Raw genomic sequence first — 72,089 nt, forward strand, 5'->3', positions numbered from 1 at the left:
TGTGTAATAATTGTATCTTTCTTCAGTGACTCAGAAAAGACAACAGAAACGGCATACATACACTATAACATCCATTTACAGGGGGGAAGAAAAAGTTCACAAAATGTGTCATACCTTTCTACAGTAGCAAACACGTAGTAGGCTACTGTATGGGCTTTTCTGCATTCTGAAGCTTACAGAATATGAGCAAAGGCAGCACAGAACATATGATAGGCTAACTATTTCAGTAAACAGGAAGTAGAAAAAAGCTTGCTCCTACCATATTTTTAACACAGCAACTTGTGGAAACACACTTGACCTAACCTCATTTTGAATATCCAAGCTCCTTCCAGTGCAAAATCTGCAGTAATACTCACCAGAAAAACTCTCTAAGCCAGCTACGCCATGGGCCCCCAGGTTGTCTGCAATCACAACTTGAACAGTACCCTTCACAAACTCTGAATCTTACTTTTGCTGAAGAGTCATGGGGTGTAGGGCCTCAACATGTCAGAGGTTGTTCGCATACTGTTGAATCCCCGAGAGGGGGTCAGCCCTATGTTCCCACAGCCCTATGTTCCCATGGCCCTATGTTCCCACATTTCTAAGAATTTTTTTTTTTACTGAAAATTTAGAAAATTAGGCCCTATGTTCCCACAGCCCTATGTTCCCACAACCATATGTTCCCACAGCCCTATGTTCCCACAGTCCTATGTTCTCTCATTTAACTATGTCCCATATGAAGGGTAGGTTTTAGTGCTTGTGCTGGTACAGGGATAGCCCAATTACATCCCAGACAAGTCTCCCTCCTGTGAGGGGTAGGTTTAGGTATGTTAACTAATTAAGCCCTAGTCCCCTATGAAGGGTAAGTTTTAGTGCTTGTGCTGGTACAGGGATAGCCCAATTACATCCCAGACAAGTCTCCCTCCTGTGAGGGGTGGGTTTTAGGTATGTCAAACAATCAAGCCTAATTCCCCCACGAAGGGTAGGTGTTAGTGCTTGTACTGGTACAGGGATAGCCCAATAACATCCCAGACAAATCTCCCTCCTGTGAGGGGTAGGTTTAGGTATGTTAGGGTTAGGGCTGTGGGAACATAAGGCTGTGGGAACATAGGGATGTGGGAACATAGAGCTGGTTGATTATTGTGTCTAGATTAGCGTTAAAAATGTTGACTCTGAAATAACGTTCTTTGTTGGACAGGCGCTCTTCTTCACACAACTAGTGATAATGACATTTCATTCTTTTGACTCTCACATTTTCGAAAGTTGGCTGAGATCCCCATTTTTCTGCGAACGTCTGTGCCTTAACCTTTGCCTGGTCAAAAGCGCCACGATACTCAGACAAGCTCTGAATGGTGTTGTCCAGCAATGTCAATGCCTTCTGCATGTCAGTGTTTGTAGCTTGAAGCATTGTAGATACAGCATTCACACTCTCCAAAATTTTAGTCTGCAGAATCACTTGAAAAATGAAAGGGAATTTCTCATTTTTTCTTTTTTTTTTCCCTGCTGCTTCACCACACTCGTCCTTGAAATGAAAAGGACGAGGATGTAATGGATGTATGTGGATGTAATGAAAGCGCTGACAAAAATATATCTGACAAGTGACAAGCACTTGTCAGATATATTTTTGTCAGCGCTTCCATTACATCCACATATCTGTACCGAATAACAACAATGGATTCATTTCTAGAGGACCAGCGGGTGGGACATAGTCGCTTCAGTGTTACACCCGAGTGAGGGCTCTGTGGAGTCGATGCCAGTGAGCATGGTCCACCTTTTAATACTGTGGCCAAAAAACACATACAAATGTTCGATGTTGTCATAGAACTGTGACACTTCTGGAATGTTTTTTACTGCATCATTCAGCACTAGGTTCAGGTTATGTGGCACACAGTGTACATACGTTGCAAGTGTCTCTTTTTCCCTGATCCTGGCCTGCCCTCCCGCATAGACGCCACTCATATTGACCACTCCGTCATATCCCGGTCCACGATATTTAGAAATATCAAGGCCATTTTTCGTAATGCTGTCGAGGATTTTGTTTTCCAGTTCACTTGCAGATGTGTGAGATGTTTTCTGAAATCCGAGAAAAGCTTCAGCTATAACGATAGCTATGTCCAATGTGTTCCTCACTATGGTGGTGACTTATCTGTAAACTTGACCAAGTTGGTATCGCTCGGACAGGGCTTGTGTGGTATAATTGGAAAAAATGGTGCTTGGTTGATTTCAGTCGTAATCTCCTGCTGAACACGCTGTGACAAAATATAAATGAGCTTATTTTGGATAGAGGGACTGAGGTATTTAATTGACCCCTTGGGCCGTTTGATCTGCTCTTGCAGCACAGGGTCACAGGTCAATAAGGCTCAATAATGGCGAGGAAATTCCCACTGTTTGGCTGTCCCAAAATGTCTCTGTGTCCCCGGAACACTAGGTTGGACAATGCGCTTTAGCACCTGTTTAAAAAAAAGCGCAACATCATGCATGTCCCTCTCCAACTGCACATCAATGGTGCCATTAAGTTTCCGCTGTTCATACAACTAGTAAAAGTTGTGAAACTGTATAACTTTACACAAAAATGTTTAGCGAGTCATTTTTTAACACTAAAATCCACATTAAAGCAACCACATTATTTATGTCTGCGTGGTTTTATCTTTGAAACTGAGATTACTAGTATAAGGTTTGGCCCCATTTAGGATACTTCCATTTTCTCACAGTCACGCAAATGCCCGTAAACTAAAGTTTGTCCAGAATCATCCAGTTGTGCGCTCAGGAACCCATACATCACCATTTCATTCATAAAGTAGACAACAAACTCATGACAAATATGGAGTTATAGTGCTTGTAACTTGTAAATATATAACTTGTAAACAATAACTTGTAAAATCAAATCATTATTCTGCCATTAATTAGGCGTATCAAATACTCCTTTTTAAAGTATTTAACAGGACAGTTGTACCTAATATACAACATATTAATATTTTCATTTTTATAATTAGAGTTAAAACTATTTTATAATAATAATTTCAATAGGCCCTATACTTGCAGCCCTATATTAAAATAAAACCAAATAAAATTAAACAAGTAAACCCAAAATAAAGAAAAGATTCAATATTTCATCTGTTTACTTGCATGTCTCTTCTGACCGTTCCCAACGCCAGAAAACCATGAACATGCGAATGTGTGTGGATTTATTGAAATATTAAGTTAAAATCTGAGCGTTCGGCTGCCAAAAAAAGTTTGGGAACATCTGGTCTAATTGAAGCTGAGGAAATGAGCTGGTTACAAAAGAACAAGCGCTCAGAGTTCTGTGTTGCTTGTAGACTGAGAGAGAAAAAAAGCCTGTCGATCGCCCCCTGGAGGAGGACGAAATAATGACGAGGCTGAGCTGTCCTTTGCACACCGAAAACAGACAGAAGCCAGGGAGAAAGCAAAATAAAAGACAAATAAATGAAGCAATTGAATTTAAAAGGATAAAGGAACAACCGTGGAAGCCGAGCCATGAAGTGTATTAGTGAAGATAAAGCAAAAGCTTACAGCACCTGGTATTCCCAGGCGGTCTCCCATCCAAGTACTAACCAGGCCCGACCCTGCTTAGCTTCCGAGATCGGACGAGATCGGGCGTGTTCAGGGTGGTATGGCCGTAAGCGAGAGTCTCAGCCAATAAAGAGCTATTTAAAGAAGGGACACCGGGGCTCGGTCCGCATTCACACACGTCCCAGACTGCAGCTGAAAGACAAACAGGAAGCACCAAGTGTTTTCATGCAGGCTTGATCATGAAACTGAGAGGACCCGTGTATTTAAAAAAAAAAAAATTCAGACAAATGGCCCCAATCTCTGACTCCCTTCACCCATGCATTATTGTAGTGGGGTGAACTGCGGTCTCCAAATAGCCAACAGGGTTCACAGTGTGCACGGTCACACTCATTCATTCATGGACAGTGGTTCCACGTCATTAAAACAAGTAATTTTAACAAAACATGAACAAATAAAACAAAGTAAAATCAACCATGTAAAACCAACTACAACCAATGGTGTTCATTTAACTTGAATGAAAGGTTTTGGTTTAACTTCAATTAATGGTTTTCAGTTAACTTGAATAATTTAAGTTATCCTACATTTAAGGGTTCTTGTTTAGACATCAGGTTAATACAACTATGTGTAATAATTGTATCTTTCTTCAGTGACTCAGAAAAGACAACAGAAACGGCATACATACACTATAACATCCATTTACAGGGGGGAAGAAAAAGTTCACAAAATGTGTCATACCTTTCTACAGTAGCAAACACGTAGTAGGCTACTGTATGGGCTTTTCTGCATTCTGAAGCTTACAGAATATGAGCAAAGGCAGCACAGAACATATGATAGGCTAACTATTTCAGTAAACAGGAAGTAGAAAAAAGCTTGCTCCTACCATATTTTTAACACAGCAACTTGTGGAAACACACTTGACCTAACCTCATTTTGAATATCCAAGCTCCTTCCAGTGCAAAATCTGCAGTAATACTCACCAGAAAAACTCTCTAAGCCAGCTACGCCATGGGCCCCCAGGTTGTCTGCAATCACAACTTGAACAGTACCCTTCACAAACTCTGAATCTTACTTTTGTAAGAGTACACACAGCACAGGCTGCACTAAAGTATGTGTAAATGTAGGCCTACAAAACAACATCATAAATAAGTGTTGACGCCAAAACAAGGTATTGCTATTGAGACCTGCAGGCGGCAGTAATGCGCGACATGTGCAAAAGAATGACAGTGACGTCACGAAGAAGAAAAGGACGCTGCTGTTATCCTGTTCGGTTGCTTCGAGTCCTTATGAAGTGAACAGTCAACTATTTATGTTTTAATCTGTTTGATTTAACTACTGGCATTTCATATTTACTACTGCAAAAGGGGAACAACACAAAGGTAATTATATTCTTCTGTGAATTTTAGATGGCGAATAAAGCCGCTGTGATCAACGATTGATTGATTAAGTACATTGGATTATTATTGTTATTATGAACCTTCCTTAGCTGGCCATAGATTGTGAGGCTTGCAATATCAAAATCTAGAAAGAATCCTTCCTAGAGTGTTTTTAGTTTGGCAGTTTGTTGTGATTTGCTTGAACCTTGTGTGTTTTCTGTTACTTCAAATTATTCAATCCATCTTCCTAACAAAGGGTGACATACACAGACACATTACACACATTCACATTCGCACTCATACCCATAAACAATCTGTCTCCAATGCACCTGTCCTTCATGTCTTTGATTTGATTTGGGTAAAACCCTTCTTATACTGTCTATGGGTAAAACCGGAGCACCCGGAAGAAGAAAACCCACATCAAGCACCACAGGGTGAACATGCAAGCAAACAAACACCACACAAAAAGGCCTCCTCCTGGTTTAAGTCTTTCTGCAATTGTTCAGATTTATTTCAGTTGTTATGATGGTTAATCTAAGAGAAAACAGTTCCACCAAAAGGAAGTGCAAATTATTTACAAAACCCAGAAGAATGAAATGGCAAAAAATAATGTCCAACACATACACTACCTGTCAAAAGTTTGGAGTAATTTAAGATTAAAATGTTTTTAAAAAAGACGTTTTTTATGCTCACCAAGCTTGCATTTAATTTGATTAAAAATACTGTAAATCAGCAATGTTGTAAAATATTGTTACTATTTAAAATGTATAGGCTACTATTATTTATTTATTTATTCCTGTGATGGCAAAGCTGAATTTTCTGCAGCTATTACTCCAGTCGTCAGAGTCACATGGTCCTTCAGAAATCATTCTATGCTGATTTGGTGCTTAAGAAACATGTTCTTTTCAAGGTTAAAAACAGTTGTGCTGCTTAATATTTTTGTGAAAACACAACATTCAGTACCATTCAAAAAAAAGAAAAGAAAACACTTTTATTCAACAAGGATGCATTATATTGATCATAAGTGACATTTATACTAATGTTACATAAGATTTCTATATATAAAAAAAATGTTTGTTTATCAAAGCATCCTTGAAAAAAAAAAGATCACAGGTTCCACAAAAAATATTAAGCAGCAAAAACGTTGATAGTAATAAGAACTGATATAATTATTAGACCTGTAATAACTGATTACAGCACCAGTAATAATTGATAATAATTGAACACCGAATAAGCATATTAGAATGGTTTATGAAGGATCATGAATCAGCCTCAGCCAGTCGTAATAATCCCCCATCATCACTGGAGTAATGGCTGCTAGAAATTCAGCTTTGCATCACAGGAATACATTTTAAAATATATTAAAAATAAAAAATGGTTATTTTTAAGATGTAATATTATTTCACAATATCATTGTTTTTGCTGTATTTTGATCAAATAAACGCAGCCTTGGTGAGCATAAGAGACTTTCCAAAACAGTGATAAAATCTGTCTTTTTTCCCCTTTGGGTTTTTCTCAGATGGGGGAGGTGGAGTTGTCCTGTCTGGCTTATGCCAAAATGTTCCTACATGCCAGTCAGTTTCCACGCTGCAGTGTGAACGGCCTGCTGTTGTCCTCCAGTGCAGCAGGGGGAGCTGTGTGTATCACAGACTGTGTGCCGCTGCTCCACTCGCACTTGTCTTTGGCTCCAATCACACAGCTCGCTCTTACACAGGTAACTACGCCTTTAATGAATGTTGACAGTGGAAAACTAGCACAGCGAGAGAAAAGTGGAGATAAGGTTAGAAAGCATGAAGTTCGTGGTGTCAAAATGCCAGTCTGTCAGTCAAGTCTGAAGCAAGACGCAAGGCATTACGACAACGACAGATAGTCTGATTGCATATAAAAAATAAACGTTAAATGTCTTGAGTGATTCGTTACAAAAGTTTGCATCAGATAGCTAAACACGGAACCTCCAACATCTGTGTGTGTGTGTGTGTGTGTGTGTCTGTGATGGACTAGAACAGACCTTATTGGTTCTTGTGCATCACATCAGGAGGGCTGATACGGATAAGTTAAAAAATGCTTTGAAAGTCCATCCATTGAAAGTCCATGTCCTCAACATTTTCAAGCTTAAAGCAATGCAGATTTTTCTCGCATGACAAGCAGGCATGTTGGAGCTTCCATTTACAATGGTTGATGACCTCCGTGAAGTTGGCACCCCATAAAACGAAATCATTTCCAAAACTATGCCATTCGTTTGTGCTGCGTTTGTGCTGATTTGTGCCGCAAAAACCAACGTTTGTGCTGGTTTCGTGTTTGAGATATTGAACATTCTTTTTTGGGTTGCGTGACGTCACTCTCCACCCCATGTCCTTCAAATCGCTCCAAACCGGTGTCATTCGTTTGTGCTCGGTTTGTGCTGGTTTGTGCCGTTAAAACAAACACTGTATCTGTTTTCCTTTCGCAGATATAACAAATTTAATTCGGGAGCTGTGACGTCACTCTCCACCCCACCTCATCTAAATCGCTCCAAACCGGTGTCGTTCGTTTGTGCTCGATTTGTGCTGGTTTGTGCCGTTAAAACAAACACTGTATCTGTTTTCCTTTCGCAGATATAACACATTTAATTCGGGAGCTGTGACGTCACTCTCCACCCCACCTCATCTAAATCGCTCCAAACCGGTGTCGTTCGTTTGTGCTCGATTTGTGCTGGTTTGTGCCGTTAAAACAAACACTGTATCTGTTTTCCTTTCGCAGATATAACACATTTAATTCGGGAGCTGTGACGTCACTCTCCACCCCACCTCATCTAAATCGCTCCAAACCGGTGTCGTTCGTTTGTGCTCGATTTGTGCTGGTTTGTGCCGTTGAAAGAAACAGTGCAACTACGATCCCCTCTTAAACATAAAAAAATATAAACTTTTTAAGTACAGTTACATAACTGTCCACCCCATATGGTCCAAATCGTTGCAAAACTGTGCCGCTCGTTTGTGCTCGATTTGTGCCGGTTTGTGCCGTTACGATGAACATTGTATCTCTTTCCCCTCCTTAGAAATAACACATTGGATTCGGGACAGTGACGTCACTCTCCACCCCATGCCGTCCAAATCGCCCCAAACCGGTGCTTTTTGTTTGTGCTCGATTTGTGCTGTTTTGTGCCGTAGAAATAACCATCATAAATGATTCCATTCTTTAGACATCACAAAATCTTTGGAGGAGTAGTAACGTCACGCAAGCAAGCCGCGCTCTCCATCCATCTCGTCTACAAACCTGTCCGGTTCGTTTGTGCTCGCACAGGGCCGCAGCTGTCAGTGTTCTTTTCTTTAGATATGGGAATGTTTTATTTTAGATTTGTGCTATTGACATTTGGTCTTTATATAATCACCAATGCACTACGATATGTAATGTATAGGCTACTGTCACTACTCTGGCTGTAAGCTACGTGTGACTGAGGCTTAATTTTGTATTAAAATAAATTAAAATAACCAATAAAAAAAAATAAATGTATTAAAAAAAATTGTGTAGTGTCTTAAGTTTTCTGAATAGGCCTACTTTTAACAGCTTACAGTGCCTGTTTGTGCTGTAAAAAGTTTCGTTTGTGCTGCTTCGGTCTTTTAGATATTAAAATCTATGAATCTATTATAATCTATAAAATCTAAAATATTAAAAATTTGTCATTCTGTTGGCACTCAAGGCACTCCAAATTCAACCCAAATAGGCTCGTTCGTTTGTGCTTCGTTTGTGTTGGTTTGTGCCAGTATAATTTCCGTTTGTGCTGCATCGGCCTTTAAAATATTAGGCATAGACAATGACGTCATTTGTGCTGGTTTGTGCTGCAAAACGTGTCGTTTGTGTCATGTCATTATATTTTCTGAGGTCACTCAGGTTTCACGGTTTCCACAAAAAAATATTAAACATAAATAAAAAAAAACAAGCAATGTGTAGGCCTAGGCCTATTAAAATATAAGAGCATTTCTTAACTGAGCAGTGAGCACCAATAATTGAGCACAAAATCAACATCTTACGATTTCTAAAGAATAATGTGACATTGAAAACTGGAGTAATGATACAGAAAATTCAGCTTTGACATTACAGGAATAAATTACATTTTAATTACATTAAAACTGAAAAAAATATCACATTAAAATATCTAGGCTATTTATAGGCTAATCGTTTTTCACAATGCAGTGTTGTGCAAGTTACTTCCAAACTGTTATACATTATACTTTGTTACTTTTTACCAGCACAAACGAAGCACAAACGAACGAGCCTATTTGGGTTGAATTTGGAGTGCCTTGAGTGCCAACAGAATGACCAAATTTTTAATATTTTAGATTTTATAGATTATAATAGATTCATAGATTTTAATATCTAAAAGACCGAAGCAGCACAAACGAAACTTTTTACAGCACAAACAGGCACTGTAAGCTGTTAAAAGTAGGCCTATTCAGAAAACTTAAGACACTACACAATTTTTTTTAATACATTTATTTTTTTTTATTGGTTATTTTAATTTATTTTAATACAAAATTAAGCCTCAGTCACACGTAGCTTACAGCCAGAGTAGTGACAGTAGCCTATACATTACATATCGTAGTGCATTGGTGATTATATAAAGACCAAATGTCAATAGCACAAATCTAAAATAAAACATTCCCATATCTAAAGAAAAGAACACTGACAGCTGCGGCCCTGTGCGAGCACAAACGAACCGGACAGGTTTGTAGACGAGATGGATGGAGAGCGCGGCTTGCTTGCGTGACGTTACTACTCCTCCAAAGATTTTGTGATGTCTAAAGAATGGAATCATTTATTATGGTTATTTCTACGGCACAAAACAGCACAAATCGAGCACAAACAAAAAGCACCGGTTTGGGGCGATTTGGACGGCATGGGGTGGAGAGTGACGTCACTGTCCCGAATCCAATGTGTTATTTCTAAGGAGGGGAAAGAGATACAATGTTCATCGTAACGGCACAAACCGGCACAAATCGAGCACAAACGAGCGGCACAGTTTTGCAACGATTTGGACCATATGGGGTGGACAGTTATGTAACTGTACTTAAAAAGTTTATTTTTTTTATGTTTAAGAGGGGATCGTAGTTGCACTGTTTCTTTCAACGGCACAAACCAGCACAAATCGAGCACAAACGAACGACACCGGTTTGGAGCGATTTAGATGAGGTGGGGTGGAGAGTGACGTCACAGCTCCCGAATTAAATGTGTTATATCTGCGAAAGGAAAACAGATACAGTGTTTGTTTTAACGGCACAAACCAGCACAAATCGAGCACAAACGAACGACACCGGTTTGGAGCGATTTAGATGAGGTGGGGTGGAGAGTGACGTCACAGCTCCCGAATTAAATGTGTTATATCTGCGAAAGGAAAACAGATACAGTGTTTGTTTTAACGGCACAAACCAGCACAAATCGAGCACAAACGAACGACACCGGTTTGGAGCGATTTAGATGAGGTGGGGTGGAGAGTGACGTCACAGCTCCCGAATTAAATTTGTTATATCTGCGAAAGGAAAACAGATACAGTGTTTGTTTTAACGGCACAAACCAGCACAAACCGAGCACAAACGAATGACACCGGTTTGGAGCGATTTGAAGGACATGGGGTGGAGAGTGACGTCACGCAACCCAAAAAAGAATGTTCAATATCTCAAACACGAAACCAGCACAAACGTTGGTTTTTGCGGCACAAATCAGCACAAACGCAGCACAAACGAATGGCATAGTTTTGGAAATGATTTCGTTTTATGGGGTGCCAACTTCACGGAGGTTATTTGATGGGCTCTATTCTATTTGAAGTGCATTGTACTTCCACATGATGGGATCTAAGTACTCTCAATACAGCCATGATGAACAAGGGCCCTGTTTACACCTGGTGTAATGTTCACAATGTTCTCTCACCATTCCTGATTTCTAACACGCACTCAAAGCATTCGGCATGCTCTTGTTGCTATCAGAGCAGAAAAGAAAGCTGCTGCTCTCTGTGTGTTTGGTCACGTCCATATATAAATTGAGTGAGCTTATTTTGTCCATTAGATTGAAAGATCTGAAAAAGCCCATAGATTTACCCACCCATATACCCTCCCCTTGAAGAAATCAGGACAGAAGTGGTTGAAAATGGACAAAAGTCCTGGATTAAAACACCAGGTGTAAATGGGTATGTGTCTCCCTCTGTCTACTTGTGATCCAATCGATCAAAACACATCTTAAAGGGATAGTTCGCCCAAAAATGATATTTAACCCATGAATTACTCACCCTCAAGCCGTTCGAGATGCATATGTCAATCTTTTTTTCAGACGAACACATTTTCAGTTATTTTAGAAAATGTCTTAGATCTTTCAGTGGTTATAATGTAAAGTTATGGGGTCCACTCCTTCAAGTCCCAAAAATGTGCATGCATCCTTCACAAAAGTAATCCATCCGGCTCCAGGGGGATAAACGAAGGCCTTCTGAGGGTAATCTGTGCGGTTTTGTCGTAAAAATATACATATTTAAAACTTTATAAACGAAAATAACTGGCTTCCGGTAGCGGTCGAAGTGCGTTCACGGAGATGGATGCTGGCGTATGACGTAGGACGTAGCGTAGGAAGCGTCGTGACGTAGAGCGAACGTAGAGTTTTGTTTTGCTCTGCTCTCTGGCTGCGTTGTCACGTTCGTTCTACATCACGACTAGCCTAGAAATCTAGACGCACCCTAGCGGCAGCAAAATGTATTTCGCAGCCAGGGTAGTCTAGCAACTCTCAATAAACCTTCTCGCTGCAAAAACCCAGATTGGGTCAGGCCAATCACGTTGTGTATAGAGTAGGCGGGAGCGGGCTTAACATACACGACAGAGTTGCGACGGTTACCTACCTGGCTGCTGCTACTTGAAAACAAAGAATGGCGGCTGCTGATGGAGAACAACGGTCTTTCGAATCGGCTTTGGCCGCGACTCTGGAGGACTTGGAGTTAAGTTTTTCTTTGAGAAAAGAGCAAAGAACGGCACTTAAGTCATTCTTAAAAAAAGGAAGATGTGTTCGTCGTTTTGCCGGCCAGATATGGCAAAAGTTGAATCTATCAACTAACTAAGCTCCGCTGTTGGGAAAACGCTCTGGTTGGTTGAAGCGCTGTCCTATTGCGTGCAGAGGGAATTTGAAAGACAGCCGTTTATCCCGCCCCTCGGATTGAGCCGTGACTATGGTGAGTTTCCAGACCTAACATCTTGATGTAGGTCTGGCTTGCCAGGCTACATCACGACGCTTCCTACGCTACGTCCTACGCCAGCATCCATCTCCGTGAACGCGCTTCGACCGCTACCGGAAGCCAGTTATTTTCGTTTATAAAGTTTTAAATATGTATATTTTTACGACAAAACCGCACGGATTACCCTCAGAAGGCCTTCGTTTATCCCTCTGGAGCCGGATGGATTACTTTTGTGAAGGATGCATGCACATTTTGGGACTTGAAGGAGGTGGACCCCATTACTTCACATTATAACCATTGAAAGATCTAAGACATTTTCTAAAATAACTGAAAATGTGTTCGTCTGAAAAAAGATTGACATATGCATCTCGAACGGCTTGAGGGTGAGTAAATCATGGGTTAAATATCATTTTGGGCGAACTATCCCTTTAATACCAGGTGTAAACGGGGCGTAGAAAATCAAGTTCAGTCAGTGGACTAAAACTTTTGGGACAGATTTTTATTTATTTTTTTGAATGTGTAAAGGTTTACTAGAAATGATAGAATCTGAATCTTGCTCTTTTCTTTCAATGAAAACTAAAATATATATTTTTAAAAACAACACTGTAAAAATAAGTACATAAATGACTACACTCTCAAATATAAAGATTCCGAAAAGGGTTTTTCACAGTGATGCCATAGAAGAACCATTTTGTTCCGTTTCACAACAGTTCTTAAATATTTTTTTTATACAATATATATATATATATATAAAAAAAAAGGCTCCACAGATGTTAAAGGTTCTTCGTGGAACCATCTATACCAGTAAAGAACCTTTATTGATGTATGTAGTATTTTCATAAGTTGAAAATGGAGGGTTAGTTTATAACAACCAATTCCTAATAGAAAATTTCTGTATAATGATGATTTTGTATATATTTTTGCTTATTATTTCAATCAATGTTTAAGTAGATTACATGTTCTTCTGAAATATCCAATATCTAAATGTTTTATTGTTTTCTAATAGTTTTTTTTTTCCCCCAAATGTGGCTGCCTAGTTGAATAATGATGTTGAATTATCTATATTAGCAGCATTCACATTGTTCTATTCCTCATTTGTAAGTTACTTTGGATAAAGGGGTTTTCTACGTGAATGAATGTAAATGTAATGACATTTATATGCTGCTCTAGAAATCTGGAATTCATGATGATATTTCCTGTTGTAGGTCGATGTTTGGTGTGCACAAACACAGCAAAGGATTGTGGGATATTATCAGGCCAACGCTTGTGTGTCAGACAGCAGGTACTCCTTCATCTTTTCTTATGTTTTGAGTTCCTTATTTTTCCACTGCGTTTCACTTTCTCTTACTGTCTTTTTCCAGCCCTACACCCTGTGCATTGAAGATCGCAGAGAAGATCTTCGAGCAGTGTAACAATGCCGTGTTACTTATGGTAATTTTGTTTGGAAATTTACTTATGGAAAATGTCACCTTGTTACGAAAGTTACTAGGAAAAGTCCTTTTCTTAATTGGAAAAATGTTTGCCTCAGATTGATGGAGAAAAGATGTTTCCAGGCTGCCGTGTTCCTCCGATTGTGATGTATGAGCGCAAAGACGCTCGCTGGGCACTCAAAGACAAACACACGTAAGAAAATCTCAAAGAATGTGCTGCTTTGTTTTTGATGATAATGTTGTGGTGCAGCTTTTAATGAAACGTGTTTTCATTAGAATAATGCTTCGGCAGTGGGAAGAAACCTGTTCCGTAGTTAATCAGCTGTTCAGCTCTGGTGATCAGGCACTATTGGTGGATTTTGACAGCCATTTGGATGACATCACAAAAGATTGGACCAATCCGAAACTCAATGCCAAGATCATGGAGCTGGTCTCCCCAGCCAATGGAAATGTTTAACTATACAGACTAAATCAGCTCATGTCATAGTGTTTTCACTTAAATTCTGTTTTTAATATTATTTGACTGTGTATCATGCTTAATTTTGTCATATTTTATATGATATAAATGAAATATGCTGAAACATCATTTTCTTCTGTTCATTATGATTCGGTGCTTTGACCCTAAAAATAAACACACACTTACATTGAGGTGGATACAATACAAGCAGCATATTTCCTTACTTTCATCATTCTATATGTCATATTTAAGTCATTTAATAATAAGCTATTAATTGTTGATTTAAAGATCTATCTAAACATTAAATAATTCTGTAATAAAACTAAAATGTTCTTCTTCAGGTTCTTCTTTCATTACATGGGATTCTGTTTTTTAGATTTAACAAGAATTTTTACTCATCCAGACTAAAACAGAAAAAAAAAAAAAAATGAAATGTAGAATTGTCTATATATTCAGCTTTAACTAGATGAAGGTGATTGTATTAATGACTGATGGCATGTACACTAATAAAGTCTCTTTAGATGAGCAGGTGATTCCTTGCAGCAAATTGAGAACAAATCAAAGCGCTCAGAGCAGCATGAGTGCCTTTTTAATTTGAAATATGAGAATCTTTGGGTGTGTCTGGAGCTTTTATTTGCGGTTCTCTTCCCTTCTTTTCAGAGCTGCTAATGTTTCCATTTCGAAACCTGTATGATTTTCTTTCTTCTGTGGAACATAAAAAATATTTTGAGAATTGTCTCTGTTTTTGTCCACACAATGAAAGTCAACTGGCACTATTAAATTTAATCTGTTTAAGTCAATCAGAATTCAGGGTTACTATCATGTTAGGTAAAGCCTGCTTTCTGGAATACCCTCCATTGGAACAAATAATAACACACGCTGAGTAGCAATACAAAGTAAAGATTAAATGGATGAGTAAAGGTGTGTGAGGGAAGAGGGAGAGGGTCAAACACAACAATCAATAAAACAGACCTACAATACACTCGTTATACAGATGTATGAATATTAAAACATACGTGAAAACAAAACCAAAAGAATTTTGGCCACTTTGCAGTATTTAAAATATTACGTTAAATTAACATTTAATGATCTATAAGCGTTTCAGAGTTCTTTTTAAACAAATTTTATAAAACTATATTGTCATTTCTACAAATGAACTGGTTCTGTGCATTTATTTGTTATTCAAACTTACAGAAAAACAGACATTAGTATTACAGCCTCTGTCAGTTGAAATGGCTGAGAGTATCTGATAGTATCTACTAAGCGATTAAATGTATAAAAATGATTTCGATAACTTTTTGCCAGCAATGTGTAAAGCTGATGTGTTTGGTACAAATTTGACAAATGTACATTTTACATTTTGAAAGACAAATATAAAGAAAATATAAATAAATATAATAAGAAAATATAAGTTGTTATTGCTTAAAGCAAAAATTCTATCATGGAGGATTAAATTTTCCTAAAATATCAAATACCAACTTCATCGTTCATTCATTCATTGTAGTGTCCTCATAGGTGCCATTTTTATGTGACTTGGGAGCGTGTCCTCCGAATGTCCTCTAGTCTGGTCTATATCAAGTTTTGTTAAGTTTAAACATTGTGGTCAGGAGAGGTTAATTTGCGAAAAATCTGCGACAGCAGACTAAGTTTTAGATCAGATTAAATTATCCTTAAATCTTTGCAATGGTTTGATAAATCAAAATTGCCATCACTGTCCCTAGCTGCTGTTTATGAAATTTGGTAAAGATCAGACCAATAGCCAAGAATGAGTACAAAAGTAAAAAAACAAAATGAATAAACAATTGTATAGCCAGAAATGAAAACAGAGATGTACATTTTGTTGGTCTTTGACTCAAGGATTCAGGGGGAAAAAGAAAAAAATTCTCAAGATTTCCAAAACATAAATTGCATTGTTATAACGTCCACACACTTTTAGGGGATGATGAAGAAAAAGAAGTAGAAGAGGGTTCCAGCACCTTCAGTGCCTAACTGGATCACTAAAACAGATACATGACACCCCTGATACTTGCATGGCTAATTGTTTTTGTATAGCTATTGATGACTAAAGTTGGTATAAGCTAAAACAAGTAGCCTCACACTTACTTTTTTGTCGATGGAATCCAAGAAAAGTGAAGCTCTCAGTTTATGCCATTACGATTGAGACAGCAGAGGACAAGGCAAGTGACAACAACATTTATTGCCATTGATTAATGTAAAGTGACAAATTCGATGATACATTAGCGTTATCGGAAGTTATTTCAAACACTCGCTGCTGTCTGAAAGTGAGTTTTGAGCTGAAAAGTGTTTAAAATGTCTTAAATGTTGAAATCGGCTGGTAGCCTGGTATGACAACATGGGAAATGAACAGCAGTGCTGACCATCTCCTGACTCTGGTAAACTCCACCTTTGTTCATGACCACTCCTCGAGCCCCAGTTGGCCCGCTTTTGGCCAACGTGGCTATTGACTAAAGACGTCTCTTTGTATTACTTATAAATATTTAACTGCTTTCTGGCTATATATTTAAGCAACTAATAATTGCAGCATTTCCACTAACTACATACAGTAATGGGTTTCTACAAGTTGTCTCAAGCCATTTTTCTCTTCATTTTGATCCCTAATGTTAGAATGCTGCGAGTGATATCTTAGTGGTTTGTTACTCTGATACTTCAACAAAGGTTCAGAGTCACTTCCCCTGTAGGAGACTGGCTGGCCAAACATTTGAGAATTGCAATAGTAGGGTCTCTTAGGGTCTTGACCTCTTCTATCTGCAACTCAACCCATGGGAGAGAGATCTGGAGAGAGAAAAATTTAAATGAAAAGTGCACCCAAAACAACTACTCTTTCGGAAATGTAAAATTCTTTTTTTTTTCTTCACATAAGGTCTTTACCTTAATGATGATGTGTTTATCAGAGATGTTGTCTCCATCATACAGTTCTTCTCCGAAACACAGCGTGATCTCACTTTGAGGTTCTTTTCCTCCATTGCGGAAAGCATCCAACTCTGAAAATAGGAAAGAAAATCTTCAAAACTTGGTCAAAACTTGGTATTACTATATACAGGGAATCAGAAGAGGAAATAAACATATAGCTAGCTAATGTTGACCTTATGTTTACACAACATAGCCGGAGGAGAACTGACCCATCGTTTTTTTCTACTGAATCTAAAACCAACCTTTTTTTTTTATTCCTTGCCACAATTGCCTCTGGCTGGCTCACTGGGGGACTTAGGTTACGTTCACACTGCCAGTCCAAATCCAATTTCTTCATCCAATTGTAATCTGATCTAAATGATTGAACGTCCACACTGTGTATTGCAACTGTTCAGGTCTGATTTGTGTGTCCCTTGCATTCTCCAAAATATCTGCAATGTTTTCTATGGCAATGCCATTGCGTTGGTATGCCTACACGCCGAAAAACAACCACAGCAACATGGAGGCGTTGGGAATACAGTTGTTCTATTACAACATGTGTAGCCGGTAGGGGTGTAACGGAACACAAAACTGATGGTTCGGTAAGTACCTCGGTTTGAAGTCACGGTTCGGTATGGTTTCGGTACAGAAGTGGGGGAGAAAACTAAAAATAAAATTGCTTCTTTTTTTTATTAGTGGTTTTATGAACAAATTGTGTCTCTGTCTTTAAATGAATTCAATTATGTTTCTTAAGGATAAATAAAATATTTCTGCTAATGCTGCAAACTGTATATAAGGGAGCCCTTACTTAGGGGCGGCAGTGGCTCAGTGGTTCATGTAGATTGTCTACAAACCGAGAGGTTGGTGGTTCAATCCCCGATTCCACCTGACCAAGTTTTGAGGTGTCCATGAGCAAGACACCTAACCCCAGCTGCTCCCGACGAGCTGGATGGCGCCTTGCATGGCTGACACCGCCATCGGTGTGTGAATGGGTGAATGTGAGGCTATGTAAAGCGCTTTGGTGGCCATAGGTCTGTGAAAGCGCTATATAAATGCAGTCCATTTACCATTTTACTTGCACATTACTATAACATTAAAGGTTAACAACAGAGCCCAAAATATTATTATATTATTTAAATTCAGTTGCTATTTATTTCTAGCCAGAGCCCGTACTCAGCCAGATCCGTGCACAGATCCCCAGCAAAGGCCATATCCAGCTAACAAAAATATATTCTCAGAATGTTTTGCCATTAAGTTTTATATATATATATATATATATATATATATATATATATATATATATATATATATATATATATATATATATATATATAAGAAAGTTTTTCTTGGTTTATGTGTACGATGCTTTTTGGTCGACTGGATGTGGACAAGTGGACGACGCTAAATACAGGTGTAAACGGGGTGTAAAACGTTTTGAGCTTGTCTACTTTCGACCACTTTCAGAGGTAGTCGGAACAGCATTCGACCGGATTGCTTTCATAGTCAAAATGCTTGTGATTGAATGCATTTGAACAGCCATTAAAGACCGCCGACTCTCCGCCTACTGACCTAAGGCGTAAACATTTCACTAGTTCACACTTACAAATAAGTCAGATAGAATAAATGGGTATGCGTATTTGGCGTGCTGTCCAAGGAGTGGGCTCTGAGCTCGGTATTTGGCCTGAACCCAGAGGAATGTGTATATATGTACAGTCGACCAGTGGTTGGTCCCAGTATAGGTCATAAACCCCACCCTACCCATGAAGTTTAATAGACGCGATGGCAAATAAACAATCAAATTACACTTCAAATAAATTTCTTCCAAAGATGATTTCTGTCATTTTAGGTAGTTTTAATCATGCTGGTTTAAGGTCAAGTTTTCGTTTTTTTTTATTATTTTTATTTTATTTTATTTTTTATAAGTTTGATCTTAGTTCGTTATTTATGCTATAAAAACGGGAATAGTCACCTAAACGAAGTAATCACCAAGGCACCAACAGACTTTTTGGGGGGATTTTCGGGAGGAGATTCAACTTAAATTTCTACATGTCCATAACAGTTTATTTCAGACTGTAAACTTTGTACTAACTGTTTCTGCGGGAGTGAGGGCGGGACCTTGATATCGCAGCTTAAATTCCTGCTCGCTACTGCGCAGACTTGGGTCCCGTGCTCACTACTGCGCAGAAGCAATGTCCCAAATCTGCGCAAGATGTCAGCGCCATATTAGGACTTTCACCAATGGAAGAGAGTGAGGGGGTGTCATCCATCTTTTTTTACGTGGTAATTGCTGATGAAGAGTTGATTGGATACATTTTTTGAATGTGCTCCTCCCGAACTTTGTTAATGAAACATCATTATGGGAAGCGCGCTAGCCAGATAAGATTTAAACTTTCTCGGATGAAGACCCAAGTTTGGGTTGAAGAAGAAAAACATACCAAGCACAATGTTCTCTCACCATTCCTGATTTCTAACACACACTCACCGCGTTCGGCTGGTCTTGCGGCATAAAGACAATTTAGTATCACCAGTTTACCTATGCTGCATGACTTGGTGGAAACTAGATTACCTGGAGGAAACCCACATTGACACAGGGAGAACATGCAAACTGCACAGAAAGACTCATGGCTAAGTTGGGACTCAAACTGGGGATTTTCTTGCTGGGAGGTGAGTGCTACCCACTGAGCTGTCCTGCTTATATTTATGTTTATATTAATTCAAATTATAAAAATAGAAAAAAATTAAACAAAAGTTCCAAAAACTGTGTTAAGATACAATTTTCAGAGTGTTTACATTTTCCCACAGTATACAAGTTTCTAAGTGCATTAAATGTTTGAATTATAAAATAAACAGATAAGGCTTTACTTTAAGATTCACATTTTGCTGTAGTAGTACACTGAAGTCAAGTCAAGTCACCTTTATTTATATTGTTTATACAAAGCAGATTGTTTCAAAGCAGTTTTACAGTGATAACAGGAAAATGATTCAATGATGCAAAAGAGTTCATTTCTGCTGTACAGCAGCTCTAAAAGAAAGTGTCATTGCTCAGCTGAAGTTAGTTCAGTGTTGAATCATTTCCATTTTAAAATAGTTAATTTCATCAATAAAGCAGCTCTGCAGAAAACAGTGATGTCATCGTCCAGGTCAGCTCAGTTCTCATACAACAGCGTCTGTGCAGTCAAATCAGTAATATTGTTGAATATTAATTGTCCCCAACTAAGCAAGACAGTGGAAAGGAACCTAAACTCCATCAGGTGACAGAATGAAGAAAAAAAACCTTGGGAGAAACCAGGCTCAGTCAGGGGGCCAGTTCTCCTCTGACAACAAATGAAAACAGCGCGATTATGATTCAGTCTACATCACAAGTCAGAATCAGATTGTAGATTGTGGATGCTGTGTGGTAGCATTCAAATATTTCATCCAGTTCCTTTTGTTTTAAGATCTGATTCTAAACTGTGTAAGAGCCTCTGGGAAGTACAGTCCAAGACAGTGAATCATAAGAGCAAAGCTTACATTTTCTAAACCAAAAACACAACCCCACCAAGTTAAACAAGAAAACAAAAGAACACAAACTCAAACACACAACTAAACAGCACACAAGTCAAATATAACGTGACGTGGAAAACAACACAATAGAAAAAGAAAACACCAAAAAATCGAATATATTATATTTTTCATTTAAAATTTTGAATATATTAACTGTTTCATTTTTCAGGTTTAAACACTGTCATTTTACAAAATGCTTTGTGATGCTGCATGATGAAGAGAGACATAATAGTGTAATGGTTGTCTGCAGACTCTGGACATTTGGCTTAAAAGTGGCGTGGAACAAAACACATGCGCAGAGCTGTGAGTAATAGAAAGACAATGAGAAAATTTAGTCCAGAATCAGATGATTTTATGAGTTAAATGGACAGTTGATCCATGATCCGTAAGGACCAGGCCCCATGATTTGGCACGCATGTGATTCGTGGATTAATTGCAAGTTTAACCACCAAGTGAAAGTTTATAATTTGCACGTGTTTTGTCTTGCCAGTTTACACATTCAATAGATTTTAAACCATTCCAGCGCTAGAAGAGGCAAAAGAGAATTTAAAAGAGGCACAGCCGCACACACACCAAAGCGCATGCACACAGAGCGAGTTGTGTTTCAGATAGCGTGCAAACTCCGAATTGATTCCTCTTACTTTATTTGTAACTTTGTTATGTTGTATTTATCTATGCTTGCAATTAGTGTATTTGTTCTTATTTTTACTGATTGTTCACACATGCCTTTAATAATGTTTGAACTTTTTGCTGTGGTATCGGAGTACTTAAAGTGTGTTTTAAGTAATAAATGGAAAGCAAAGTTACCCACACACCCCCCAATCGTTTTTTTCTTGCTGATCCGAAAAATGATCTGATCCGTGACTCAGTAATATATGATCCGAACCATGAGTTCTGTGATCCGTTGAACCACTGAACAACAGGTGAAATGCTGTTACAGAAGGGAAAGTTCAAAGTCCTGATTGCTTAGTGTAATGCATTAGGTTTAATAAAGTCAGTTTATTATACCTGCTTGCCTTTATATTTTATTTGCATTCAATGTTTGTTCCTTATGCATGTGTCTTGTGACTTTATGTTCTCTTCTCTTCAATTCTATTTAATGATATTAACATTTAAAACATTTTAGATGTTTTAGATGTCCAACTAAAACATTACAAAAATACATTTCATGAACGATGTATGATAAATAATGTTTTTGTGCTAACGTTTTGAGATTTTTTTAAAAGTACAGATAACTATGAACGAACGTTCTTTTAACATTACTGGAAGAAAGTTTGCTCATAACTTTGTTCATAAGAGAATCTTGCAAGAATGCTAGCCAAAGTTCTGAGAACGTTCCCTGTTAGCTGGGAATATGCTAAAAGTGACTATAAGGCATGAAGATATTAGGCCATTTTGACCACAACATTTTATGCAAACATTCCAAAAACATTCAGCAAATATTAATAGCATCATAAAGACGTTCCAAGAATGTTGTTTTAAGAACGTTTTCTCTCAATGTTATGAGAACATTTAATTAAAAATAACATTGTAAGGACATTGTTCTCACAATGTTTTCTCTCCACATTATGAGTAGTACAATCAAGTACAAATTACATCGTAAAGTCATTCCATAAATGTTGTACTAAGAACATTTTCTCTTAACATTGCAAGAACGTATATTAACTATTAATAACATTAAAACGTTCCTTAAACATTATTTTAAGAACATTTTGTCCAAACATTTACATAACATTTAAAGAACATTAGTGAAAGTTATGGGAACGTTCCCTCTAGACCTAACAGACCCTAGCAACCTTCAACTTCTCCCACCAAATGCCGTCGTGATGTATCCAGATCTTCAGGAAGAAGGAGCTGGAAGAAATATATTGAATGAACAGTCCACAATCTCACTTGTGATGCATTCTGGAATCATAATCACATGTTTGGCCATAAGAGAACTGGCCCCCTGACTGAGCCTGGTTTTTTTTTTTCTCCATTCTGTCACCTGAAGAAGTTTTGGTTCCTTGCCACTGTCGCCTTTGGCTTGTTTAGTTGGGGACACTTAATATTCAGCAGTATTTTTGATTCGACTGCACTGCCACTGACACTATCGGATGAAAACTGAGCTGGACCGATGACATCACTGTTTTCTGCTGAACTGCTTTATAGCAGAATTGAACTCATTTCATAATTGATGAGCTTTACACAGGTCTTATACCGAAAACAATCAACTCTGAACTGATTTCAACTGAATAATGACAATACTGTGTTTTTAGAGCTGCTTTACAGCAGAATTGAAATCTGTTTGTATCACTGAACACTATTTTCCTGTTATCACAGTACAGCTTTGAAACAATCTGTATTGTATAAGGCGCTATATAAATAAAGGTGATACAAACACACCAAATGGTCTTAAAACTCAAAGAGGTGTTCTACACACCTCTTTGAGTTTTAAGACCATTTGGTGTGTTTAGGCAGATTAGCAGTATATTGTAATTTTGCAATCAACCAACACCACGAAACAACACAACCTTGTTTCTGCAACAACTCTCAGCATATTTTCTACTACAACGTCTGATGTGTTTATGCTTTTCATGGCGTGAGAAAGTAACAAAAGCAGAAAAACCACGCAAATTCCGATCAGAGCAGTCAGACTAAAAAGGATTTCTGGAAATTAGATTTGAATAGGATTTCAAACCATAAATGAATGTAGCTTGAAACAGATTTGTGAAAATTGCAATTCACATGATATTTTGACATTCACACTTGATCAGATTCCAATCAGACATGCACAAAAATTGGATTTGGACTGACAGTCTGAACAGGGCTAAGTCTATAGGACTAAAGATTTATGGAATTACTTTCTAGCAGAAAGGTGAGCACTATGACCAAAATCTTGTGCCACGAGATGGGTCATCTTCTATCACAGTAATGGCACAAATCAGGATTCTGCTGACGTTGGAATGTATCAACCACTATTCTCCACTTTTTCTACCAATTTCCACACAATGCAAACACACCATATTACCAAAACAAGCTCAATAGCACTTCAGATACACTCAAACTCTTCAAAACATTAAGTTCTCTCCTCTGCCCCCTCTACCTCAAGCTGACGACTGCTAATTTTTTATACAAAAAACACGAATAATAGAAAAGCAAATGCCATTATACTTACATCATTTATATATAATTTATTAGACAGAACTGTAAAACAGAGACAGTAAACTAATGGCGACAGAATTGGAGCAAACAGAAAAACGAAATAAAAAAAATGCCAAATATCAGCTGATCACTATTTAGGATGTTATTACACTCTTTAAAATAAAGGTTCTTTATTGGCATCTATGGTTCCATGAAGAACCTTTAACATCCACGGAACCTTTTCTCTGGACAAAAGCTTCTTTATAGTGGATAAAGGTTCTTGAAATTATTAAAATGTTCTTAACACTAAGAAAACTGTTCTTTTAATAACAGTTCACTGAAAGGTTCTTTAGTGAACTCAAAAAGCTTCTTCTATGGCAGGGTTTCTCAATTCCAGTCTTCACACCTCTCCAAATTCGGAAATGAGCATCCCTATGCCCTACTCACTCCGAAGTGCAGAACCATTGAAGTGGGGACTTTAGGGGGAGCAGGGCACTTGTGTGTCATAATGAAGCCGTTTGGAACACTCTTGGCGAAGGGAGCAATGAAAGACCACGTAATTTCATGGATTGTTACCACTACAAAGCTAGGCCGCAACAACAGGAATATCGTATTATACACTGATATATACAAATAAAAACAAAAAATATAATTAATATAATGTGTGTGTGTGTGTGTGTGTGTGTGTGTGTGTGTGTGTGTGTGTGTGTGTGTGTGTGTGTGTGTGTGTGTGTGTGTGTGTGTGTGTGTGTGTGTGTGTATGTTCCAGATCTTTTGTATTTGATGACATTATTTGTTTGAACGTTTAAGCCAAAAAAGCACAGTATAGGAAACATAGGTAGCACTTTACAATAAGGTTTATTGTATTAACTAACCATGAGCAATTCATTTGTTACAGTATTTGTTAATCTTTGTTAACGTTAGTTAATAAAAATACAGCTGTTCATTGTTAGTTCATGTTAGTTCACAGTGCCTTAACCAATGTTACCAATGTTAGATTTTAATAAAGTATTAGTAAATGTTGAAATTAACATTAACAAAGATTAATAAATGCTGTATATGTGCAGTTCATTATTAGTTCATGTTAAATAATGTAGTTAACTAATGTTAACTAATGAACCTTATTGTAAGTGTTACCAGAACAGAAATTTGAGCTGACCACTCAAGTAATGTTTTATTCTGGGTTTTCCAGTGCAAAATATTTGCTTGTGAAACACTTACCCTGTCTGAATGTATCCATGTTGAACAGCTGGGTGAGCTCGCTTCCTCTCTCCATTTTACAGGGTCCTGTGGTGGTGTTGTGCGGTCCTCTCCAGAACACCCGTCCCTGACAGAAACGCTTGGCATAGATGCCTCCTCCTGTCAAGGTCAGCACTACTCCCCGCTCCATGAAGGGCAGTAATTTGTTAAGATCGTTCAAACGTGGGGCAAGGCTGGGGTCCTCAACCATGTCTAATGGGGGCTCTGGGAGAGGGATTCGATGGAAGCCAGGGCCGTTCAGAGACGGTGGAGATGGAGGCACCGGTGACGGAGGCAGATAAGCAATCCGAACATCATTACCCTTTACTTCTCGCCGCAGAACCTCCTGACCAAAGTAGTGCACGGTTATGTGGAAAGTGTTCAGCACTGAAAGAACAAAAGAGTCTTTAGAAACCATCTGCTGATAGTTTGGTTAAATATGAAACAATTGTGAGATCAGATTTGTTGTACTCAATAAATGAATCAAATTGCATTTTTAGTTACCTCTCTTTTCTTCAGACAAAGGCACTGTTTCAATTGTAAAGTTTAACTGGATATCTTCAGCACCTCAAAAGAAATGTTGAATAACAATAAGTCAGTCATCCACTTTGCATTATTAACATCTACATTAACCACAAATGAACCAAGTCGAAAACATTGAGTAAAACCAGATACTTACTGTCACTCTTTAAGAGGACTGTCTGCATCCCGATCTCACTTCCTGCATGTGGGACAGTTTCCTGTGCACTCTGTTAAGATCAGAAGTGGAAATAGAGCTCAATTAATTGTAGACTCATACTCTGCTAAGTGGAATGTAAAATGTGTCTGAGTGCATGTTTTCTACTGTTTGTTTTGCTTTTGTAAGGCAGGCTTTCTCTAATTAGCATGCATGTTGCAAATAGCATCTTAATTAAAGTTTGAACAGTATAGCTCTTTAATGATTAGTTATGTTTTTACCATGTCGATGGGCTGGAGCACAACGACCTCCTTTTTGATCTTTTTGCATTCGATCTCCTGATCATGGTCAGATTCGCTGTGTCTCCTCCTGATGCTTCTCACTGCTTTCTGTCCGTTCTCTTTTTTTACTTTCACCCCTCCTATGATGAGAGGAAAATGAAGTAAATCAAAAAAAAAAAAAAAAGTAACTCCTTTACATAGCCTACTCATTGGAGTTATTGTAGACTTTTTGCTGTTCATGCAAGTTGTAGGAATGTGCAAAACTTCAAATGTCATTTTTTATAGTCAATGTTTGATGTTTAAGAAAGCTTAATTTCTCCATTTTGTATTTTTACAGAACATTCGATTCAATTCACTTCCATTTACTGTCATTGAGCAAAGTACAAATACAAAGCCAATGAAATGCAGTTAACATCCAACCACCAGGATACAGAATAAAATAGTAATCATTCCAAGTAGTGCATAAAAAAAAGTTTGCACACTATCCAATAAACCACATTGAAACTATTCTCCTAGTATTTTTTTTTCATTTAATATGCCTACATATTATGAGCAGAACTTTTGCGAGATTTCAAAGCATACTTATAAATACTTTATTCGCAACTTCCTCGGGGAGCGAAGACGGAGCGGTGTTTCTGATATCAGTGAGCGAGGAGTGGAGAGCGGTAAATGGTGAACCTGGAGTGGAGTGATTATTAAATGCTTGGAGCGCGGAGGGAAAATTGTTGCCGCTCCACTCCGCTCACATACTCTGGCTCCAGCACACCTGCCTGGAAGTTTCTAGTGGTCCTAGATGGTTTAGGTGCGCTTAATTAGGACTAGAGCTAAACTCTGCTGGAAAGTGGCCCAAGACTGGACACCCCTGGTTTAGACCAATCAAGCCTCATTATGGTGGGAAAATGCTAAGGATTTTTGTCTATTGTCTATGGGCGGCATGAGAGAAAGAGACTGAATGTGTAAAATGTGTGAGAGTTGGCAACCCTGCTATGTTACAAACAAATGTTTCCACATCCATTTGTTACCTTGTTCTTCTAGTGGTACGAGGCGGTACACTTTGTAGGGTTCTGAGATGTCCAGCTGTGATCTTTCAGTGACCTCACTAAACTCTGGACTTTTGTTGAGGGCACAGCGAAGGCGAGTTTTCCAAGATGCAGGGTCATTTCCAGTCTCCAAAAGCTTCCCTTTAAACTCCGCCCAAGCCTTCAATCGGAAAAGTTCAAATTAATATTTCAAAAAAACATTTTTTTTTATTTCTTAATAAATGAATTACTGCTCATACTATCTTTCAAATTAATTATAATCAATAATGTGCAAATAATTATCATCAACATGTAATTCCACAGAGGTGGAAACAAACAATTTGATATACTAGCAGAAAAAAAGGTATCAAGAGTGAAAACAATGTATACAATGTAATGTCCAGTTGTGTAATGTAATGTAGACATACATACACATGTCTGGTTCGCTATCTTTGTGGGAACTCTCCATAGACGTAATGTTTTTTTATACTGTAAAAACAGTATATTCTATCCCCTTACACTATCTCTACCCCTAAACCTACCCTTCACAGAAAACTTTCTGCATTTTTAAAATTTTTTTTACAGCTTGTTTCCTCATGGGGACCTCCATTTAGGTCCCCACAGTGACATGAGTCCCCATGAGTCAGTGTTCAGGTTGAAGTCCCCACTGGGATAAAAAAACATGAACACACACAAACACACACACACACACACACACACACACACACACACACACACACACACACACACACACACACACACACACACACACACACACACACACACACATAGACAGAAAGAGAAAGATATAGATATTTCCACCTTGAAAATAGCTGCATCTTCCTCACTTCGGAAATCTTGTTTTCCTGCATGTTTCCATGGGATACGAAACATGGTTTTATCAGTGTTGTCCCACACTAGGCCGTGATACTTCCCACTGTTCACCTATATCCCAAAGCACACACAAGAAAGAAACAGATATTATTATTAATCATAATTATTAATATTTCTGACCTGAGACCCTTAGGTAATATTAGGCAGCTAGATACTCTGCCTGCACATACAAAATAAATAAAATAAATAAATAAAAAGGCAACTGTGGATGCCAGAAAAATAGGTAGCAAGCAACATTTTTAGATTTTACAGATTTGAGTTAAATTTACTGTAAAAAAAATAATTAATAATAATTCACTAACTAAAATGACTAAAATACATTACTAATTTATAATAACTAATTTATTACCAAACTACTCAAATCATTTTTTTTTACCTTGATATTATACTGACATCCACCTTAAAAATACAAGTGGTAAAGAGACAGCTTGTACATAATGTATCACATGTAGCTTTTCCACAAGCTGAGATACGGTGCATGTGTCATACACACAAATACAAAACACCATCGTGGTAACACAGACTTAAACTTTACAGACGTAAACTTTCATTTAATTTACAGATTTAAACTTTAATTTAACAGCATAAGATGTAACATAAAAAAAGAAGAAGCATTATTTCAATGAAAAACTATAAAATCTAAACTATCTAAGATTTTATTAAAGGTATAGCGGAGGATGTTTTACTTCCTGGTGGGTAGTGTAAACTATTGGTCCTCCTAATTGTCAATCATTCTGGTGAATCAATCAAACTTTTCAAAAAGTGGAGAGGGCGGGTCTTATCTAAAATTTGGAAAGATCCTCCGCTATACCTTTAACTTAGATCATTTGACACACTCAACATACCACACACACACACGCACCTGTTCCACTATCCAGGAGCGCAGACGGCGCGTGGAGCGAATCCTTCCAGATGCCATCTGAAAAACACATTGATTGACAGATGCTGATTTGTCTTAAGAAAGTCAGACATCTCACACATTTGACAGTTCAGAGGTGGGTAATACCATGTTATTTGACACGGTACCATGGAAGGTATGCAATAAGGTATGCAGAAGTTATTCTATTAAGCCCAACTAAATGTTGTGTGTGTGTGTGTGTGTGTGTGTGTGTGTGTGTGTGTGTGTGTGTGTGTGTGTGTGTGTGTGTGTGTGTGAGTGAGTGAATAGTATTCCAATAAAATGAGTATTAAATTAAAGATGAATCTTTCATCTAAAGTGGTTCTCAACGGGGGCGGTACTGCCCCCCGGGGCGTTCAGAGAACTGAGTGAGCCCAATGAAATGAGATAATGCTGTTTGAGATGTGTTTCTGAGCTTGTTCTTGTGAGCTTTTTGGGGTTATTATTTGAACAACAGTGATCAATGGAGCTGTTCCTTATAAGCACACTTGACTAATACAATGAATTGTAATTACGCACAGGTTGTTATAAATCTTATTTTGACTCTAAACAATTCTTAAATTATATTGACTCTAGACAATTCTTAAATTAATTTAATTTGGCAATCACCCTAGTCCTTCGAAAGAAATCGCTGTTTGGTTCCCTCCCTTGGTAGTGCAGTACAGGAAGCGTATACGCTATGATTTGTAATCATAAATGACTATTATTATATATGCCTTAACTCTATTAAGACGCATTCACAATACTTTTTGTAAACTTATATTCGAATTATCTGCTTAAATAAAAATAGAGATACAAGGGATTTTATAATTTCAACAATTTCTTCCAAACTATCCACATCAAAATCAATGTAGCCTATAGCTCGTTGTATAAATAAGTTCGCGGAAAAAACGTCATTTTTTGTATAAACTTGTGAAAATTATTAGTTTGTTTGTAGTTTCGCTTAGCCTACCTTTAGTTTCGGTCGTATATACTGTCAGCAGTTCTGGAGATCACAGTCTGCCTGCCCAGGCTCATCGCAGATGATCGCACTAGAAATTCCTGAAAGCAAAACAGTGGAGCGTCCTGAGCTGTTTGAGTGACTTTTGGTAGGGGGCGCTCATCGGCTCACAGCGTAATCACACTGTTCGTCAAATAGCTATGTCATGAGTGTCTTTGGAAAATACGGAATCTTTTTGAATTAACAATCTATTCGTGAAAGGTTTTTTTTTTTTTTTTTTTTTTTGCAATGTGCGGCTACATCACTTTGGGAATAATGAATATTACTACAACATGAGCAGGTGTTTATGGCAAGCACTTTTAACATTTAAAAGCAAATTTTGACTCCGGAATTAACATTGTAGATATCAACAATCTCTTTCTGACTAGTCGTAATTACATTTTGGATAGTTGGAATTGTCATTCAAGATCTGTAACGTAATTGTGACTAGTCGAAACGACAGATAGAGATATCTGTAATTCAGTTTTGACTAGGCATAATGAAAGTTAAAGATATCTCAAACGTCATTATGACTAGTGCAAATTATTGTGCATGATGTTGCTCTATTTTACATATCTATTTCCCCTCCCCACCATAATCAAAGAAAAAGTGGGTTAATTTCTTTATTTCTATGAATGGAAGAAGAAAGAAGCATGGCGTTGGCTGTAATCGAAAAAAAACACCAGAAAATGTTTTTTATATACAAAAAAAAAAAAAAATGTTTTTACAATGCTATGTTTATGTTCATGCTTAAAAGGTTGTTGTTGCCGTAAGATTTAGCCTATGCGTGAAAAAGATTCACACTAATTCACTTTAATAAAGATACTTGCATGCTATTCTTGAAAGTATATAACATTAACTTCCTTAGATGAGAAACAAAGTTCTTAGTTCAGATTAGTTCTTATTTTTTATTTTATTTTTTCAGTTTGAAACAGCATGAAAAAAGACGATTAAAAACTCTGGTTGCTCCAACATGGTGCTAATCAGTGCTAATTAAAGTTAACAGTTAACAGGTGCTATGTGATTTGATGATTTGAACAACACGCTCTGCTCCCGCCTAAAGTGTGATGCATGCATACAGATATCTGCAACGTCATTTGGCCTAGTCAAAACTCTAATTCAAGATATCTGAAAAGGAACATGATATCTTGAATTGTGGTGAATTAAAGATATCTTGAACTGGAGTTATGGCTAGTCAGAATCTAAATGAAGATATCTCAAACTAGAATTACAGATATCTACAATTCAGTTACAGATAGGCCTATCCGTAATTCACATAGTGGATATCTGCAACTGAATTGTAGATATATGTAATGATAAACCCCATTCAAATGAATGGCAAAAGTGATGTCATTTGTCCTAGGAAGAATGTCTTTGTGGATATCTGAAATGACAAGTATGGATAGGAAGAATGTAGTTGCGGATATCTGAAATGTTCTTTTTGACTTGGCAAAACTGAATTAAAGATATCTGCAACACATATCCAGTCTACCTTTTAAATGTTAAAATGGCTTGCCATAGGTGTTATGTGACATCTTTACTGAGCATGTCTTAACACATCAATAACCCCGCCCACTTTGGCATTTTCTCTCAGCCAATTTCCCTTCTGCCAGTTTAATTCGTTTCAAAAGAAACGCTTCTCTTCCCAGAAACCACGTGATAGTACGGATCTCTTTTCAAGCACTCAGAAGCATCTGTCAATCCTGTTTTCCCCGGGAGTCTCCCGTATTTCACACCCATCTCCCGCCCGATCCCGTTTTGTTATTTCTCCCGTGAAACTCCCGTTATTTGTAGGCTATTTGTAAAGATGCCACAAACGTCGTTATATGAATAATCACATCAATATATTATTCAAAGGTTGTCCAGTTGCCAGATCTTGTATGAACCCATCCTACTCGCGCAATCAACACATCATACACATTTCAACCCATTTGTGAGCTCAACCTGGCAACCTACAGTCTATGCCTACAACCCAGTTGTGCCGTCGATATCTACGCGGGAAGTTGAATAAGCGTTACTGGTAGAAATGGGAACTCAGCGTTAAGTAAATATTTAACGCAATTAACGCAGCATCCGTTTTTTTTCTGTCATCATCTGGCTGCATGGCGTTACATTATATGATGCGCTTTTATTCTTGCTAATGTTTTTAAACCATTCAAGCCATATCTTAGGCTAACTTATTTTATAAAAACTTTAAAAACGGAAAGCGCATCACTCACTCCTGGGAATACATTTGACATCGCAGCCTGACCTTGACGGAAATAAATATCCTACGCCAAAAGTAGGCTATACCAGAGAAAAAGTCTCAGCTGTGCTCAGATTTGTAAACCGTACAGTTGCTTTGGTTTTTCAATCCATACCCGTTTCGCCCCGTGGCTCAAAAGGGACATAACAAAAATAGGGACACACGAGAAAGCCAAAATAGAATGCAAAATTTATTAGCAAAATAGAACTATACAAAAAAAATTACAACGGTAACAGTGAACAAATTCATAATCCGTGCACGCATTCGCAATCGTTGTTTTGTAGGCCTAAATCGTTCTTTCGCAATAGTTGTTTGTAATAGGGAAGAGCGGGGCACAAAGTAACGCTTTTTGACTTTCTCAGTTTGTGTAAATCTACTTATGGTTCAGAGTATTTATTTTTTCCCACATTAATTTCCCACATGTCTAGTACAATTATGTGTTTTTGTTTTATTAATACAGTATATACTTTTTTCTTGATATACCCCGAAACGAAAGAATGGAAGTGAAATGTGACAACATGCCCCATAGGTGGGGTACATTGTAACATGTGAGGCCTGCACAACTGGGATTTAAACCCGGCTATGTCTTCTGCTAGTTAGCGAAGCATTAAATAACTGTCTCAACTGTTAAATAACATCTTGGAGATTAAAATAATATCAGATTTGTCTTATTTTAAATAAACACAAAAAATAGAGATGAAAAATTAACTTAAGTAAGAAATTTACTTTTGCTATGGTTTAATAAATGTCTTTGGATATCTTCCAAAAAAATAATATTTTGGTGGAATTTTTTTTTTCTGTATTGATACTTTGCAGTCACGTGATATCTGTCGGGCAACAAACGCGGTTAGTGCATCCAATCGCACAACAACTATCTGACATGTCGTGTACACCTCAAAACACCAACTTTTGTATATTAAAACTGGCAACGTCCTGGCAAGATCCTTGATTAGTTAACTGGTTTTCGTTGCTAGAGAATGACGTTCTTGCCCGCCAGCCAGTACAACTGACACCACGTGCAAAGTATCAACAGTGTTGATATGGCAAATATACTAGTAAATACACAAAGTTTCGTCATCCTAGCATGTGCGGAAGTATTTAAAACAAGCGTGTTACAACTAACCCCGTGCCCCGCGGGCTCCCCTATTCAGTTACTGTGAAAAATTGTGAAATACTGTTCCAGTAGGTGAAGTTACACAACAATATGCTGATTGATTGCGTAACAATATTTGGATGTTATATTCAGTTCCAGTGAAAATCTGTTCCAGTTCCAGTGAAAATCTGTTCCAGTTAATGGGAGTAGGCTATACACAGGTGATATTCAGTAGGCTACCAGTAAACTCCACCCGCTGGAACAGTTTCTTACAGTAACTGAATATTACACAACATCACTGTTCAGTTTTGAAAACTGTAGCCTACTCACAGATGTGTTGCCTATACCTTATTTTAGAAATCTGTTTTTCTGTATATTGATTTGTTGTGTATTGTGAAGATGAATACAACTGTCTTAACTGAAATTTTCTATGATTTGGCGATGGGGTGTGTAATGTATAGATGACATGAAACTGCATGTGGTTGAACTGAACCCCCCCCCCCCCATATTTTCTAAAAATCTAAGAAATGTAGTTGAAGTGAATACAAAGTTCTGTCATGAAACTGTAGATGGCGGAGGCTGATAGGTCCTATAGGTCCATTTGTTAGCGGGCACACTGTTATCTAGATAGCGCAGCTGATAAGTTGCTGTTGCATCAGCAGCCAACGAGCTTGCTGCTCTACATTCAGAGACCTGCAGAGTCACTCTTAGAAGTCACTACTGATCTCTGCAGCTTGTCTTCTTCCTTTTCTCCTTCGTCATCCTCCTCTCCATCCACTACCTTTCATTCCCCAGAACTCCAGAATCCCACTTTGAGCTGCTCCAGGCATCCTCCAGCCGTTGATTTGGGTGCTCCAAAAGAGTGCAATGGATTCCTGCTTGACTCACTTTTGAAATGTGAAAATATTATTTCCCTATTGAATAATCTAGGTTGGGCATTAATCAACTCCCACCGGCAGTCAGAGCACGAGCTCTATGGGAGCAGGTAAGGTGATCTGTTAGTGTCTGATTTCACCAATTTCAATTCCGCATCCTAGTTTTACATTTATGCATTTGTCAGATGCTTTTATCCAAAAAGTCTTACATTGCAACAAAAGTATATGTTTTATAAGTTTTATAACAACCTTGACGTTATAGTGCAATGTTCTACTGTTTAAGCGATGGGAAAGCTCAAACAGAAGAACTAATGTCTTTTGAAAATTAAACATTTGAGGGACAAATACGGGACAACTAAAACTTGACAAAAAAAACAACAAAAAAAAACAAAAAAAAAAAAACAGGTTGACTAAATATGATAAAAACTATAAAAGATATTTAACAGAGGACTAAGCCTAAGTTAACAAAAATAGCTGACGCAATTAAAACCACACATCATGGGACAGGTAGGCCAAATGCATTAACAAATTGCTCATTTGAAAATGACAAGTACAAATAATATAATAATAGTATTCGTGCTACCATGTAGTGGCTGGACCAATCAGACCCAATTATTCGTTATATTTAATAAATAATCCAACAGACCCCACACACAATAATAAAACTAGGTGCCAAGGTGTCTGTGACAATCTCCCAAAAAAGATACAGCAGGTTCCTTGAGCCGCTGCCTTGTCTCCATAGTTGCCTTAGAATCTCGACCTACCTCATCACCGACCAGCATGTTTTCCTTTTGTGTGCCTTCTGTTGTGAACAAATATCAACCCCTTGCTCATTCTGCATCTGGGTCTCACACAGTGTGGTTAAATTGTCTTTTAAGGGGGGGGGGGGGTGAATACTCATCATTCAAAATCAATGAATGAATATTTACGGTGAATGCTCATCATTCAAAATCAAAAATGTTTTTTACACCAAAGAGGCTCTTTTTCCAGTATTAATGTGTAAGGTAGGGTTGAGTAGTTATTTGAACAAAGAGAAATACTTTACAATTCACTTACCTTTAATGTTAACAGGCAGGCAATGGATTTCACCCTCTGAAAATGTATGAAATTGAACATGTTTGAAAATATTGGTTGACAAATATGTAAATATCTTTTTAAACAAGAAAATGGTGCTGATTTAAGACAATCAGGGACAATTTCTTTGGCAGTTTATATTATGTTTGATTTAATCACACCGACACAGGGAGGTAATTACAATTCAATTAAATTCAGTTCAATACATTTATTGCCATGTCAACAAGTTGATAGGAATTTGTCTTGGTACAACTCTCAGACGTAATTTTTGATGCTCTGCGTACTACTCTTTCCATCCTTGTTTTGTCCTGAGCGGTTGTGTGACCGAACCAGACAAGCATGGAAAAAGTGAGCACGCTTTCAATAGTTGACCTATAAAAGTGGGTCATGGCAACTCGGCTGACACTAAACTTTTTGAGCTGCTGCAGAAAGTGGAGTCGCTGCTGAGCTTTACTGATCTTAGAATTAGTGTTGAGCTCCCATGATAAGGATTCCTGGATTGTGGTCCCAAGGAACTGGAAGGAAGTGACCCTCTCCACCTCCACCCCATTAATGGAGAGCGTATAGGGAGGGGGCTAGGGGTCCTTCTAAAATCCACTACCAGTTCCTTGGTTTTTGAGATGTTAAGAATCAAGTTATAGCTTTCGCACCATTTCACCTGCCCCTCCACTTCTCTGCGGTAGTCAGACTCATCTCCGTTAGTAATTAGACCAACTACAGAGGTATCGTCAGCAAACTTAAACAACAAAACTGAACTGGTGTGTGATTGACAGAATTGTGTGTATAAAGAGTACAGAAGTGGGGAAAGGACGCAGCCCTGAGGGGCGCCAGTGTTCAAAAACTTTGACTGTGAGGCGTAATCACCCATTTTTTTAACCACCTGCTTCCTATCACATAGAAAGTTGAAAATCCATTTGCAAAGTGATGTACTAACACCTAGCTCCTGTAAAGTGTTGATCAGCTTCACAGGAACGATGGTGTTGAACGCAGAGCTAAAGTCCACAAAGAGAACACGTACATATGTAGATTTTAACTCCAGGTGTTGAAGAATAGAATGCAAACAGAGTGAAACTGCATCATCAACACTCCTATTTGCTCTATAAGCAAATTGGTGGGGGTCAAGTGAAATACTGGACAGGTGTTTACATATCAAATGCTCAAACACTTTCATAATGACAGAAGTTAAGGCCACAGGCCTGTTCTCTTTTTCTATTTGAGAGCAGTGTTTTTCAGTCTCTGTCATAGATTGAGAAGCAGAGGCCACACAGGTCTCCAGGAATTCCCAATGGCCTGAAGAAGCACAGCCCCCAATCCAGGACCATGCCTATGTTCCCACAGCCCTATGTTCCCACAGTCTTATGTATCCCCATTTCTCCCAATTTGGTAGTCACTTACACTAACCCTAACCCTAACCCTAACATACCTAAACCTATCCCTCACAGGAGGGAGACTTGTCTGGGATGTTATTGGGCTATCCCTGTACCAGTACAAGCACTAAAACCTACCCTTCGTGGGGGAATTAAGCTTGATTGTTTGACATACCTAAAACCTACCCCTCACAGGAGGGAGACTTGTCTGGGATGTAATTGGGCTATCCCTGTACCAGCACAAGCACTAAAACCTACCCTTCATACTAAACCAAACTGGACAGCCCATAGTGGCGGTCTGAGGGGAAGGCATTGTCTTTTCACAATTATAATTTTTAAACGAGAGAACATAGGGCTGTGGGAACATATGGTTGTGGGAACATAGGGCCTAATTTTCAAAATTTTCAGTGAAAAAAAAATCTTAGAAATGTGGGAACATAGGGCTGTGGGAACATAGGGCTGTGGGAACATAGGGCTGTGGGAACATAGGGCTGACCCCCCAATCCATCCTGTGAGGCATCTGTAGAGATCTTAGTTGGCCATGTGTGATCGAAAAAATATATAAGGACACGCTTAGTGGTAAGGATCTCCTTTAACCTCTTCCATTCTTGATTATGTAGCAACTTAACTCATTAAAGGAGAACTCCGGTCAATTTGAACATTTTTAACATTCATGGTCATTTATTTGTACATTTGGAGTGCTGTCAGTACAGAGAACAATGACAAAAATCGGTGTTGCCTACACCGTGTTATCCTCTTTTTAAAATTTGCACCCTGTTGACTTCAATGGGGCAAGTTTTAAACCTGCTTTTAGCCTCTTAACATCCTTGATGTGTCATTACAAGTGTCCAGCCATGTTGAGTGATTCCTTCAGAGTGAACACGGGTGAATCTGACTGCAGTCGATGTGAAAGATATGAATAAAAGTGATGTTAATTCAGCCAACACACATACCTGTATTTACTTCCTGTTTTCGGTCGAAGTCCACAGAAGTCGATTGTCGAGTTTGTGGCATAGGTTTAGTTACTGGGACCGATGCCGGGATCAGTCCCGGAACGCGCCCCGTGCATTCAAAATTTTGGTGTGTCAAGAGGTGCGCGAGACATGATCAGATGATGATGTAACTGATGCAGGGTTTTTTCTGTTAGCTGTAGTGTAGTTGTTTATTTGATAAATGGTGGGAAAAGGCTTCCAGCTGACGAAACCCCTCTCGGTTGGTGGCAAAAATAGTGCGGTATGTATGCACATATTGCGTGGCTGGCAAAGACATACTTGACCATGCCTGGCATTGGTCAGAGCTGAGCATGTGTTTTTATCAGCTGGAAACATTGTCAACAAAAAGCGCTCAGCACTCGCTGCAGATCAAGTTGAGCTTGATAAAGCCTGATTCACACGGGACGATTTTAAAATTGTCAGCCGATTTTCCAAACCTGAGAGCAGAGGTCTTCACGGGTCCACTTGGATCCGAAAACCCGAGGTCTGACCCGAGACCCGAGCGGGTTCGGGTCCAAAACTCCAATGAGTGTCTCGGACACGGGTCAGGTTCGGTATTAGAGGCCTCGTGTCTCGGGATAAATATGCCTTTTCCAAATGGACCCGAGAAGACCCGAATTCTTTTAAACTATGTTGGGCATTTTAACAAAATTGCAGTATTTAAAACAACTCTATGACACCATTCTCTCACTTTTTCTAAGTGAGAGAGCGAATTCGCGCTTCTATGTGCAATGGCATAAGCATGACACGGTTGCCTCCGCGACCGCATTTATTTACTTAGTTGCTCGCTCCACATAAACCAACCCTTTGCCAAGTTCTAGTGCGCCATCATGTGGATGGATGTTTGACTAAATGCAAGTATTTGAATTGTTGTTAAGCCACGCCTGTCAATCAATTTTAAAAATACGCGACACTATCAGAAAAGCATGGAGGCGATATCAGACATTGCTAAAAAGGTGAGGGAAAACGAATATGTAGAACAGAAACATCCAGGGTCGTCATCGGTGTGGGCAACTTTTGTGATCATTGTTGATAAGGAAGGAAAAGACTGGTGCAGTTAAATGCGTTGACTGCAATACCATATTAAGATTTGATTCAGCTTAAACTGGAAAGTCCCATTTGCTGAAGCACCAGAGATCATGTCGGCACAAAAAAACAATGCAAAGCTCCATGCATTCGTTTGTGAGGAAGAGCAGTGGGGTACCTGCCCAGTATAAAAATACAATACTTGAAAACTGCATTCGAGTCTGTGCCAAAGATCTCAGACCATACAGAATGTTTGAAACAAGCTCATTTTGTCAGTTAGCTTGATCGAGATTGGAGCTACGCACGGCCACTGTGAAGTCAAAGACATTCTTCCCTCGGGAGTCACTGTTTCTCGTGTCACTTTGGAGAGGTGCCTTGCCTTGAAGCAAGAGCTTTTACCTAAAGTCAAGCAGGCTCTTGCTAAGGCATTTGCTTGTGGAGCATCCACTGACATGTGGACGGATGATTTTAGAAAGGTCAGCTACACATGCATCACTCTTTACTTCATAGATGAAGACTGGATGTTTCAGAGCTGGGTAATTTGCACCAGTGCTTTCCCATTTGACTCAAAAACGGCCGCAAACATAAAAACGGAACTGTTGAAACAGTTGCATGACTTCGGACTATCACAGGCTGAAATAGACAAACTTGTGTTTGTTAGCGATCAAGGCGCTAATATAAAGGCTGCTCTCAGCAGCTGGAAACACAGAAGCTGTAATGCGCACGTTCTCAACACTGTGCTGAAACACACTTTCAAGAAGGGAATTGATGAGGAGGAGGAAGTTTTGTTTCAGCCCGTGAGAGAATGTATTAATCAGTGTAAGTCACTGACAACATATTTTAAGCATTCTGGTTTGCAGCTCCACCTGACACGCACCCTCAAACAGGAATGTGAGACTCGCTGGAACACTAAGCTCGCAATGGTTGAATCAGTACTCGGTTCTTTCGATGATGTGCAAAGAGGGGAAATACACAAAATGAGTCACATCTCAAAAGATGTTCTCCAAATGCTAGTTAAAATTTTGACCCCATTCAAAACGGCAAGCGATGAACTGAGCGCGTCGAACTATCCTACAATCCATCTGCTGGCTTTATGGAAATCTGCACTACTTGAACACTGCATGGTTACACCGACTGACCCTAAAGCACTGGAGATTCTGAAACGCAGAGCCAAAGACCTTCTGAGTGAACGAATACTACTCGACCAACAAGCAAAGCTTGCAGTGCTTTTGTGGCCTAAGTTTAAGCAGCTACGCATGTTCACAAATGAGGAGAGAGACGAAATATACCAAAGTGCCCGGAGTGAGTTGGACAGCCTTCCCAGCCCAACAGACACGGACCCTCCAGTTCCAAATATTACTATCGCAGCCACAGAATGTTCAGTGTGTCTGGGCACGCTCTGGAGAACGAGAACCTCTCTTGGTACAGCAAGTGTCAATGGTTGTCTGTTTTGTATGCATTGTGGTGTAGGCTATTTGTTTATACGATGATCACAAAGATTTTGTGTTGACAGAAATTTGCTTCATAATATTATCATCAAATGTTTAAAGTTATTTATTGATTTATTAAAGTAAATTACCCCTGTTCATTCTAAGATGAAATAATAAACTAATGATTGATGTATGTCTGCATTTTCATTTTCTGTGACCTCCAATGAATAATTAGAGATCCGCAGCAAATGATAATAATAATGATAATAAATATATAATATGCGATTGTAAAAACAAAGCGATTATGGCCTAGTAGTCATCCATGCCACCACATAAACAGCATTAATTCAAACATAATTTACATTACTTTTAAGAACAATAAAACAAAGGTTGTGAAAGTGATATCATTGTTCCTTTTGCTTCTAACCTCTAAATACATCCCAGTTCCTGCCATTTGTCATCATCACTTTGGGTTTGAGGGTAAAAAGAGCACAGCTTGATTGGTGAATAACCCTGAAGAAAAGCTAAATATAGGCTAATGAAATAATATTTAATTATTTAGACAATTACCTTGAATATTTTGAAAAATATTATTTAAATTATTAAAATACCCTAAATAGACAATAATGAGCAATAATAATCCACCGCACTGCATAGGATATAAAGATGCAACGACAAATGAACAACTTAACAATTAATAACGCGCACAGTTTCACCTAATACATTATTAATTTTCTTAGTTATATAATTTATAATTTGAATAAGAGAACAACCCCAATAAACTTGGGGTAATTTGAAAAATTGTTTTATTCATTAGGCTACATCATAGATCGGAATTTTGACTTGAATAAATTGCAACCAGCAAACAATAAACGATAAAAATTGCAAAACAAATTTTAATAATTAATCCAAAGTTTAAACATTTAGGAGTAGGCTAAAACATCTTATTTTGTATGTGCGTTGTGACTGTTTACAGTAAGCAGACACGTTGCTCAAATAAAGAAAAGTTGCGAAAATAAAGACATGCCTACATGGTAAATTTGACCAGATATGGCAGTTCTAATGCACTGTTTTTAATCTGGTTTTATCTAAACAACTTTTTTAACAACGGTATTGTAGGCAAAATAACACAATTTTAGTAAAAGTCAATGACTGGGAGACTTTGGATATTTTATTGAAAATCTGTTATAGGCTACATTTGAAAAACAGCCATAGGTAAATCTTACTCTGTGGTGGTTCTAATCATCGTATGGTCCAGTAAATAACATTAGGCCTATGCCAAATTTTATAGGACGTAATGGGTTACAGTGATGTGTGATTGACATTTCAGTACTTCAGCGCGCCTATAATTGTGCATCTATGTTAAAGGTGCATTAAGCAACTTTTTTATGTTAAAAATACCCGTTTTTCTAACCCATACATGCTTAAACAATTGCCTGATAGGCTGAATGAGCCCTTCTATGATCTCTGCGATTGCCTCTATAATCCTGTACAGTAAAATAAATAAGAGGGATTCGGGACGGAATCAACTGGACGTGACGTCATGCGCGTTCACGCTCACCTGGCTATGTCTGGCAGGTTTGTGTATTCGCCGCCATTATCCGCATCAGCAAAGACAACTCAAGCGACTTTGGCAAAAGTAGAAGATGGATTCAAAGAGACCGGCTTCTAGTTCATCCCAAACCCCAACGCAAACTCCACGTAACCGCGTACACAACTCTGGTTGCAGTTTCGCGTGTCGCCAGAAGGGGCATAGTTCTGCAAAAACTCAGAGACTTGCGCAATGCACCTTTAAGTGCATTTTTGAGAAACGCAGGGCTGCAGGCTGTGCACAATGTAAATGCCGTTTATATACGTTCGGGTCCAGTCGGGTTCTAAAGGAAATGGCGTCAGGTCGGGTCGGACTCGGGTCTAATTTTATCCGGTCTGTCTCGGGTCGGTTTGAAAAAAAATAATAATAATAATTTATGCACGTCGGGTTCGGGTAAGTAGTGATTCGGGTCGATTCGGATCGGGTACAGCTTTTAGGACCCGAGAAGACCTCTACCTGAGAGACCCCACACACGGCGATAAAAAAAATCACGAGTCTAACAGTTTTGGTCGTACAGTGTGTGGTGCCCAGCCACACGGCAAAATCAACACATCACACACAAACCGATTTGACTCCCGAGCATTCCCAGGTCAGACGGGAAATCTCGCAAAATCCCTCGAAATCAAACGTGACTTCAGGCGGACAAAGAGGATGTAGTGGTGATAATTTGTAGTTTGTTTTTAACTGAAAAAAAAACGTTATCAAAAGATTTAAGATTTGATTTTGTTTCCCGGTGCTTCCTCGCCGCCTCGTCACCTCGCTTTCTGATTGGCTACATGCCACAGCCCACAGGCTGCGTGCTCGTTTGTCCCCGGGGGACACCACACACGAGGAGAAATCGGGCCAAAAAAATCCAACATGTTGGATATCCCCGATTTGAGATCGGAGCGGTCCCGACATCCTTCCGAGCAGACGAGAGCAGTCTTAACACACCACACACGGCAGGAAAATCTGATAATCGGAGCATCTTTAAGATTGTCGGAAGGGGTGAATCGGGCCTAAAATCGGCCTAATTATCCTGCCGTGTGAACCAGGCTTTAATCAAGATCCCGTAAAGACACGTGGCGTCAGGATGTCATTGCGATGGCACGTGCGTTAGGGCTGTCAAAATGGCTGAAAAGCTAAATTTGAATTTCTGTCTTAAATAGTCGCAAAATTCGAATTATATTCGAATTCTAAAGGCAATAATTAACATTAGAGGAAAAAAGTACTGAATTGTCTCCTACACCCACAAGAGGTGGCAAGCGAGGTGTACACGTCATGCCTGCCGAGCCAGAGACTGTTCATGCCAGGTCAGCCGTGCCTGTGTCTTCGGACAAGATGGCCGCTGCACCGGAGTCAGAGTTCGAATTTTGCGAATATTTAAGAAAGAAATTCAAATTTAGCTTTTCAGCCATTTTGACAGCCCTAACGCGCGTGCCATCGCAATGACATCCTGACGCCACATGTCTTTACGGGATCTTTATGGGTTACCTATAGCCGGGAACCTATAGCCTATAACCTATAGCTAACCTATAACCTAAATAGAAATTTTCTTGGGTGGAGCTATGGGCTTAGGCTCAGGGACAGACTCAGGGACACACTCAGACATGGTGGCTGAAGGCTTATGTAGTGAAGCCCTTAGGCGGCGGCTATCTTTGGCGAGGGCATCTCGGCCGGAGACGAGGGCTCGGGCGTAGCGGCGGCCATCTTGGCCGGAGACGAGGGTTCAGGCGTGGAGGTGGCCTCAACGGAACGAGACTCTGGAAGGGTGGCGAAGCTCTTGATCGAGGGCCCATGGGCCTGAGCCGATGTGTACGCTGCCCACACATACAAAACAGCCATGGTGACTATGATAATTGCTGTCTTTTCCTGAACTGACTCAGGTGCAGCGGCCATCTTGTCCGAAGACACAGGCATGGCTGACCTGGCGTGAACAGTCTCTGGCTCGGCAGGCATGGCGTGAACACCTCGCTTGCCACCTCTTGTGGGCATAGGACAATTCAGTACTTTTTTCCTCTAATGTTAAGTATTGCCTTTAGAATTGGAATATAATTCGAATTTTGCGAATATTTAAGACAGAAATTCAAATTTAGCTTTTTAGCCAATTTGACAGCCCTAACGCACGTGCCATCACAATGACATCCTGACGCCACGTGTCTTTACGGGATCTTTATGGGATGTGTATGAACACACTCGCAGACTCCGAAAAATCACTGGCAGTGTGAATGATCCAAAATCAAACGATGCCGGGAAAAATCTCGGGACACATTATCCGTGTATTTTCCGGAATCTCTGTGTGAAAGGGCCTTAGGTGGAGACATATCAAGGAGGCAAGAGCTGGGTGTGGCTCCAACCCTTTTGCTGACAGCTTGTCACCTAAGTGTCTCCAAACTGACAATTTTTCAGCTTTTTTCAGAATTTTTTAGCTATAGATCGTGTTCTCAAATTCTTTCCATCAGTTTTATTAGTCGCTGATTATGTTGTTGAAGGGTAGACCCCCACACTACAAGTTCATCAATATATACGCAAACACCCTCTAGACCAGAGTTAGGCAACTTCTGTCCTGAAGGGCCACTGTCCTGCAGAGTTTAGCTTGATAAAAGAGCCCTGATAAAAAACTCACCTACCTGTGTATCTATCTAGTAATCCTGAAAACATTGATTGCCTTGTTCAGGTGTGTTTAATTAGGGTTGGAGCTAAACTCTACTGGACAGTGGCCCTCCAGGACCGAAGATGCCTATCCCTGCTCTAGACCTTCAAATCACAAATGGATGCCAAAGAAAATATCTTCCAAAGGGAGTATTAAATGTAATTTTTTTTGCTACTGTCAGAATCCAATCGGATCTGCCAGAACCCTTGAGATGCACCTAATTTACTAAAAAACTTGGCACCCGACATTTCACTAATGATCTCTTTATGGGTCGATATCTGGTAGTGTTCTCTATTGATTTAATATCATTAAGGTCTTTAGGGTTTAAGCACACTCAAGGAGTTCACCCAATCTGTAGGTTGTTCAATGCGTTGTATGACTCCTAATTGTGTCATGCGATCCAATTCTTGCCTCAAAATGTCTCGCAGAGGGGCAGGGACCCACCGAGGAGCATGTTTGACTGGTGTAGCATCATCTTTCAATTATATTTATAGGTAAATGGCAAGGTGCCTTGACCTTCAAAAACATATGGAAATTGTTTCACAATGTCAGTAACATTGTCACAGACAGTCTACAAGACTTTCCATGTTGACTTGATACACTATTTTAACCAACTGAAGGTCTTCACAAGCATAATCTCCTAGAAGAGATTCAGGGCTATTGGGAACTACAACAAACATCAAATGTTGCGTCTTTCCTTTTACTTGTATTTTTAATCTACATAGCCTATTCCTTGTGTTTCAATTGAATGTCCATTGTAGGCTTTGAGGGGAACTGTACGTTTTTGAATTAGAGATCATTCTTTTAAAGGTCCCGTTATATGCCCCTTTTCACAAGATGTAAAATAAGTCTCTGATGTCCCCAGAGTGTGTATGTGAAGTTTGAGCTCAAAATACCCAACAGATAATTTTTTTACAGCATGTTTAAATTGACATTTTTTGGGGCTCAGAAAAACGAGCTGTTTCAGTGTGTGCCCTTTAAATGCAAATGAGCTGCTGCTGGACGACCCAGGGGGCGGAGCTTCATGAGCTCACGCTCAGGCTGTCAGGAAAAAATCATCTCACGGAATGATGATAATATCAGAAACTCTCAGTAACGGCGTTCATTTCGAGTCGGACAATAATGCCTACAGAGTCAGAGTGCTGTATAGAGATGAAACAGGTATGGTTTAGTAGTTTAATTACGGTTATTATAACGTATTTGTCATCTGCTTGTAGGCTATGTATCCATTATTTATTAATAGCCTACAAGTCTGCTGTCTGAATGATGATCAAACATATACTGATGAGTTTAATAAAGTTTATTGTACATCACACAAAAGATGAAGCATCAGTTTTACTTCAGAAAATCACCGTAAGAGCTGAGTAAACACAGTAGCCTAAGTTATAAGAAGTGCGCAAGTAGCCAGTAGAGTTGAGGGAGCATTCCTGTGGGCGGAGGTTAGTCAAGAAACGGTTCTAGTGACATCATTAATGAAGGAAGTAGAGGGATGTAGTCCAAACGAGCCGTTTTATGTAGTCAACTTCAGTTAAATAAAATATCTCGCTTGGCATTGAACTTTGAGCTTTATAATTTTACAGATATTATTTATGCTCTAACAGCAACATTACACACTAACTAAAGTTTGAAACATGGGCTGCCGTCGCATCATCCAGGTGGATGCTGCACATCGGTGGTGGTTGAGGAGATTCCCCCCTTCTATGTAAAGCGCTTTGAGTGTCGAGAAAAGCGCTATATAAATGTAATGAATTATTATTATTATTATCTCTGATGTTAATTAAATTAACTTTTGCACCATTGTTTAATTTAAAAGGCACTATTGTCCCATTAGCCACAAGAGGAAGAATCCACTTGGAAGACTTAATTGAATTCTCAGTGGATACCCATTTTGCATCATCCTGATTTGTATACTCTTCGGAAACCATCTGCACATAAAATTAATCATTCAAGGTGTCACTGTCATCTGCATCCTCCACAACATGCACTTTATTTTTTTGTCTTTTGAAAAGCAAATTTTTGTAAAGTGGTTCGGGGTATTGATGTCACGGTTCATGGATCCGTGTGTTCATTTTGTGTGTGACAATTGCACATCTTTTACCAAAGGCAGGGCACTGTCTAAACTTATGTTTGGTCCCACATTTGCAAGGAAATGTTTCGTTGTCATTACCTCTAACCTCTTACCTCTGCACTCTGAGATGACATCGCTGAAGAATTAGCCACATCAAACTGCTGCACTTACAGTCTCGCTAATTCACCGGATTGGCACAATATGACAGCATAATCCAAGGTGAGTTATGATTCTCGTAACAATCTTTCTCCCAGTTTCTTCTCATACAAAAACAATCTGATCTCGAATCAATGAATCTCTCAATTAATTATTATTTTTTTGTTACGTTTTTGCCTTTATCTTGAGGTCTTTAAGAAAGCAATCAAAAGCCTCTCCTTCATGCTGCATTCGCGATCTGAATACATATTGTTCATATGTCTCATTCTTCTTTGACAAACAGTGAGCATCAAATTTTTCCATCTCCACCCCCTGATCCCTAAACCCACCCCTAAACCTACCAATCTCCACCCCTTATATCTGGATCCAACTCCACCCCCTGGATCTCGTGTACTGCAGTGAGGTGCTACTGTCTTTATTCCACGTGGAACACACAGCATATACAAATTACAACTCTCCTTTCTTAGCAAATGCACTTAATTTTATACAATACATAACTGCCACCTGCTGGACTAAATCATTCCTCATTACTAGTAGCCTATTACACGCTGCCCCTCTGACTAGAATATCCAACAAAACGTCTGAATAATCAAAAAACGGAAAACATATTGTACTCAGACGTTTTGAAGGACATTCTAGTCGGAGAGGCAGCCCTCTTTGCAATTATTGGATGGAAGGGGAGCTACAAATAATGTTTGGTGTAATGAAAAACTGTGGACCTGGCAACCCTGGCTTGAACTACGGGGATTCATAGGGTCAAAATAAAACCTGCTTTAACGTCACTGTTTTTTTTTTTTTACTTAATACGTTATTGTTGCATTAACTTTCCCTAAATTTAACACAAGACGTTTTCTTCTCACACAGTATGTGTTGCATGTTGACATTTTCCCGCCCCTTTTGATTGACAGGATATAATCGGCCTGTTTTTAAACAATACTGAAAATAATTTATTTTAACAGACGATACCGATTGTTTTGACCGATACATAAGTGCATCCCTATAAACTGCAATGTCTGTAATGCAAAGACACCTAAGACCGTGCTACAGGGAGACGGATGGACAACTGATTGTCATTGCAGTGACAAACAACGTGTAACCATGTGTCCCCCTCAAGACCTGATTTGTTTTTTAAACACAACTTTGCTTCACCAATTTATGTAGATGTGTGCATCCATTGTGTCTTCAATGCACATCATTCATATCACCATGTTTATATGGGTGAATGACGGATAAGGATTTAAAATGTGAAGGAAAATAAAATTGGTAAAAAATTTAAATTGTAGGACTTTCTATACTTATTGGAGTGTTGTGTATGTAATGCAATGATATTTACACATTTAAAAAATTTAATGAATCATTTTTTGGGTGAATCAGATATTTTTCCCCATGAAAATGTCATTCCTGGGTAACGTAATGAATTTTTAAATTAACTATATTTATACCATTGTTGGCATATACAAATGTACTGATCTCCATATTTGGAGCTCAACAAACAATTAGTGCTCGGAAAACTACATTTTAATCACAATTAATATAATCAATTTGGGATTTCATATAGACATGGGCTCATTTTTGGCTGCTGATAACTCAAAATTCAGAACCAAATAAATAAAAAAACCTGCAAAATGTTTAAAAATGTTTTCCAATAAGGTAAATAAAATTTGTTTTATCATTAACTCAACAAAAAACTGAGTTATGTAATCTAACACACAAATATGGGTTAAAATAATTGCCCGTGTCATTGTTAGCCAGAATGACAAACTGTTAGCCGGAAGGACATTCTGCAATATTATTACCATAAAAACCATCCTCAGTATCATTTTTCTTTCCAACACTCAAACTTGAAACAAAGTAAGAGACACTGACAAGTTTTTTATGATTTAAAAATCTGTAAAAATTTTAGTAAATTTGTAAAATTATAATGCTTAATAAACAATGGCCAAGGGTATAGTCCAACACATTATACAGCTAAAACATTTAGGACCCCATTTTAACGATCTGAAACGCAAGTATCAAACGCAAAACGCAAGTAACTTTATGGGCGGGTCTCGGGCGCTGTTGCTATTATACCGGCGGGATAAATGACTCTTGTGCCAGGCGCAAATCTAAAATGGGTTGGTCTGAAGTAGCTTCATTATTCATAGGTGTGGTTTGGGCGTAACGTGAAATAAACCAATCAGAACGTCATCTCACGTTCCCTTTAAGAGCAGGCGCGCTTGTTCCATGGCGGATCGCTATTATAACGGCGGATTTGCCAGGCGCACACCAGGAGCGGTTCACAGCGAGGAGACCGACGTTCTCATCAGGGCCGTAAAACACAGAGAAGTGACATTGGGGATGGAGAAACACACCCAAATTAGCTTCGGTTAAACAGGCGTATGATAATTTGGGTAAATGTGTAAGCTAGATTTATGCCTATTTTTTCAAATCTTCATGGGCACCACAATGATTTCCCTCATGTGGAATATTTTTCCTTGTAATTATGTATGGTTTGCAAAAATGTGAACTGCTGCGTCTGTGTAGATGAGAGAAGTAAAGTGTATGTGCGTTGTGCACACGCTACATTATGGCCAAGCATACGCCCTTAAAATAGCATCTGAAAACAATTCCGCCACTGACCAGGAAAAACCTAGTCTAAAGTCAGTGGCGGAATTGTTTTCTGAAACTGCAAAATAGCACCAGGGAACGTTTGTGCCGGAACACGCCTCCTCTTTCCGCTGAACCGCTGGGAGCGCAAGTTCATTCCCTAATTTACCGACGTGCGTTTGTGGAGGGAAAAGTCTGCTGTGCGTCGGGTGCAAAGTAGGAATGATAAATGCGTCGGTGTACAAAGTCAATTGCGCTGGGTGCAAGATAGGGCCCTTAGGCTTATTGCAAATGAGTCAAGTCACCTTAATTTATACAGCGCTTTTAACAATTTAGATTGTTCCAAAGTAGCTTTACAGTGATAATAGGAGATTAAAGTAACAGAGATTGTTTTGGCTTTACATCAGCTCTAGAATAAAGTTATTGTCCAGCTAAAGTTAGTTTTGATTGATTCACTTCCGTCGCAAAGATCATTAGTTATTAACTTAGGGGCCGCTAACACGACACCATTCTAACAGAAAACCCTTTAGTTCTCTCTGCGCAAACTTTAAAAACGCGAACCTGTGAGAACGCTGATGGCGTGCACATGCGTATTACGCATTTAGATTAAAGGAATGTTTATAGGAGTGTGAACCTATTTCGATTAATATTTCAAGTTTGCTTGTTACTAATACATTATCACTCCACTGAGTCATCACTATAATACCTTGCTCTCTTTTTTCCAAGTTACTCAGCCCTAGCTTCTGCATCTGCGTTTATCCTGGCTTTGAACCGTCTCTGCCTCTCTTTATTAGACAGAGACATCTGGAAGGACAGAATTGACCTTAAAACAACAGAAGCTATACTAAAGCTTTAATAAAATGTTGATATATTAATAAATTTGATTACATTATTCATGATTTTACCATTAACATTACAAAATTCAATTCAATGATAATGACTCATGTGACTCATTGAATCATATGAAATCAAGATGAATGACAGCAAAAAAATATGTTGTTATCCAGGAATGACAAAACAAATATTTTTCTTTATAATCAGGCACTAACTTAACCAACTATGGAAAACTACAACTTAGCTATCATCGCTTAAGGTAATCTTTTAGATCAAATAGATCGTTTTTTTAATATAAAAACATTATAAATGTTTTATTAGTGTTATCCAAAAGGACACTGCTACAAAGTGCACCAGTGACCGAAAAGGTCAAAATATCAACATTTTAAGAGACACTTGCACATGTTCTGGTGCTCCTTCAGGGTCTTCTTTTTGGTACAATATTATGTCACATGACATACCAAAATGCATTATGTTGTAAAATGGTCATTGATGTCTGTTATCCAGGACTGACATTAGAGAAATCACAATTTGGAGACAAAAGTCTTTCTGTCATAAAAATTTAAATAAGCTTAGTATTATCACTATATTTGTAGGTATCGTTGGAAACATCAATACAATTATGCCCAAGTAGATTTTAAATACTTTTATTTATATTTTTTACATTTTTGTCGTATTTTTTGTATTCAGATTTTAAGCCGGGACAGTTACTCGGAATGACATTTTGGGACTTTTGAGCTCAATAGTTCTTTAAAGATTAATTATTTATAATAAATTCTCACATGAGTAATTAAAGAGGGGGAAATTGAGTCACTTAATGAAGTGCATTTAAAAATGTATACATTTTTAATATTATGAATATGCTTTGGACACCAGAATTGACACGCCACGTCATTGACCCATATATTTATTCAAAGCTGAGAAAAATAATTAATGATAATAATTATCATTAATTACCAAATAATTGGCACGTTCATGACTTTATTGGGGAAGATGCCCCTTGAAGGTAAATAAAGGAATGGAATTAAAACAAAATGTGAAGGTATATGTAGAGATCGAATTAAGCGAAATAAAAGGCTGTAAAATGGTATACAATTTTAACAAAAAATGTTTAATACACTTATTTTAAGAATAAAACAATTCATCATTCAAACACTAATTTGTAAGGGCTGACCTATATATTAATCTCTGTTCCTAAACTTAGTATTGTTTATTTTTTCTGTGTGTTTTTTTATATATATATATTCCAATAATTTTGTGCTCTCCATTCTGTGGATGGGCTCATGACAGCTTCTGTCTCAATAGATGTAAATAATGTAATCCCATTTTTCCTCATTCATTCTCTTCCTATTCTCTTCTTCATCTTCCGTTTCTTTCACTCCCACATCTTTGTCTTTACATCTCACATTTACCTAGGAATCACAAAAAGAGGAGTTTTAATAAACAGAAGGTCAATACTGAGCAAATATTAAGCAGCACTAAATGTCATTGTGAACCTCTGTTATGGGTATCGTTCACTACCTCACGATACAATATGTATCGAAATACATACATCACTACAACATCAACAAGAATATATCACAAAGCCTCATCTTCACATTGCAAACAATACAAAAACAATTTAACACATGCCTAAAAAAACTTTTATCTTAAACAAATCCCAGTTACCTTTTTATTGGACTCAACAGCCACATTCCCTTACATTACTACAATACATATTATTGTACTATAAATGAATGTATTAATTCACAACACTGTATCTTGAAACATATTACAAATATAATATTTGAGTTCAACATGATTTACACAACCAAACATGTTCTTAGAACATGATTTACCCAAATAGGACATTCCTGGATCATCCTTAATGGTCCTGGAACAACATTCCTCTCAGTTAATCAGATTTTAGGGTTATCTTTAGGGTTAACAAAATGCACATTGCATATCCACTGTGTAACATGCCATTTAACTAGTAGTTAGTTTATATTTTATGCAAGTTAGTTTATAGTGTATTTGATGTAAAATATAACTTCTCACTTAGTAAAAATCAATCAATTTCAAGATGCAGATGTTTTTACATTGAGCTGACAATGCAATCACAGGTTGGTGCAACCTTTGAACTAGATGAAACCCTTCCCACTGAGGAAGACAAATGAAAAGTTCAGCATGCATTTCACAGGTACTCCATGCATGATTAATTACAGACCAATTTAAGACCACGTTCTCTCAAAGCAACACCAACCCACACATTAAACATGCACAAGTATAGAGACGCAAACATATATAAAGACAAGTACAACAGTTACGAGAGGGGTATTGGATACCTTGCTTCTGTTACTTGAAAACTGTGAGGTGAGACTGTTTAGGCTAGAAATGAATAGTATGGTTAGTGGGAAATAAATTAGAGTGTGAGAGATAAGATAAAGCATAGAAGAACGATGAGTGTGGGATCAAAAACTAGCTTTTTAGTGCAACCAAGTTGTATTGAGAAAAAAGATTGTGCAATTAATATATAATAAATTGACAAAGAAAATTTCGATTAAAGTTAAGTTAAAGGAGTAAATCATTAAGTTTCATTCAGAAAAAAGTCAGAATAAACAGTATAAGATTGTAAGTTTGAATAGAGTATGAGAGTGAATGTAATTTTACATTTAAAATATGTTTACTTAAATGCATGTTATTTTATAATTATGTGAACATGCATATTTACATTTGTTTGAGAACTCACCCTCTACGTAGTTACGGGCGACGAACTTCAACACCTCATCAATGAGGATAACAGGGAAAGAAAGCTTCAGTACCACCATCCACTGTCCCACGTTCAAATGAGTCAACTTGAAAACCATCTGTAATAGGAATAGGAAGGTTGTGGCCAGTGTAGAGATATAGTCAAATATAATGAACAGGACAACATAAAGGTGAGAGACGTACAGGCAGGGGGTCCACATAGAGGATCATGAAGTGGAGGGACATGGAGAGGGTCATGGCAGAAATCAGCCAGCCATTACTCCATGGGGGCATGCGCAGAAGGGACTGATTCTCAGACAAACTAATGAGAAAGACACAGAGAGGAATACTTATTACCACCATCAATGTCAGGGTAACATTAGCTTTGTTCCAAAACCTGACAGCATTGTAATGCATCTTAGGTTACTCACTTACACGCATCTTACTCACCTTCAAGTTGTTCCTAACCTGCATGAATTTGTGTCTTCTGCTGAACATATTTTGGAGAATGACGGTAACCAAACAGCTGTGGGGCCCCATTGACTTCCATAGTATTTTTTTCTTCTGTACTATGGAAGTTAATGGGGACCAGAAACTCATATTCTTCAAAATATCTTCTTTTGTGTTAATCAGAAAAAAGATATTCATACAGGTTTGGATGGAACAACTGAAGGGTGAGGAAATGATGGCAATTTTTGACAGAAATAAATTCCCATAATGCATTGTGGCTTGTTCTGTGAAAAGATTATTGAAATTGAAATTACACTGTACATATACTTAGTTAAATACTGAAAATCGACTGCATTAGACAAAAACTGCAGTGAAGATGTAACCTGTTGAGGGCGTTGAGCATCTCAATTGTGACCAGGACAGACAGAGCCATGGTCATGGGTGCAGCAGCCTCAAACACCTCACACTCAATGCCAACGAAGTCCTCATTCTCCTCGTGGCACTGCATGAAGTGAGACTACAGCAGGAAGATAAATTAGCAGACATGAACAGATATGATAAAGAAGCTTTCTTTCCATGTTATATTAAAATAATAATTATATGATGGAGATATTGCTCACCAGCTGGTAGTAGGTGATACCAGGACCCTCCTCATCATACAGAAACCAGTGGGCGGCAGCACCCACGGTGGCAGCACCCACATATCCTGAGGACAGTCAAGTCGTTAGAGTAACACCAAAACTCTGACCCGAAAATATGAGTAATATTCCACAGAAATAGCAAGGATACCAACCACCAATGGCCATGTATCTGAAGAACAGCCAGCCAGAGATCAGGGCCTCTTTGGGAGAGCGGGGAGGCTTGCCCATGATCTCAAGATCAGGGGGGTTGAAGCCCAGGGCAGTGGCGGGCAGACCATCAGTCACCAAGTTCACCCAAAGCAGTTGGACTGGGATCAGAGCCTCAGGCAGACCAAGAGCAGCAGTCAGGAAAATACTAAAAGAAATGAGAAGAATGTCACATGTGAGAAGGGGTGTAAACAGTGCTTAACAGTACTTAAGTTAAAGTACGTATACCCCTAGTGAAAAGAAAACCTACACCAAAATGTATTTAAAATACATTTATTTCATACTAAGTATACTACAAATCCATTAACATATTTACTGACATATTGCTTGAGACTTACTGATATAAATATTATAATTAAACTTTATTTGGAGTACTTCTTTATTGCACAATACACATATCTTAATATTAAGCCTAAAATGTCTTTAATATCACTACTAGTATATGGATAGTATGATCTCTGTATAATATCAGTCTTTAAATGCAAAATATTTAAAGTGTATCTAAAGTACACCTGCAATAGTTCCACTTTAGCATACTTAGGTATATCTTTAGTTGAACCTCAGCACTATTTCTGGATAACTAAAGTACATTTACAAATACAAAATTAGTTGTTCAAATTTAGCAGACTTTAAGTATACCAATTAAGTATACAAAAAGTACATTTGCATAGTATATAATTTAAGCAGATAAAAATGTAAATTTATTTGTTGTATACTTAGCATAATTATTTTTATTTCAAATAGATTTTAGTATATATATTTTTCACTAGGGACTATATCAAAATTTTTACTCAATTAAATGTACCTACCCATAAAAAAATTAGTGAAAGTAAATAAAGTTTCCAGATTTTATTGTCCTTGAGGATTTCAAAGTTGAAAATGTGAAGTGTTTTTAAACTGACTTTTGAAAACAAGAGGCATAAGAGATTTTGATATTTTAATATTTTTGATGCAAAAACTTTGTAAAGAAATTTGTCAAAAATGACTATTTTCTCATTGTTCTGATTATTTTACAGTAGTTTGACATTTAAATATTGTGAGTTTTAGAATAATAATCAACTAATCATAAGCTGTGTTCACACTTGACTCAAGTTCATCCATCTACAGCATTGGTTATTATAAAACTCCAATTATTCTATTTTAACGTTTGTGTCTGGAAAGGATGGTTCACCCAAAAATTAACATTCTGTTATCACTTAGCCTCGTCTTTCACACTTCTCTTTAATTGCGAAACGATTTAAGTCGTGTGATATGTACTTTGTACTTTTAAGTCTACATCAACTTGTAAAGGATTAAAAAGTATTATTTTTTTTACCATGTAAATGTAACTAAGTACAAGTATGTTTTAACAGAACTCAAAGTAAACCGATTCCCCCAAATAATACTCAAGTATAGTAGTAAAGTACTCAAATCCACTTCTGTGTGTGAGCATACATGATAACATTAGACATGGTTTTAAAAAATGCCATGAATTCTTACCAGACGACCTCTCCAACATTGGAAGAAATCAGGTAACGGATGAACTGCTTCATGTTGTTGTAAATAGCTCTGCCTTCCTCAACAGCTGCCACAATAGAAGAGAAGTTGTCATCGGCGAGGACCATCTCAGAGGCTGACTTGGCAACGGCAGTGCCAGAGCCCATGGCAATGCCAATTTCTGCCTTCTTCAAGGCAGGGGCATCGTTGACACCATCACCAGTCTAGAGCAAAGATAACAATATTACTGTATCATCTTAAATGCAGGTCTCATGTGATATAGTGTTGTGGATGTTGGCTTGTAACATGCAAGTGTACGTATGTCTCACCATAGCAGTAATCTCATCATAGCCCTGCAGGAACTCAACAATCTTAGACTTGTGGGCGGGCTCAACACGGGCAAAGCAGCATGCCCTACAGACAGCCTCACTTTGCTCAGAACGGGGCAGGTCATCAAACTCACGGCCAGTGTAAGCCTTGCCAGTTACATCCTCATCCTCGGTAAAGATGCCAATACGACGGCAGATGGCCACAGCGGTGCCCTTGTTGTCACCTGAGGGTTAACGTTTTTTTATGATTTTTTTTATTTATTTGGAGGACAGGTCAGGTGTTGTAGCAAGATTGAAAGAGATGATTGATGAGAGGATGGATAAAAAAAAAAACATACCAGTGATCATGATAACACGAATGCCAGCAGCCTTACACAGTAGAATGGAACTAGAAACCTCTTTACGGGGGGGATCCAGCATACCAACACAGCCAACGAAGGTCAAGTCAGTCTGAACAAGACACAGAAGATGTAGCAAGTCAAAGATTTGTAAAGTCAAAGATTTTATATAGCTTAGCCTGTTCATTTAACCCTAATACATCATTCTTGCTGGACCACCATACTGCCCTACAAAACAAAAAGGCAGTAACTGCATTTTTGGTCAAAAATTTGTTATTATCATTTTCATGACATTCAAGGCATCCTTTGTTATGTGACAAAACATCTTATCTCAAATGTGTGTCGTTTTGGAGAAAAATGGTAGTCGTTTGTACAGTAACTGCAAAAAGCCCTAGTGAAACAAAGCATGAGTACAGTAACATCCATTACTGTATTCTTGTTATGTTTTACCTAACAAAAAATAACCGTGTTGCTGCGCAGTGAAGTTACTGTTTCCATGGTGAACACACACAGCTGATTTATTATTATTATTATTATTATTATTATTATCATTATTATTATTTTATTCATATATAGAGATTTATATATCATAGATTTATATAAACAATCTATTATTAAATGTATGTTTACTAATTTGAAATATCTGTCCCATGTATTCATTTCATTCAGTACTTTGTGTTTATAAACCTACTGAAACAGATACTGCACCATATAAAATCATCAGCTTGTTTATCTTAGTTATCATCATAAGAGTTTGAAAAGCTTTAGAAACACTTAAGCAAAATTATTTTGTTTTGCTCTGTTGAATTGGAGTTTAACTTGCCTATATTGCTCCAAAGAAAAGTTGTTTTGCAGTGCTTTAACATTAATGTGATTTGTAGGTATAGCAGATACTACATTACAGATACAGAAACACCCCCAGACACACATTAATCTAATACTCACACATAATAATGTGGTCCTATTCAAAATAAATTGTCCCCATTTGGGCCTTGATACACCTTAGCAATGTGAGACTTTAAGCAGCCGTTTCAGCACCAGAACAGCTTCCGGGTGGAAAATATTGACCTAAAATGGTCAAATTAGTTTGTGTTTGGTATATCCATGTTCAGGAAAACAAATGGTTCCAATTATTTCAAATACAGTGTATCTAACACACCCAGAGCCCAAGTTGTGGCAAAATAGTTTTTGGAAAATCTGTAGTTACTGCCTTTTTCCTTGGAATGGTGCCACATTTTTGGTAAGTATTACAAATCAAGAATACAGTAACTGCAAAATAGGGGTAAAATATCAAATTAAATACGAGGATTAATATGTACAAAGAATAAGCTAATATAAAGTAACAAAACAGCCACGTCCAATAATCTACCTACAACTACTTAGGCTGGATGACAGGATAACTTTAAAGTCATTTTTTTCAGTTCTGCACTCTGCGTAGTTACTGCCTTTTTGCTTTGTAGGGCAGCATAGCTGGAGCATATCGCCATTCTCATTTTTCATAAATCAGTGCTGTCTGTCACCTTTTACATTTGTATCTGAGTTTTACAAATATTTAACCAATTAAATGTTGTGACTAAATTTGTAACTCCAATGGATTCTCAAACTTTAGGCAAAACCTCATTGAAACAAACTGAACTCTGTGTGAGCTTGATTTTGGAAAAAAGTTAATATTATAATGACACATTCAAGTATCTGTCCATATTTAAAGCCACAATACAAACTCGGATGACATGCTGTTCAGTTATATATATAAAAAAAAAATCCTAAAAAGTAACTGTTTTGGCCATAGGTTGGCAGCCTTCTTAGCTAGTTTTGATGTTCACCTCATAGTCCGCAAATTTAGTAGAATCCTCAAGGACCATTTCCTCGACTTTCAGGGGAGTGTCCCTGGTGGCCAGTGCCAGGCAACGCAGAGTGTCACGGCCAGTACCCCATTCCTTGATGGTAGCCAAGATCTTCTCCTTTACATTTCCAGTCAGGGGTACGCGAGTAGCACCAACACGTACATAGGCACACCTGTCAATCACACCCTCTGGAGCACCCTAAAAAAAAAGAGGATTCAGAAGATATGTCTATTATTAGGAGAAGATCACCATCAATATTTTATTTTTTGTGACAATTTACTTTTTAAAATCCTTACAAAAAACAACCAAAAAAAAAAACAACCAAAAAACTGATGGTACCATGGTACAGTGTTGTACTGGATTAGCAATACCATGGTACTTTCATTTATATACACCACTGTACCATATCATATACCATTTTATTTGCAAGGAACTTCCAAGAAACCATGACATTTTTTTGAGACAGACACATGATGGTGAAATAGCATACCTTCACAAACATTTTGGCGCCTGCATCACCCTTGGTAGGTGTACAGTACACAGACATAGATTTCCTGTCACGGGAGAACTCCAGAGTGAAGTTCTTCTTCATTAGCTGCTTAATAATCTGCACAAGATGAAAATGGAAACAGATTTGAGTTACATAACAATCAGCTCCAAGCTACATTACTGATGTTTTAGGAAGGTACACCTATACTTACACTACAGCAAGCATTTGCTCTCTCAACCTTGGACAGGTTGTTGACGCTGGACTTGAAAACATTCATCTTCTCAACCAAGCAGCACAAAGCAGTTTCAGTGGCCTCACCGACCTTCTCAAAGATCTTCTTGGACTGTAACACAAAGGAAGATTACAGGGTTTTTTTTGGGACAAAAATAAATAAGAGAATGGAGGAATGAAGTATAAAAGAGTAAGTGTCTCTCACCTCATTGTAGTCAAGGGAGGAATCGTTACACAGGGCACAAATGGTGGCCAACTCAACTAAACCGTCAATCTGACTGCAGTCAACACGAGCACCCCCTTTTGTGCTGAAAACAAGATGCCACTCATATTACATTTATGACTTCAACTTGTTGATAGCCTGATAATAAAAAGGAGCATTTTAGGGGAAGTTTTTAATTGTGTACTTACACCTCACCCTCGGGTGTGTACTTGGAGCCAGAGATATCAAAGCAGTTAAGATCAACGTGATCACCCTCAATTCTATCAATGATGAACATCTGTAATGATAAACAATTTCATCTTAGTCTGAAAGTAATAATATGTCCATATTAATATATACATGTGAAGACTTATACTTTATGTTCAAAGGTTAAGTGTGTAATTTCTGCACCAATTGCAACACCCAACGAAAATGCAAAAATAATGTGCTTTAGAAAAAGGTTTCCAAACACACATATTTCTAGGTGTCTAGGTCCTATTTCCAAACACACCTATTTCTTTTTCCATTGCTCAAAATATAGGAATACCATCCACAAACTCTTAACACTGGGTTGGCAAATCAGACCGCTTAAACGTGTAAATGTTATCTTCTTAACTATGTTTTGAAAGTGAATTGTGGAAGTTAGCCTACTAATGACAGATTAAAGGCAAGGTATACGTTTTTTTCCAGAAACATTTTTTGTTATGCTGGTTGAAAGTCTCTTCATATCCTGTAAGCAATCATTTAGTAAAATGGTCTAAATATATATCTTCTGTGGAAGGCGTAGTAGGACCATAAAATGTTCGTTCTATACAATGCCTGCCTGCCTGTCAATGTATGTATTTGCACTCCGCTGTGCACCCTGTTTGCTCAGACATTACACATCATCAGCGTGTTTCATGCTATGGTTGTAGACAGAGACAGCCACAGAGTAACACAAACTAACAGCAGCTGCCTTTTACAGTTCCTGTTGTACAAAATAACAAGCTTATGCTGCGTTCATGCCGTAAATTAAGAGATGGCAACCTGTGACATTCTACTGGGAGCTGTTCACATTCTCAGAATGTGTTTCAATGGCAACACTATCAATCCCGAAATGAATGTGCAGCAGTGAGGTGGTACAGGTCAGTGCTCTTTGAGTTGTGTATGTTCATTATCATTGTAATGTTATGTGATTTGAGACGTGAGGTAGTTTAATGCTGTCTCCCGTGACACTTTGCAGACTCTGCTACAGCTGTGTGTGCGTTTTGCGTTCATGTGTTTTAGAGGATGCGTGGCTTTGGACAGCGTACTGAAGGGAGGGTGGGACCTTATGCTTTCAAAGCTAGCTCGATATTGTTAGCCGCTCCGAAATTGCCTACCCTACCTTTAAATTGTGACAAGATTTCGTTTTTCAACACTGGAAAAGTTACACACTTCCCCTTTAAGACTACAGTATATCAGTATTAGCAATAGCTTCATTATTTCTTAGTGGACGCTTGTACATGCAACACCTACTTTGGTCACACACATCTGATTGGTGGTCAGGGTGCCAGTCTTGTCAGAGCAGATGACAGAGGTACAGCCCAGGGTCTCCACAGAGGGCAGTGAACGGACAATGGCGTTTTTCTTGGCCATACGTCTGGTACCAAGAGCCAGGCAGGTGGTGATGACAGCAGGCAAACCTGACAAGAGGATAGGAGTTTTTGGATGGATTAATGTCTGTCAATAATATTGATACTCTTGATAGATTTAGATAGTAACTATGCTTCATGTAAAGTATAGACTAAAGGACAAGGTTTTAGCCCACTTGTGGGCATAGTGGGTATTACTTAATAAACGAAAAAAAAACTTTGAGATATGTGTTGCAAGTGTTATCATGCTCACCCTCAGGGATTGCAGCCACAGCCAGAGCAACAGCGATCTTGAAGTAGTAGACAGCACCACGAATCCAGGATCCACCATGGACGGGGTCATTGAAGTGACCGATGTTGATCATCCAGACAGCAACGCAGATCAGAGAGATAACCTTAGAGAGCTGCTCACCAAACTCATCCAGTTTCTGCTGCAGAGGGGTCTTCTCCTGCTCTGTGGCAGCCATCTGGTCACGGATTTTACCAATCTCAGTGGCTACACCAGTAGCGACAGCGACTCCAATAGCCTTGCCAGCAGCAATGTTTGTGCCCTACAGGTGGGAGAAGAAACTAATGATTTACCCAAATAGTATTTTTTCCTGAATCAAATTCTTGTTCTTGGAACAATATTTCTTTTGATTATTAAGATATTGAGATTAGGCTGGTGTGTTAGGGTTTGAACAACTTTCTTATCTACTTAACCTTCCAAAAGCACATCCTACTGGCCGAAATCACGGTCACCAGGTTGGGTTAAGGTTAGGGTAATAATTGAGAGGAACTTTGTTCAAGAACCTTGTGTGTATGGAGGAATGTAGCTAATTGGAGAGGTAGAAAACTAATCTGTATAGCTGGAGGATTGTATCGATGAAAACTCACAGAGAAAAGCATGTTCTTTTTGTCCTGATTGACGGCTCTAAGGTCGGGGACAACATCGGTGTGCTTGATCACACTGACAGACTCACCTATGCAAAAAGATTACCACATTTACATTTACATACAAATACAATAAAATATAACCTCAAAATTACAAACTTCCCAAAGGTTTATCCCAAAAAAGCTACGTAATCATGGGGATAATCTTCCTATGAAGAATATTTACAGCAGAGTTTTGGTCACCAATTGTCCCGCTGTGTTGAGGGAGTCCTGAGAGAAGGTTCACATACAGTATAATGATCTCAATGTAACTACAGATGTGAGAACATTTTTGTTCTCAATACACTGGAAAACAGAGGGATGCAGAGCAGCACAGCTGCTTCTAAAGCAGCCTACAGCTGCTTTACAAATTATTTTCCATTCAAAAGAAACCACTTGTCATGTTTGTAGTGGTTATATAATGTTCTGACAATTTTGACACCAGTGGGCTAAATTTCACAATCACACCTAGGACCCCACAAGCTAAAAGCACTAACCAGTAAGGATGGACTGGTCAACGCGAAGGGTGGTGGATCGGATAGAAGTAAGCCTGATGTCAGCAGGAACTTTATCACCGACTAGGGAAGAGGAAAGAGAGAGTATTCAGTATGGAAAATCGTGGTGATTCATGACCAGTGCTGCAACAAAAAGAGCCTGAACCAAAAATCTAACCTACAGGATACTTGAAATTACTAAACATATATGATGTGAATATATAGCCATGGATCACAAAGATTATAGTGTATGTAGGCTCTGTGCCAGTGGCAGTAATGCCACATGATTTGTGGAGAACTATATCATAATGACCTAGACATGCTACCTCAAACTATAAATGTAATACTGTGAGTAGTTCTTTACCACACACTATGTAGCCATATACTATTTCACACCTTGTTGCTTCTGTTAATCAAACTTGCTTTGCAGGGTTTGTAGTGTGCAAACCAGGTAATACAACTTATATCCAAGATTGAGCATAATTTTACAGTAGTATCTTTCTACCATTAAACTTTTCCTTCAGGACCCAAGATAGACTGACAGCATCAATCTCATCTGGCCTGGCTGTATCACTTCTGCATATACCTCAACACTCAAAATAATAATTTCAAATCCTTTTGGTGTAATACAGATACTGGATAATGGGTCAACAGGGGACTCTATACATTCAGAAAATATGCAAACTGTGCACAGTATATTCCAAATTAAAGATTGAATGACATGAAGGAGACATACCAGACACCTCCACAATGTCACCAGGGACAATCTCTCTGGCCTTAATCCTCTGGACGCTCTTTCTGTCCGTGCGGTAGACCTTACCGATCTCAGGTTCATACTCCTTCAGAGCCTCAATGGCACTCTCAGCATTACGCTCCTGTATGACAGACAATACATTTGCTTGGTGAGCATACAGATGCCTATGTGTTATGCATTCACTTCATTTACTTTGTGAAATCAATAATCTACTTATATCTTCTTCTGTGATTAAGTAACTGTGTACATTTGGTGCATTACCTGCCACACACCGACAATGGCATTGGCAATGAGAATAAGCAAAATGACAAAAGGCTCAACAAAGGCAGTCACAGTCTCTTCACCCTCCTCAAACCAGGCCAGTACCTAAAAAAACACACAAATACAGACATATGTGACCAGCACAAGATACATATTGCTCTTGATTTCCATTTAGGGTTTATATTTCCATCTCTTACAGCAGATAGTGTTAAGACTGCACATCTTGGTGATATCTACTGAATATATATATGAAGAGTTCAGATGCAAAAGCCTCTAAGTGCCATCTGAAATTTTCTTCTAGAATGATCATTTTTATCAGGCTCGTATATTTAAGTTAAATAATTTCACTTAAATGGCAATGCAAATTACCTATTAATTGTCATTTAAGTGAAATTAATTAACCTAAATATACAAGCTTTATAAAAATGATCATTCTAGAAGAAAATTTCAGATGGCACTTAGAGGCTTTTGCATCTGAACTATTCATATATATATATATATATATATATATATATATATATATATATATATATATATATATATATATATAATAATTTTTATGTAGTTAGAACTCTAATAAGCTTATATCATCAATGGAATATATTGAAATAACTTTTAATTAAAATATTTTCAGAATGCACTTGACTAATGTAATTTTTCAAAGTATTGTGTCATACACAATATGAAGGAAGACAATAATCTGGAGTAAAATCTGGTGTCAAAATGTAGTTGGCTACAATTTCTAGGCAATCATTCCATTAATATGAAGGTTTCAGAGAAAATAAAAAAGACATTTCCCACCTTTGTATAAACTCTTGATTTATTGACCAGTGGAAGGCTTAGAGGCTCACTAGGCCAATCCTAAATATTATTTATGAATACGGGAAATACTATTCTCACATCATGATGCTATTGGTAAGGTTGCTTAACAGGCCTGCAGTTATATCTCCTCTCCCTTGCCTTCCTCTCATGCATCTATCCTGACCTTTTCAAAGGATAGAGTTTCTGTCTTCAACTTGAGTCCTGCTTAAAATAAACCCCTTCGCCCTCTCACACATCTTCTGAGCACCTCAATATTTTCCTTCTAAGGCCATTCGAACAGCTGGTTGAGGCGCAGTGTGGTGGGGGTTGGACATTAATACCCCCCATGTTCACCTTTAACCTCCTAATAACCGCTAAAACTTACAAACATCCAGTCTTTCCTGCTTAGAAAACTATGGGATAAATAACACCACCCGATGGCTTCCTGACACAATAAATTAAGATCAATCAACTCAATAGGAAACTATTTGGTGCTACATTGGAATATGTAATACTGCTATCAAATCTTAAGGCTGATGCTTTACTGTTCACACTACTATGTAGACCTTTACAAATAACCTTTGCGCTAAATAAAAGGGCAAACTACCAAGTGTACCTTGTTGCATAACACCATAAATGGCCGTGGTGTATGTTACAGCAATAAGTGCAGGAAGGCGACCTACACTATGTTACAACAGCTGATTACACGACACACCACTCAAATTGAAAGGGTATGTTTAAAAGTGTGTGTCATGCTGTATCTATATGCTGACAGATATGGTTAAATCCCATGAAACAAAGTGTTTGATATGTTTTGTATGTACATCACTATGGCACCATACTCATTAATGCCTTTGTTGGGTTTCGACTTAACTATTTTGTTCTAAAATAAAAAAAAATAAAAATAAAAAATATATATATATATCCATATCCAACCTTTTATGTGTGTGTAATGCTCTCTTTCTGCTCAATATATACATTCCTAAAATATTTTTTGGGACCAAAGAGACACTAATATATGGTAATAATAATTTTTTTTGTTGGTGAGATGTGGTGAGATTGTTGGCTCTGTGGTTGCTGATTTATTTACAGTCTTTTTTGAATTATTCACTTTTAAGTAACTTACGAAAGAGATGCAGGCAGCAAGCAGCAAAATTCTGACCAACAGATCTTCAAACTGCTCAACGATCAACTCCCAGATGGATTTTCCTAAAAGGAACAGAAATATAGTTCAGTTGTTACTTAGTAGATTTTGAGATTCTATTGATGACTAATATGAACTTTGTTCATTTCTAATGTTGTTACTTTATTAGCAATATGTTTGTACATACCCTCCTCAGCTGGCAGCTCTGAGAAACAAAGTAGACAGAGAAGAAAGAATAAATAAATAAATAAATAAATAATTGACCAGAAATCAAGACAACATTTACTCTGGCCATTCTTTCACTGTATCCCAGAAGAGCTATTATGGCATTACCATTTCTAATTGATTTCATTTGAAAATTATTATAAAAAAGGAACCTGAGGCATTTCAATCATTTTGCAGATGACATACAAGTATTAGTATGTTCACACTGAAACAGCTTTTGGACAGGAAATAAACACATATTTCAACTTTTAAAATGTGAACAGTTTGAAAGCAATGCTGACATTCAGTCCCAGCTTCAGTATTCATGTGTATTCAAATATATTTGAATACATATATGAGAAATATTTGAATGTTTAAATAATGAACATATAAATCCCCGCTAAAGCTTAAATTAAAAAGTTTTAATTATGCAAATATCAACAATAATAATATTATTTATTGATGCTACTACTACTAATAATAATAATTATAATAACAGCCTAAATAGAAATACACCCCTGAACAGTAATGTGAAACCTGCTTTCCAATACTTGTAATCATTATATTTGAAATGTAAAAAGTGCTTGTGCATGCTAGGGCCTCTCTGTACAAGTGGCTATGTTTTTAAGTCATGACTTTGTAATACCAGTAACATATCTGATCTCTCATGCCAACTTCCCTTCCCCCATCTGCCTGAAATACTGCTAATCTAATAAGACCTCTCAAATATCCAAGCAAGGCCGTTGTGCCATCACCTGTCTTTCTTCCCTTCTCCTCTTCTGCCAAAGTCTATTTTCAATCCCAGCTTCTCAGTGTCTGTGCCACAACCTATCTGTGTTCCTTTAAATGCTACTGAAGAGTCTGAACATTTCAGAATATACTAAACCATCCATTATCAAGATTATCTAAGATCTATGCAATTGTATATACAATTTGTTTTTTCACTATTTAAAAATTTAACCCAAAAGCTCTGTTGTACTAACTGTATGTGTCTATCTGTGTGCCTTCCTAAAAATAAATGCTTCCATCATTTAGAGTGTTTGGTTGTCTTTGTATTAAACCCTGCATGCATCTTCAAGACATCTCATTGATCTCACCATTGAAGCCGAACTTATCCAGGTTCTTCTTGACCTGATCAGGGGTAAGCCCGGTGGTCTCATTAACCGTAAAGTAGGCCAGACATTCAGCCGTGGACTTGGCGTAGGCGTCCTCCATCCTGTCAGGGGTGAAGGATCTTTACGAATAGCAAAAGCTTAGTTAAACAGGTCTATCCGTGCTTTTTAGTCTTTATTGCTCTTGTTACTCGCTGTACTACAAAATCTGCCCCCCGCTACTTGGACCCCCTCCGTACAGGAGTGATGGACTGACAGAAAGAGCGATTAAATTCACACATGTGCACTGTTTTATACTGCTGCCAGCTGCCCTATTGGTCAAAGTTGCCCATCGCCACACCCCAAAATTCCAGTCAGTTGCGTATGGCTTTGCAGGACTGAGTTATAGACTAGGGGTTGAACGTCTTCGGCGTCTCAGACTTGAAGATGTGGGGGGTTATTTGGTGGGCAAGGAGCATGAGGGGTTAGCATATGTAGGGGGTAGCACTGAAATGAAAAGTTGATCTGTTTTTGGAACATGCATGGTCAGTGGAATAAGGAGAGTGGAGAAGGTGAGAGAGTTAGAGTGAGTGATGGGCCAAATGGCCTCTGATAGGTGGGGGTTGTTAGAGGAGTGCTGGAGGGTTAATTTAGTACAAGCATTAGAGGTGTGTTGTAACATGGGAGGCTTAAAGAAGAGAATGTCACAATGAACACACATTGATTTGGCATGAACAAGAACACCATCATTTCCTATGATCCTTTTTAGATCTATCTCAGCATTAAGATCCAATTCGAAACTAAAATCAAGCAGTGCATCAACAGGTATTTAGCCAAGTGTTCATGACTTAACATAAACACACTCTCTTAATCATATGTATATCATTTCCATCACTCTCATGGCAATTATTAACTATTTTTGTATCTGCATTGACCCCACATAGACCCCAGAGACAATTAGGTTTAGGGGTGGACCTTCGTTCTTACTTTTTGAATTACATCGTATACATCATTCATACGAAATCACCACCTTTTCTCACGAGATTGGGTTGGTCATGCATGGTTGGCTGCACTTGATTTTACACTCATAAAAAGGATAGTCCTTGTTTGTTTGTTTTTTTCAAAGGAAGAAAATTATTTAATTTAGAAAGTTCTCAAAGGTCTCTAATTTAGTAAGCACAGTGTCTTCTACAGAATTGTTTTCAGACCCGGTCAAGAGGGGCATCACTGAAATTAATGAGAACCTCAGTAGAAGTGGGGCCCCTGTCACATTGGTCACTCAATACAATTTTCAACAGACTCATAAGAATTTGTTTGGTGTGATGTCCCCGCCTTGTTAATTTCTGATTGAAACACATATCATGAAAAGGACTACAAGGTACTGACGGAAATTCTGCATGGAATTTAGTTTTACCAGGACATTCAATCAATTCAACAATTGGCAGCAATTGACAACACTTAGACCTTTTTGAGTTGCATTAATTTCTAAAAGAACCAGATCCAGCCCACATCAGGTACACGTCGATTCCACACTGCCCAGATGTGGGCTGGATCTGGGCTGACACTATGTTGCTGTCTGGGAAATCAGGTAGGCAGAATACAATTTTCCTCAAGGCTGTATAAGCTTGGTCAAAGACTGGGCTCCAATTACTTTCAAATGTTTTATTTTCTCTGGATACTAGGCTTTTTCATGGCCACCCCTTGCTTAATAGAAGCAATGTTCATTGCTGTTCTTCTCATATTGAGTAATCTGGTATTCTGTCACAGTTAGTTTACAACGGTTAAAACAGGTTTCTACAAACAAAAGTTATTTAATTAAAAAACCTCATGTATGGCAAGCATGCATCGTTACACAAACAATACCAAACTGAATGAAAAGGAGGAACTTAAATATACAGGGTGATTGAACTCAAATGATGAACAGGTGGTGACTCGTTAATCAGAAACCAGTTACAATTGAGGAGCGGGAAACTGGAACAAAGGAAAACTGGTGACTGATAAAAACAAATAGAAAGTTCATGAAAACGAAACAAAAACAGGCAGTTTGTGACATAACGACCCCATCCGGGAAGGTGCGACCTCATGCCTGGTTTTTAGTCAAGTCCTAGTCTTTATTTTGCTCTAGTTCTCCCAAGCTTTATGTTTGGTTTATCTCTTGTTTTTGCTCTTAGCTTGCCTTCAAGTTTGCAGTCTTGTTTCATTTCTGTGTTTACTAGTTCCAGTTATTAATTTATAGAATTTAATTTATTTTTCCTTTGCTAAAGCTCCAGTTATTATTGTTTTCTGGTGTTCTAGTTTTTGACAGTTTTTATTTTGCTCGTTTTTGTTCTATTGTTGTCTTGAGTCTTGTCTTGTGTGTTGGTTCCTGTCTGCTCCCCGAGATTCCCTGCCTGCTGGTTCCTTCTGCCTGGTAGTAAGACTGGTTCAGGGTCTGTGCGCAGCAAGTACCAGATCTCTGCTTCATGGTTCCTTGCTCTGTCTTCACCACAACCATCTCCCTGGCCTGGTCACGTCCTCAGCAGTTCTTCGACCTGTTGTCCTCTGAAGTTGGTTCCAGCAGTCACCCAAAGCTGTCCTGTCGTTTTTTCCTGTTGACCCTTCTGTTTGGACTGTTCCTGCCTCACCCTATCTTGTACTGTCTTCTGTAATAAATATCACTCCTCTGCTCATTCTGCGTCTGGGTCTTCCCTATCTGAATCCTGACATTGATCTTGATGAAAAATATTAGTGCTGTCATTCAATTAAAAAAAATTAACTAGATTAATCACATTTTTTCTTTTCTGTGATTAAAACTTTTTTGATATATTTTACATTCATTTCACAGTTTAATGTAGAGACAAAATAAAGACATTAAATATTTGTTTAATGGCATCTTTTTATGAATGAAGGCCAGTATCACTGATACCAATACTGCTACTGATGTCTCGATGAAAATGATTCCACCCACCCCCACCACCACTACCATCATTTTAAACATTAATTATAGCCATTCAACATTACAGTGTAATTGAAAGTTATCAATTTTTTAAGTGAACTTAAAACAATCCTCACATAAACCCATAATAAATGTCATATTTACCTGTGCCCTTCCTACCTGTCTAACAGGTAGGACATATACAGAAATTGAATAATGTTTTCAAACAGTCAGCACTGCATAAATTATAAGTTAAATATAGATTAATCTTTATTGAAGCTACAAAAGTTCTTTAGTCAAGAGCAGTGAGTCCTTTTATGTTACCTTTGTTCTTTGATTAACTTTTCTGACAGACAGAATTAGTGGCTGCTGTCACTTTAATACCTGCTGCTGCTGACATTATCTCACAATTCTTTACGTTCATTTAAGACTTTATTTAACTAATTTAAGGCTGCTCTTATGATAATGAGGATACTCAACAAAACAGACAGTTTGGCATACAGTAAATGTGTTGTTCGTTCAAGCGTAAAATAGAACTCGATTCTGGCGCGCGTCTCTCTGTGCATCCTGTGTGTCACATAAAGAGGACATTCACAGGCAGCGTTTTTTTCTTTTGTTTTGTTGCACTTGAATAGTTTAAAAGCATTAGGATAAATAGGAGAGTGGTCATATACACTAGCCAAAGGATGACAGAAAAAACGGATGCTGTGTAAATATTTTTAACGCATTAAATTGGAAAAAATTAATCGCAGACCCCATCATAGCATAGAAATTGTGCTCGTTAAAAATACAAATGACTTACTTCTGGCTTCTGACCAAAGCTCAAATCTCAATACTAGTTTTAATTGATCTTAGTGCTACATCACTATTGATCATAAAATACTCTTGGATCGACTACAAAATTACACTGGTATTCAGGGACAGGCATAAAGGTGGTTTAGATCGTACCTATCAGACCGTTTTCATTTTGTCTATTCAAACTGGGAAAATATAAGATAACGTCAGTAAATTATGGAGTGCCACAAGGATCTGTGTTAGGCCCTCTGTTATTTTCTATTTATATATACACTTGGTAATATTATAAGAAAACATGGAATTAGTTTCCACTGTTCTGCCAATGATAATCTGTTCAATATTTTATCACTACCAGATGAAATCTGTAAATTATACAACTTGACAGAATGTGTTAAAGATATAAAATATTGGAAAACCATTCTATTAAATTCAGATGAGACTGAGATATTATTTATTGAATCAACAACCTATACACATGCTCTTTTAGAATACAATTTGCATTTAGAAGGATGTACTGTTACTTCATCCTCTACAGTAAAAGTCCTGGTTATATTAGCAACTTGTCTTTCGAAAATCATATTTCATATCTTACAAAAACAGCCTTCTTCCATCTCAGAAACATTGCTAAGCTACGGAACATGCTATCTGTTACTGATGCAAAAAAGCTAGTTCATACATTCATGACCTCTAGACTAGATTACTGTAATGTATTACTAGGTGGTTGTCCTGCATCCTCAATAAACAAGCTAAAATTAGTCCAAAATGCAGCTGCTAGAGTTCTTACCAGGTCAAGAAAATATGATCATATAACACCAATTTTATCATCTCTGCACTGGTTACCTCTTAAGTTACGTATCGATTACAAAGTATTGTTACTGACCTATAAGGCCCTAAATGGTTTAGCTCCTGTGTATTTAACCGATCTTCTATCCTACAATCCATCATGCTCTTTAAGGTCACAAAACTCTGGACTTTTGGTTGAACCTAGAATATCCAAGTCCACTAAAGGAGGGAGAGAGTTTTTGCATTTGGCTCCTAAACTCTGGAATAGACTTCCTGATAATGTTCAGGGCTCAGACTAACTCTCCCAGTTTAAATCTAGATTAAAGACACATCTCTTTAACCAAACATTCACATAATGTTTCTCATAACATTGTACTCCAGTTATATCAGATCAAATGCCAGAGGCGCCTTAACCTAATGTTAGGCCCCGGGGCTGAGAGGTTTTGTAGGCCCCCCATCCCCTCGATTTATAGAGTCTCATTTAAAAAAAAAGTGTAATATCTAGGTAATCTACATCACAGAATGCATTAGTTTCTTTCGAGACCTACAACAGTGAGTTTTTTGTAATATTGTTTTCAATTTTAATATTGTTATTAACATATCACTGAGCACATAAACACAAGACACAACAAGACACTTTATTTAACAACCACACACAGCAACTAAATTTCAACTATATGCAAATGAGAAGCGATTTTTGCGAGCGACAACCAATAGGAAGCCTTTCAGTGGAGCTCAGCTCCCGTCACCGTCTCGAGTGCAGTGCAGGCAAGACAGAAGAGTTCGAGGGCGATTTCACTGTTTTATATGATTTGACTAATTAACCACAAACATGAATAGGCTATAATAAAATGATGCAAGAAAAGAAAAGAAACTGTCGACAGTCTCAGTGAGTTTATGCTGGATTTAGTGCGTAAATCATTTTGTTTACAAATTAGATGCTTTGCAGTTGTTATCCTACATGTTAAAGATTTTATTTTGGATGTGTTCATTGTGATTATATTGGCTGGGTTTATAAAAGTTTATAAAATTGAAAGGATAATTGCTTGGTGCATTTGGAAACAAAGCTTGTCTATTTCTAAATGTAATCGCGTGCATCTGTCCGTGTGTTGAAAAAAAAAATTAGATTAAACACACTCGCAACAGACACACCCCAAAGCGAGATGTTAGCGGCACTGAGCGGACTTTTGCCTCATTCGCGCCGCGGGACCTCTAGACGCGCATAAACGCGTCTTTGCATTGACTTAACATTGAAATCACTCGCGCGGCGTCGCGCCAGACGCTCTATTCGCGTTTGGTATAAACGCACCATAACAATAACATTAGAGCGACAGCACTACCAACGTCCACAAGCGACTAGCGACATACAGCGTCAAAATCTGACAAGTTAAAACAATATGACCTTTTCAGCTCATCATAAACCTGAACATGGGAGGCCCCTGAACTTGGGAGGCCCCTGGGCTTCAGCCCAGGTAAGCCCGTGCATTAATGCGGGCTTGTCAAATGCACATGATTATTTTTGCTTAAAGGAGTCCTATTATATCCTTTTAGGAAGTCTTGATTTTGTCTTGACTAGAATATGCTTTCATGAGGGATTGTTCAAAAAACACATTATTTTTTCACATATATTCAGATTTGGCTTGAACGTGTCGTTAGTTCCTGTTTCGATGAAGCCCCTCCTTCTGAAATGTGTTATGATTGGTTGGCTAGCCCCGTGTGTTGTGATTGGCACTGCATGTTCGGGAAATGTCCCGCACCTTACCATAACCACGAGTTCCCTTTCGAGAACGGTCTCTTCGTATTGCGTAGCTAATACTCAGTGGGGAAACTACTTTCCTCGAGAAATATTGAAGACTAAATTTAAAACGCAGTGCAGCTACACAGCGAACACAGCAGAGCGTCTA

The 72,089-nt window shown here is 38.1% G+C and overlaps 3 protein-coding genes across 3 annotated transcripts; 1 reads left to right on the plus strand and 2 right to left on the minus strand.

The window, feature by feature from the left end:
* The first annotated feature begins 4,677 nt into the window (after positions 1-4,677).
* On the plus strand, positions 4,678-14,684 carry emc9 (ER membrane protein complex subunit 9). The gene is made up of 6 exons (XM_081392444.1): positions 4,678-4,886; positions 6,403-6,597; positions 13,272-13,348; positions 13,428-13,497; positions 13,595-13,689; positions 13,773-14,684. Exons 2-6 carry the CDS (start codon positions 6,403-6,405, stop codon positions 13,951-13,953), a joined length of 618 nt encoding a protein of 205 aa, XP_081248570.1. The 5' UTR covers positions 4,678-4,886; the 3' UTR covers positions 13,954-14,684.
* A 1,446-nt stretch (positions 14,685-16,130) lies between these two features.
* irf9 (interferon regulatory factor 9) lies at positions 16,131-29,770 on the minus strand. The gene is made up of 10 exons (XM_081392443.1): positions 29,489-29,770; positions 28,501-28,557; positions 27,567-27,689; positions 26,748-26,925; positions 25,726-25,865; positions 25,448-25,517; positions 25,273-25,335; positions 24,751-25,155; positions 16,843-16,955; positions 16,131-16,746 (listed from the first exon to the last, which is right to left on the minus strand). The coding sequence occupies exons 2-10, from the start codon at positions 28,555-28,557 to the stop codon at positions 16,621-16,623; spliced, it is 1,275 nt and encodes a 424-aa protein (XP_081248569.1). The 5' UTR covers positions 29,489-29,770; the 3' UTR covers positions 16,131-16,620.
* Positions 29,771-50,574: 20,804 nt separating this feature from the next.
* Positions 50,575-65,979, minus strand: atp2a1l (ATPase sarcoplasmic/endoplasmic reticulum Ca2+ transporting 1, like). Its single transcript, XM_081392323.1, has 24 exons — positions 65,700-65,979; positions 64,586-64,603; positions 64,381-64,463; positions 62,454-62,558; positions 62,175-62,313; positions 61,442-61,522; positions 60,909-60,994; positions 60,286-60,583; positions 59,917-60,083; positions 58,629-58,717; positions 58,423-58,525; positions 58,198-58,329; positions 57,987-58,103; positions 57,476-57,694; positions 55,653-55,764; positions 55,315-55,538; positions 54,989-55,209; positions 53,455-53,657; positions 53,282-53,367; positions 53,045-53,178; positions 52,416-52,533; positions 52,213-52,330; positions 51,809-51,851; positions 50,575-50,896 (listed from the first exon to the last, which is right to left on the minus strand). Exons 1-23 carry the CDS (start codon positions 65,815-65,817, stop codon positions 51,847-51,849), a joined length of 2,976 nt encoding a protein of 991 aa, XP_081248449.1. The 5' UTR covers positions 65,818-65,979; the 3' UTR covers positions 50,575-50,896; positions 51,809-51,846.
* Between the last annotated feature and the right edge of the window lie 6,110 nt (positions 65,980-72,089).

The sequence above is a fragment of the Scardinius erythrophthalmus genome (assembly GCF_964197995.2).
Source record: "Scardinius erythrophthalmus genome assembly, chromosome: 18".
Classification (NCBI taxonomy): Eukaryota; Metazoa; Chordata; class Actinopteri; order Cypriniformes; family Leuciscidae; genus Scardinius; species Scardinius erythrophthalmus.

Coding starts and splice junctions, on each gene's coding strand:
- irf9 (XM_081392443.1), bottom strand. CDS start 28,557: ATGGCATCTGGAAGGATTCGCTCCACGCGCCGTCTGCGCTCCTGGATA. Junction 25,866..26,747: donor CGTACCACTAGAAGAACAAG/GTAACAAATGGA, acceptor CTCTCATCATAG/GAGGGGTGAAAGTAAAAAAA. Junction 25,518..25,725: donor TGCTCCAGCCCATCGACATG/GTAAAAACATAA, acceptor TGATCTTAACAG/AGTGCACAGGAAACTGTCCC.
- emc9 (XM_081392444.1), top strand. CDS start 6,403: ATGGGGGAGGTGGAGTTGTCCTGTCTGGCTTATGCCAAAATGTTCCTA. Junction 6,598..13,271: donor CACAGCTCGCTCTTACACAG/GTAACTACGCCT, acceptor TTCCTGTTGTAG/GTCGATGTTTGGTGTGCACA. Junction 13,690..13,772: donor GCACTCAAAGACAAACACAC/GTAAGAAAATCT, acceptor TGTTTTCATTAG/AATAATGCTTCGGCAGTGGG.
- atp2a1l (XM_081392323.1), bottom strand. CDS start 65,817: ATGGAGGACGCCTACGCCAAGTCCACGGCTGAATGTCTGGCCTACTTT. Junction 62,314..62,453: donor CCATTGTCGGTGTGTGGCAG/GTAATGCACCAA, acceptor TCTGTCATACAG/GAGCGTAATGCTGAGAGTGC. Junction 61,523..62,174: donor TGACATTGTGGAGGTGTCTG/GTATGTCTCCTT, acceptor CCTCTTCCCTAG/TCGGTGATAAAGTTCCTGCT.